This window comes from Schistocerca americana, chromosome X, assembly GCF_021461395.2.
Source record: "Schistocerca americana isolate TAMUIC-IGC-003095 chromosome X, iqSchAmer2.1, whole genome shotgun sequence".
In the NCBI taxonomy this organism is placed as follows: Eukaryota; Metazoa; Arthropoda; class Insecta; order Orthoptera; family Acrididae; genus Schistocerca; species Schistocerca americana.
The window spans coordinates 48,931,490-49,003,578 of NC_060130.1; positions in this window are offsets into that span (position 1 = coordinate 48,931,490).

Sequence of the window (72,089 nt, forward strand, 5' to 3'; positions counted from 1 at the left end):
CCAAGGGATACAGTAAACCTGAAGTGAAGCATCGGAATCTATAACTGGACTCACAGGAGAGGCCTAAATCATAGAAAGTTTGAGAGTCAGTCCACTTGTACTTAGGTTTTCATTGTGTCTTTTGTATTAAGTTTGGATGCTACTTCCGTGTTTCATCGTCAATAAGAAGGTCCACGTTATACAGTAATCCTGAAGAGAAGCATCGGAATCTAAAACTGGACTCACAGGAGAGGTTCAGATCATAGAAAGTTACAGTGTCAGTCCTCTTGTACTTAAGTCGGCATTGTGTTATTTGTATTAAATTTCGGATGCAATTTCTGTGTTTCATCGTCAATAAGAAGGTCCAAGGGACACAGTAAACCTGAAGTAAGGCATCGGAATCTAAAACTGGACTTTCAGGAGATGATCATATGATAGAAAGTTTGAGTGTCAGTCCTCTTGTACTGAAGACGGCATTGTCTCTTTTGTATTAAATTCGGATGCAATTTCTGTGTTTCATCGTCAATAAGAAGGTCCAAGGGATACAGTAAACCTGAAGTGAAGCATCGGAATCTAAAACTGGACTCACAGGAGAGGTTCAAATCATAGAAACTTAGAGTGTAAGTCCTCTTGTACTTATGTCGGCATTGTGCCTTTTGTATTAAATTCGGGTGCAATATCTGTGTTTCATCGTCAATAAGAAGGTCCAAGGGAAACAGTAAACCTGAAGTGAAGCATAGGAATCTAAAACTGGGCTCACAGGAGTGGTTCAAATCATAGAAATTTAGTGTGTCAGTCCTCTTGTACTTAAGTCGGCATTGTGCCTTTTGTACTAAATTCGGATGCAATTTCTGTGTTTCATCATCAAAAAGAAGGTCCAAGGGATACCGTAAACCTGAAGTGAAGCATCGGAATCTAAAACTGGATTCACAGGAAAAGTTCAAACCATAGATAGTTAGAGTGTCAGTCCTCCTGTACTTAAGTCGGCATTGTGCCTTTTGTATTAAATTCGGATGCAATTTCTGTGCTTCATCGTCAATAAGAAGGTCCAAGGGATATAGTAAACCTTAAGTGAAGCATCGGAATCTAAACTGGACTCACAGGAGAGGTTGAAATCATAGAAAGTGAGCGTGTCAGTCCTCTTGTACTTAAGTCGGCATTGTGCCTTTTGTATTAAATTCGGATGCAATTTCTGTGTTTCATCGTCAATAAGAAGGTCCAAGGTATACAGTAACCCTGAGGTGAAGCATCGGAATCTAAAACTGGATTCACAGGAGAGGTTCAAATCATAGAAAGTCAGAGTGTCAGTCCTCTTGGACTTAAGTCGGCATTGTGCCTTTTGAATTTAATTCCGATGCAATTTCTGTGTTTCATCGTCAATAAGAAGTTCCAAGGTATACAGTAAACCTGAACTGAAGCATCGGAATCTAAAACTGGACCCACAGGAGAGGTTCAAATCAAAGAAAGTTAGAGTGTCAGACCTCTAGTACTTAAGTCGGCATTGTGCCTTTTGCATTAATTTCTTATGCCATTTCTGTGTTCCGTCGTCAATAAGAAGGTCCAAGGGATACAGTAAACCTGAAGTGAAGCATCGGAATCTAAAACTGGACTCACAGGAGAGGTTCAAATCATAGTAAGTAAGAGTGTCAGTCCTCTTGTACTTAAGTCGGCATTGTGCCTTTTGTATTAAATTCGGGTGCAATATCTGTGATTCATCGTCAATATAATGTCCAAGGGAAACAGTAAACCTGAAGTGAAGCATAGGAATCTAAAACTGGACTCACAGGAGAGGTTCAAATCATAGAAAGTTAGAGTGTCAGTCCTCTTGTACTTAAGTCGGCATTGTGCCTTTTGTATTAAATTCGGATGCAATTTCCGTGCTTCATCGTCAATAAGAAGGTCCAAGGGATGTAGTAAACCTTAAGTGAAGCATCGGAATCTAAACTGGACTCACAGGAGAGGTTCAAATCATAGAAAGTGAGAGAGTCAGTCCTCTCGTACTTAAGTCGGCATTGTGCCTTTTTTTTAAATTCGGATGCAATTTCTGTGTTTCATCGTCAATAAGAAGGTCCAAGGGATACAGTAAACCTGAAGTGAAGCATCGGAACCTAAAACTGGACTCACAGGAGAGGTTCAAGACATAGAAAGTTAGAGTGTCAGTCCTCTAGAACGTATGTCGGCATTGTGCCTTTTGTATTAAATTCGGATGCAATTTCTGTGTTTCATCGTCAATAAGAAGGTCCAAGGGATATAGTAAACCATAAGTGAAGCATCGGAATCTAAACTGGACTCACAGGAGAGGTTCAAATCATTGAAAGTGAGAGGATCAGTCCTTTTGTACTTAAGTCGGCAATGTGCCTTTTGTATCAAATTCGGATGCAATTTCTGTGTTTCATCGTCAATAAGAAGGTCCAAGGGATACAGTTAACCTGAAGTGAAGCATCGGAATCTAAAACTGGACTCACTGGAGAGGCTCAAAACGTAGAAAGTTTGAGAGTCAGTCCTCTTGTACTTAGGTGGGCATTGTGTCTTTTGTATTAAGTTGGGATGCTATTTCTGTGTTTCATCGTCAATAAGAAGGTCCAAGTTATACAGTAAACCTGAAGAGAAGCATCGGAATCTAAAACTGGACTCACAGGAGTGGTTGAAATCATAGAAAGTGAGAGTGTCAGTCCTCTTGTACTTCAGTCGGCATTGTGCCTTTTGTATTAAATTCGGATGCAATTTCTGTGTTTCATCGTCAATAAGAAGGTCCAAGGGATACAGTAAACCTGAAGTGAAGCATCGGAATCTAAAACTGGATTTACAGGAGAGGTTCAAATCATAGAAAGTCAGAGTGTCAGTCCTCTTGGACTTCAGTCGGCATTGTGCCTTTTGAATTTAATTCCGATGTAATTTCTGTGTTTCATCGTCAATAAGAAGTTCCAAGGTATACAGCAAACCTGAAGTGAAGCATCGGAATCCAAAACTGGACTCACAGGAGAGGTTCAAATCATAGAAAGTTAGAGTGTCAGTCCTCTTGTACTTAAGTCGGCATTGTGCCTTTCGTATTAAATTCGGATGCAATTTCTGTGATTCATCGTCAATAAGAAGGTCCAGGGGATATAGTAAACCTTAAGTGAAGCATCGGAATCTAAACTGGACTCACAGGAGAGGTTCAAATCATTGAAAGTGAGAGGGTCAGTCCTCTTGTACTTAAGTCGGCATTGTGCATTTTGTATTAAATTCGGATGCAATTTCTGTGTTTCATCATCAAAAAGAAGGTCCAAGGTATACCGTAAACCTGAAGTGAAGCATCGGAATCTAAAACTGGATTCACAGGAAAAGTTCAAACCATAGATAGTTAGAGTGTCAGTCCTCCTGTACTTAAGTCGGCATTGTGCCTTTTGTATTAAATTCGGATGCAATTTCTGTGCTTCATCGTCAATAAGAAGGTCCAAGGGATATAGTAAACCTTAAGTGAAGCATCGGAATCTAAACTGGACTCACAGGAGAGGTTGAAATCATAGAAAGTGAGCGTGTCAGTCCTCTTGTACTTAAGTCGGCATTGTGCCTTTTGTATTAAATTCGGATGCAATTTCTGTGTTTCATCGTCAATAAGAAGGTCCAAGGTATACAGTAACCCTGAGGTGAAGCATCGGAATCTAAAACTGGATTCACAGGAGAGGTTCAAATCATAGAAAGTCAGAGTGTCAGTCCTCTTGGACTTAAGTCGGCATTGTGCCTTTTGAATTTAATTCCGATGCAATTTCTGTGTTTCATCGTCAATAAGAAGTTCCAAGGTATACAGTAAACCTGAAGTGAAGCATCGGAATCTAAAACTGGACCCACAGGAGAGGTTCAAATCAAAGAAAGTTAGAGTGTCAGACCTCTAGTACTTAAGTCGGCATTGTGCCTTTTGCATTAATTTCTTATGCCATTTCTGTGTTCCGTCGTCAATAAGAAGGTCCAAGGGATACAGTAAACCTGAAGTGAAGCATCGGAATCTAAAACTGGACTCACAGGAGAGGTTCAAATCATAGAAAGTGAGAGTGTCAGTCCTCTTGTACTTAAGTCGGCATTGTGCCTTTTGTATTAAATTCGGGTGCAATATCTGTGTTTCATCGTCAATATAAGGTCCAAGGGAAACAGTAAACCTGAAGTGAAGCATAGGAATCTAAAACTGGACTCACAGGAGAGGTTCAAATCATAGAAAGTTAGAGTGTCAGTCCTCTTGTACTTAAGTCGGCATTGTGCCTTTTGTATTAAATTCGGATGCAATTTCCGTGCTTCATCGTCAATAAGAAGGTCCAAGGGATGTAGTAAACCTTAAGTGAAGCATCGGAATCTAAACTGGACTCACAGGAGAGGTTCAAATCATAGAAAGTGAGAGAGTCAGTCCTCTCGTACTTAAGTCGGCATTGTGCCTTTTTTTTAAATTCGGATGCAATTTCTGTGTTTCATCGTCAATAAGAAGGTCCAAGGGATACAGTAAACCTGAAGTGAAGCATCGGAACCTAAAACTGGACTCACAGGAGAGGTTCAAGACATAGAAAGTTAGAGTGTCAGTCCTCTAGAACGTATGTCGGCATTGTGCCTTTTGTATTAAATTCGGATGCAATTTCTGTGTTTCATCGTCAATAAGAAGGTCCAAGGGATATAGTAAACCATAAGTGAAGCATCGGAATCTAAACTGGACTCACAGGAGAGGTTCAAATCATTGAAAGTGAGAGGATCAGTCCTTTTGTACTTAAGTCGGCAATGTGCCTTTTGTATCAAATTCGGATGCAATTTCTGTGTTTCATCGTCAATAAGAAGGTCCAAGGGATACAGTTAACCTGAAGTGAAGCATCGGAATCTAGAACTGGACTCACTGGAGAGGCTCAAAACGTAGAAAGTTTGAGAGTCAGTCCTCTTGTACTTAGGTGGGCATTGTGTCTTTTGTATTAAGTTGGGATGCTATTTCTGTGTTTCATCGTCAATAAGAAGGTCCAAGTTATACAGTAAACCTGAAGAGAAGCATCGGAATCTAAAACTGGACTCACAGGAGTGGTTGAAATCATAGAAAGTGAGAGTGTCAGTCCTCTTGTACTTCAGTCGGCATTGTGCCTTTTGTATTAAATTCGGATGCAATTTCTGTGTTTCATCGTCAATAAGAAGGTCCAAGGGATACAGTAAACCTGAAGTGAAGCATCGGAATCTAAAACTGGATTTACAGGAGAGGTTCAAATCATAGAAAGTCAGAGTGTCAGTCCTCTTGGACTTCAGTCGGCATTGTGCCTTTTGAATTTAATTCCGATGTAATTTCTGTGTTTCATCGTCAATAAGAAGTTCCAAGGTATACAGCAAACCTGAAGTGAAGCATCGGAATCCAAAACTGGACTCACAGGAGAGGTTCAAATCATAGAAAGTTAGAGTGTCAGTCCCCTTGTACTTAAGTCGGCATTGTGCCTTTCGTATTTAATTCGGATGCAATTTCTGTGTTTCATCGTCAATAAGAAGGTCCACGGGATACAGTAAACCTGAAGTGAAGCATCGTAACCTAAAACTGGACTCACAGGAGAGGTTCAAGTCATAGAAAGTTAGAGTGTCAGTCTTCTAGAACTTATATCGGCATTGTGCCTTTTGTATTAAATTCGGATGCAATTTCTGTGTTTCATCGTCAATAAGAAGGTCCAAGGGATACAGTAAACCTGAAGTGAAGCATCGGAATCTAAAACTGGACTCACAGGAGAGGCTCAAATCATAGAAAGTTTGAGAGTCAGTCCACTTGTACTTAGGTCGGCAATGTGTCTTTTGTATTAAGTTTGGATGCTATTTCTGTGTTTCATCGTCAATAAGAAGGTCCACGTTATACAGTAAACCTGAAGAGAAGCATCGGAATCTAAAACTGGACTCATAGGAGAGGTTCAAATCATAGAAAGTTACAGTGTCAGTCCTCTTGTACTTAAGTCGGCATTGTGTTTTTTGTATTAAATTTCGGATGCAATTTCTGTGTTTCATCGTCAATAAGAAGGTCCAAGGGATACAGTAAACCTGAATGAAGCATCGGAACCTAAAACTGGACTCACAGGAGAGGTTCAAGTCATAGAAAGTTAGAGTGTCAGTCCTCTAGAACTTATATCGGCATTGTGCCTTTTGTATTAAATTCGGATGCAATTTCTGTGTTTTATCGTCAATAAGAAGGTCCAAGGGATACAGTAAACCTGAAGTGAGGCATCGGAATCTAAAACTGGACTCACATGGGAGGATCATATGATAGAAAGTTAGAGTGTCAGTCCTCTTGTACTTAAGTCGGCATTGTGCCTTTTGTATTAAATTCGGATGCAATTTCTGTGTTTCATTATCAATAAGAAGGTCCAAGGGATACAGTAAACCTGAAGTGAAGCATCGGAATCTAAAACTGGACTCACAGGAGAGGTTCAAATCATAGAAAGTTAGAGTGTCAGTCCTCTTGTACTTATGTCGGCATTGTGCCTTTTGTATTAAATTCGGATGCAATTTCTGTGCTTCATCGTCAATAAGAAGGTCCAAGGGTTATAGTAAACCTTAAGTGAAGCATCGGAATTAAAAACTGGACTCATAGGAGAGGTTGAAATCATAGAAAGTGAGAGTGTCTGTCCTCTTGTACTTAAGTCGGCATTGTGCCTTTTGTATTAAATTCGGATGCAATTTCTGTGTTTCATCGTCAATAACAAGGTCCAAGGGATACAGTAAACCTGAAGTGAGGCATCGGAATCTAAAACTGGACTCACATGGGAGGATCATATGATAGAAAGTTAGAGTGTCAGTCCTCTTGTACTTAAGTCGGCATTGTGCCTTTTGTATTAAATTCGGATGCAATTTCTGTGTTTCATCGTCAATAACAAGGTCCAAGGGATACAGTTAACCTGAAGTGAAGCATCGGAATCTAAAACTGGACTCACTGGAGAGGCTCAAAACGTAGAAAGTTTGAGAGTCAGTCCTCTTGTACTTAGGTGGGCATTGTGTCTTTTGTATTAAGTTGGGATGCTATTTCTGTGTTTCATCGTCAATAAGAAGGTCCAAGTTATACAGTAAACCTGAAGAGAAGCATCGGAATCTAAAACTGGACTCACAGGAGTGGTTGAAATCATAGAAAGTGAGAGTGTCAGTCCTCTTGTACTTCAGTCGGCATTGTGCCTTTTGTATTAAATTCGGATGCAATTTCTGTGTTTCATCGTCAATAAGATGGTCCAAGGGATACAGTAAACCTGAAGTGAAGCATCGGAATCTAAAACTGGATTTACAGGAGAGGTTCAAATCATAGAAAGTCAGAGTGTCAGTCCTCTTGGACTTCAGTCGGCATTGTGCCTTTTGAATTTAATTCCGATGTAATTTCTGTGTTTCATCGTCAATAAGAAGTTCCAAGGTATACAGCAAACCTGAAGTGAAGCATCGGAATCCAAAACTGGACTCACAGGAGAGGTTCAAATCATAGAAAGTTAGAGTGTCAGTCCTCTTGTACTTAAGTCGGCATTGTGCCTTTCGTATTAAATTCGGATGCAATTTCTGTGATTCATCGTCAATAAGAAGGTCCAGGGGATATAGTAAACCTTAAGTGAAGCATCGGAATCTAAACTGGACTCACAGGAGAGGTTCAAATCATTGAAAGTGAGAGGGTCAGTCCTCTTGTACTTAAGTCGGCATTGTGCATTTTGTATTAAATTCGGATGCAATTTCTGTGTCCCATCGTCAATAAGAAGGTCCAAGGGATACAGTAAACCTGAAGTGAAGCATCGGAATCTAAAACTGGACTCACTGGAGAGGCTCACAACATAGAAAATTTGAGAGTCAGTCCTCTTGTACTTAGGTCGGCATTGTGTTTTTTGTATTAAGTTTGGATGCTATTTCTGTGTTTCATCGTCAATAAAAGGTCCAAGTTATACAGTAAACCTGAAGAGAAGCATCGGAATCTAAAACTGGACTTACAGGAGAGGTTCAAATCATAGAAAGTGAGAGTGTCAGTCCTCTTGTACCTAAGTCGGCATTGTGCCTTTTGTATTAAATTCGGATGAAATTTCTGTGTTTCATCGTCAATAAGAAGGTCCAAGGAATACAGTAAACCTGAAGTGAAGCATCGTAACCTAAAACTGGACTCACAGGAGAGGTTCAAGTCATAGAAAGTTAGAGTGTCAGTCTTCTAGAACTTATATCGGCATTGTGCCTTTTGTATTAAATTCGGATGCAATTTCTGTGTTTCATCGTCAATAAGAAGGTCCAAGGGATACAGTAAACCTGAAGTGAAGCATCGGAATCTAAAACTGGACTCACAGGAGAGGCTCAAATCATAGAAAGTTTGAGAGTCAGTCCACTTGTACTTAGGTCGGCAATGTGTCTTTTGTATTAAGTTTGGATGCTATTTCTGTGTTTCATCGTCAATAAGAAGGTCCACGTTATACAGTAAACCTGAAGAGAAGCATCGGAATCTAAAACTGGACTCATAGGAGAGGTTCAAATCATAGAAAGTTACAGTGTCAGTCCTCTTGTACTTAAGTCGGCATTGTGTTTTTTGTATTATATTTCGGATGCAATTTCTGTGTTTCATCGTCAATAAGAAGGTCCAAGGGATACAGTAAACCTGAATGAAGCATCGGAACCTAAAACTGGACTCACAGGAGAGGTTCAAGTCATAGAAAGTTAGAGTGTCAGTCCTCTAGAACTTATATCGGCATTGTGCCTTTTGTATTAAATTCGGATGCAATTTCTGTGTTTTATCGTCAATAAGAAGGTCCAAGGGATACAGTAAACCTGAAGTGAGGCATCGGAATCTAAAACTGGACTCACATGGGAGGATCATATGATAGAAAGTTAGAGTGTCAGTCCTCTTGTACTTAAGTCGGCATTGTGCCTTTTGTATTAAATTCGGATGCAATTTCTGTGTTTCATTATCAATAAGAAGGTCCAAGGGATACAGTAAACCTGAAGTGAAGCATCGGAATCTAAAACTGGACTCACAGGAGAGGTTCAAATCATAGAAAGTTAGAGTGTCAGTCCTCTTGTACTTATGTCGGCATTGTGCCTTTTGTATTAAATTCGGATGCAATTTCTGTGCTTCATCGTCAATAAGAAGGTCCAAGGGTTATAGTAAACCTTAAGTGAAGCATCGGAATTAAAAACTGGACTCATAGGAGAGGTTGAAATCATAGAAAGTGAGAGTGTCTGTCCTCTTGTACTTAAGTCGGCATTGTGCCTTTTGTATTAAATTCGGATGCAATTTCTGTGTTTCATCGTCAATAACAAGGTCCAAGGGATACAGTAAACCTGAAGTGAAGCATCGGAATCTGAAACTGGACTCACAGGAGAGGCTCATATCATAGAACGTTTGAGAGTCAGTCCTCTTGTACTTAGGTCGGCATTGTGTCTTTTGTATTAAGTTTGGATGCTATATCTGTGTTTCATCGTCAATAAGAAGGTCTACGTTACACAGTAAACCTGAAGAGAAGCATCGGAATCTAAAACTGGACTCACAGGAGAAGTTCAAATCATAGAAATTTACAGTGTCAGTCCTCTTGTACTTAAGACGGCATTGTGCCTTTTGTATTAAATTTCGGATGCAATTTCTGTGTTTCATCGTCAATAAGAAGGTCCAAGGGATACAGTAAACCTGAAGTGAGGCATCGGAATCTAAAACTGGACTCACAGGAGAGGTTCATATCATAGAGAGTTACAGTGTCAGTCCTCTTGTACTTAAGTTGGCATTGTGCCTTTTGTATTAAATTCGGATGCAATTTCTGTGTTTCATCGTCAATAAGAAGGTCCAAGGGATACAGTAAACCTGAAGTGAAGCATCGGAATCTGAAACTGGACTCACAGGAGAGGATCAAATCATAGAAAGCTTGAGAGTCAGTCCTCTTGTACTTAGGTCGGCATTGTGTCTTTTGTATTAAGTTTGGATGTTATTTCTGTGTTTCATCGTCAATAAGAAGGTCCAAGGGATACAGTAAACCTGAAGAGAATCATCGGAATCTAAAACTGGACTCACAGGAGAGGTTGAAATCATAGAAAGTGAGAGTGTCAGTCCTCTTGTACTTAAGTCGGCATTGTGCCTTTTGTATCAAATTCGGATGCAATTTCTGTGTTTCATCGTCAATAAGAAGGTCCAAGGGATACAGTTAACCTGAAGTGAAGCATCGGAATCTAAAACTGGACTCACTGGAGAGGCTCAAAACGTAGAAAGTTTGAGAGTCAGTCCTCTTGTACTTAGGTGGGCATTGTGTCTTTTGTATTAAGTTGGGATGCTATTTCTGTGTTTCATCGTCAATAAGAAGGTCCAAGTTATACAGTAAACCTGAAGAGAAGCATCGGAATCTAAAACTGGACTCACAGGAGTGGTTGAAATCATAGAAAGTGAGAGTGTCAGTCCTCTTGTACTTCAGTCGGCATTGTGCCTTTTGTATTAAATTCGGATGCAATTTCTGTGTTTCATCGTCAATAAGAAGGTCCAAGGGATACAGTAAACCTGAAGTGAAGCATCGGAATCTAAAACTGGATTTACAGGAGAGGTTCAAATCATAGAAAGTCAGAGTGTCAGTCCTCTTGGACTTCAGTCGGCATTGTGCCTTTTGAATTTAATTCCGATGTAATTTCTGTGTTTCATCGTCAATAAGAAGTTCCAAGGTATACAGCAAACCTGAAGTGAAGCATCGGAATCCAAAACTGGACTCACAGGAGAGGTTCAAATCATAGAAAGTTAGAGTGTCAGTCCTCTTGTACTTAAGTCGGCATTGTGCCTTTCGTATTAAATTCGGATGCAATTTCTGTGATTCATCGTCAATAAGAAGGTCCAGGGGATATAGTAAACCTTAAGTGAAGCATCGGAATCTAAACTGGACTCACAGGAGAGGTTCAAATCATTGAAAGTGAGAGGGTCAGTCCTCTTGTACTTAAGTCGGCATTGTGCATTTTGTATTAAATTCGGATGCAATTTCTGTGTCCCATCGTCAATAAGAAGGTCCAAGGGATACAGTAAACCTGAAGTGAAGCATTGGAATCTAAAACTGGACTCACTGGAGAGGCTCAAAACATAGAAAATTTGAGAGTCAGTCCTCTTGTACTTAGGTCGGCATTGTGTTTTTTGTATTAAGTTTGGATGCTATTTCTGTGTTTCATCGTCAATAAAAGGTCCAAGTTATACAGTAAACCTGAAGAGAAGCATCGGAATCTAAAACTGGACTTACAGGAGAGGTTCAAATCATAGAAAGTGAGAGTGTCAGTCCTCTTGTACCTAAGTCGGCATTGTGCCTTTTGTATTAAATTCGGATGAAATTTCTGTGTTTCATCGTCAATAAGAAGGTCCAAGGAATACAGTAAACCTGAAGTGAAGCTTCGTAACCTAAAACTGGACTCACAGGAGAGGTTCAAGTCATAGAAAGTTAGAGTGTCAGTCTTCTAGAACTTATATCGGCATTGTGCCTTTTGTATTAAATTCGGATGCAATTTCTGTGTTTCATCGTCAAGAAGAAGGTCCAAGGGATACAGTAAACCTGAAGTGAAGCATCGGAATCTAAAACTGGACTCACAGGAGAGGCTCAAATCATAGAAAGTTACAGTGTCAGTCCTCTTGTACTTAAGTCGGCATTGTGTTTTTTGTAATAAATTTCGGATGCAATTTCTGTGTTTCATCGTCAATAAGAAGGTCCAAGGGATACAGTAAACCTGAATGAAGCATCGGAACCTAAAACTGGACTCACAGGAGAGGTTCAAATCATAGAAAGTTAGAGTGTCAGTCCTCTAGAACTTATATCGGCATTGTGCCTTTTGTATTAAATTCGGATGCAATTTCTGTGTTTTATCGTCAATAAGAAGGTAGAAGGGATACAGTAAACCTGAAGTGAGGCATCGGAATCTAAAACTGGACTCACATGGGAGGATCATATGATAGAAAGTTAGAGTGTCAGTCCTCTTGTACTTAAGTCGGCATTGTGCCTTTTGTATTAAATTCGGATGCAATTTCTGTGTTTCATCGTCAATAACAAGGTCCAAGGGATACAGTAAACCTGAAGTGAAGCATCGGAATCTGAAACTGGACTCACAGGAGAGGCTCATATCATAGAACGTTTGAGAGTCAGTCCTCTTGTACTTAGGTCGGCATTGTGTCTTTTGTATTAAGTTTGGATGCTATATCTGTGTTTCATCGTCAATAAGAAGGTCTACGTTACACAGTAAACCTGAAGAGAAGCATCGGAATCTAAAACTGGACTCACAGGAGAAGTTCAAATCATAGAAATTTACAGTGTCAGCCCTCTTGTACTTAAGACGGCATTGTGCCTTTTGTATTAAATTTCGGATGCAATTTCTGTGTTTCATCGTCAATAAGAAGGTCCAAGGGATACAGTAAACCTGAAGTGAGGCATCGGAATCTAAAACTGGACTCACAGGAGAGGTTCATATCATAGAGAGTTACAGTGTCAGTCCTCTTGTACTTAAGTTGGCATTGTGCCTTTTGTATTAAATTCGGATGCAATTTCTGTGTTTCATCGTCAATAAGAAGGTCCAAGGGATACAGTAAACCTGAAGTGAAGCATCGGAATCTGAAACTGGACTCACAGGAGAGGATCAAATCATAGAAAGCTTGAGAGTCAGTCCTCTTGTACTTAGGTCGGCATTGTGTCTTTTGTATTAAGTTTGGATGTTATCTCTGTGTTTCATCGTCAATAAGAAGGTCCAAGGGATACAGTAAACCTGAAGAGAATCATCGGAATCTAAAACTGGACTCACAGGAGAGGTTGAAATCATAGAAAGTGAGAGTGTCAGTCCTCTTGTACTTAAGTTGGCATTGTGCCTTTTGTATTAAATACGGATGCAATTTCTGTGTTTCATCGTCAATAAGAAGGTCCAAGGGATACAGTAAACCTGAAGTGAAGCATCGGAATCTAAAACTGGATTCACAGGAGAGGTTCAAATCATAGAAAGTCAGAGTGTCAGGCCTCTTGGACTTAAGTCGGCATTGTGGTTTTTGAAGTTAATTACGATGCAATTTCTGTGTTTCATCGTCAATAAGATGTTCCAAGGTATACAGTAAACCTGAAGTGAAGCATCGGAATCTATAACTGAACTCACAGGAGAGGTTCAAATCATAGAAAGTTAGAGTGTGAGACCTCTAGTACTTAAGTCGGCATTGTGCCTTTTGCATTAAATTCGGATGCAAATTCTGTGTTTCATCGTCAATAAGAAGGTCCAAGGGAAACAGTAAACCTGAAGTGAAGCATAGGAATCTAAAACTGGACTCACAGGAGAGGTTCAAATCATAGAAAGTTAGAGTGTCAGTCCTCTTGTACTTAAGTCGGCATTGTGCCTTTCGTATTAAATTCGGATGCAATTTCTGTGCTTCATCGTCAATAAGAAGGTCCAAGGGATACAGTAAACCTGAAGTGAAGCATCGGAATCTAAAACTGGACTCACTGGAGGGGCTCAAATCATAGAAAGTTTGAAAGTCAGTCCTCTTGTACTTAGGTCGGCATTGTGTCTTTTGTATTAAGTTTGGATGCTATTTCTGTGTTTCATCGTGAATAAGAAGGTCCAAGTTATACAGTAAACCTGAAGAGAAGCATCGGAATCTAAAACTGGACTCACAGGAGAGGTTCAAATCATAGAAAGTGAGAGTGTCAGTCCTCTTGTACTTAAGTCGATATTGTGCCTTTTGTATTAAATTCGGATGATATTTCTGTGTTTCATCGTCAATAAGAAGGTCCAAGGGATACAGTAAACCTAAAGCGAAGCATCGGAACCTAACACTGGACTCACAGGAGAGGTTCAAGTCATAGAAAGTTTGATAGTCAGTCCACTTGTACTTAGGTCGGCATTGTGTCTTTTGTATTAAGTTTGGATGCAATTTCTGTGTTTCATCGTCAATAAGAAGGTCCAAGGGATACAGTAAACCTGAAGTGAGGCATCGGAATCTAAAACTGGACTCACAGGAGAGGATCATATGATTGAAAGTTAGAGTGTCAGTCCTCTTGTACTTAAGTCGCATTGTGACTTTTGTATTAAACTTGGGTGCAATATCTGTGTTTCATCGTCAATAAGAAGGTCCAAGGGAAACAGTAAACCTGAAGTGAAGCATAGGAATCTAAAACTGGGCTCACAGGAGAGGTTCAAATCATAGAACGTTAGAGTGTCAGCCCTCTTGTACTTGAGTCGGCATTGTGCCTTTTGTATTAAATTCGGATGCAATTTCTGTGTTTCATCATCAATAAGAAGGTCCAACGGATACAGTAAACCTGAAGTGGAGCATCAGAATCTAAAACTGGACTCACAGGAGAGGTTCAAATCATAGAAAGTTGGAGTGTCAGGCCTCTTGTACTTAAGTCGGCATTGTGCCTTTTGTATTAAATTCGGATGCTATTTCTGTGCTTGATCGTCAATAAGAAGGTCCAAGGGTTATAGTAAACCTTAAGTGAAGCATCGGGATCAAAACTGGACTCACAGGAGAGGTTGAAATCATAGAAAGTGAGAGTGTCAGTCCTCTTGTACTTAAGTCGGCATTGTGCCTTTTGTATTAAATGCGGATGCAATTTCTGTGTTTCATCGTCAATAAGAACGTCCACGTTATGCAGTAAACCTGAAGAGAAGCTTCGGAATCTATAACTGGACTCACAGGAGAGGTTCAGATCATAGAAAATTACAGTGTCATTCCTCTTGGACTTAAGTCGGCATTGTGCCTTTTGCATTAAACTTCGGATGCAATTTCAGTGTTTCTTCGTCAATAAGAAGGTCCAAGAGATACAGTAAACCTGAAGTGAGGCATCGGAATCTAAAACTGGACTTACAGGAGAGGTTCATATCATAGAAAGTTAGAGTGTCAGTCCTCTTGTACTTAAGTCGGCATTGTGCCTTTTGTATTAAATTCGGATGCAATTTCTGTGTTTCATCGTCAATAAGAAGGTCCAAGAGATATAGTTAACCTGTAGTGAAGCATCGGAATCTAAAACTGGACTCACAGGAGAGGTTCAAATCATAGAAAGTTACAGTGTCAGTCCTCTTGTACTTAAGTCGGCATTGTGCCTTTTGTATTACATTCGGATGAAATATCTGTGTTTCATCGTCAATAAGAGGGTCCAAGGGATACAGTAAACCTGAAGTGAAGCATCGGAACCTAAAACTGGACTCACAGGAGAGGTTCGAGTCATAGAAAGTTAGAGTGTCTGTCCTCTGGAACCTATGCCGGCTTTGTGCCTGTTGTATTAAATTCGAATGCAATTTCTGTGTTTCATCGTCAATAAGAAGGTCCAAGGGATACAGTAAACCTGAAGTGAAGCTTTGGATCTAAAACTGGACTCACAGGAGAGGTTCAAATCATAGAAAGTGAGAGTGTCAGTCCTCTTGTACTTTAGTCGGCATTGTGCCTTTTGAATTTAAATACGATGTAATATCTGTGTTTCATCGTGATTAAGAAGTTCCAAGGTATACAGTAAACCTGAAGTGAAGCATCGTAATCTAAAATTGGACTTACAGGAGAGGTTCAAATCATAGAAAGTTAGAGTGTCAGTCCTCTTGTACTTAGGTCGGCATTGTGCTTTTTGTATTATATTCGGATGCAATTTCTGTGTTTCATCGTCAATAAGAAGGTCCAAGGGATACAGTAAACCTAAAGTGAATCATCGGAATCTAAAGTGGACTCACAGGAGAGGTTGAAATCATAAAAAGTGAGAGTGTCAATCCTCTTGTACTTAAGTCGGCATTATGCCTTTTGTATTAAATTCGGATGCAATTTCTATGTTTCATCGTCAATAAGATGGTCCAAGGGATACAGTAAACCTGAAGTGAAATATCGGAATCTGAAACTGGACTTACAGGAGAGGCTCAAATCATAGAAAGTTTGAGAGTCAGTCCTCTTGTACCTAGGTCGGCATTGTGTCTTTTGTATTCAGTTTGGATGCTATTTCTGAGTTTCATCGTGAATAAGAAGGCCCAAGGTATACAGTAAACCTGAAGAGAAGCATCGGAATCTAAAACTGTACTAACAGGAGAGGTTCAAATCACAGAAAGTTACAGTGTCAGTCCTCTTGTACTTAAGTCGGCATTGTGGCTTTTGTATTAAATTTCGGATGCAATTTCTGTGTTTCATCGTCATTAAGAAGGTCCAAGGGATACAGTAAACCTGAATTGAGGCATCGGAATTTAAACTGGACTCACAGGAGAGGTTCAAATCACAGAAAGTTACAGTGTCAGTCCTCTTGTACTTAAGTCGGCATTGTGGCTTTTGTATTAAATTTCGGATGCAATTTCTGTGTTTCATCGTCATTAAGAAGGTCCAAGGGATACAGTAAACCTGAATTGAGGCATCGGAATTTAAAATTGGACTCACAGGTGTGGTTCATATCATAGAAAGTTAGAGTGTCAGTCCTATTGTACTTAAGTCGTTATTGTGCCTTTTGTATTTAATTCCGATGCAATTTCTGTGTTTCATCGTCAATTAGAAGTTCCAAGGTATACAGTACACCTGAAGTTAAGCATCGGAATCTAAAACTGGACTCACAGGAGAGGTTCAAATCATAGAAAGTTAGAGTGTCAGTCCTCTAGTACTTAAGTCGGCATTGGGCCTTTTGTATTACATTCGGATGCAATTTCTGTGTTTCATCGTCAATAAGAAGGTCCAAGGGATACAGTAAACCTGAAGTGAAGCATCGGAATCTGAAACTGGACTCACAGGAGAGGCTCGAATCATAGAAAGTTTGAGAGTCAGTCCTCTCGTACTTAGGTCGGCATTGTGTCTTTTGTATTAAGTTTGGATGCTATTTCTGTGTTTCATCATCAATAAGAAGGTCCAAGTTATACAGTAAACCTGAAGAGAGGCATCGGAATCTAAAACTGGACTCACAGGAGAGGTTCAAATCATAGAAAGTTACAGTGTCAGTCCTCTTGTACTTAAGTCGGCATTGTGCCTTTTGTATTAAATTTCGGATGCAATTTCTGTGTTTCATCGTCAATAAGGAGGTCCAAGGGATACAGAAAACCTGAAGTGAGGCATCGGAATCTAAAACTGGACTCACAGGAGAGGTTCATATCATAGAAAGTTAGAGTGTCAGTCCTCTTGCACTTAAGTTGGCATTGTGATTTTGTATTAAATTCGGATGCAATTTCTGTGTTTCATCGTCAATAAGAAGGTCTAAGGGATACAGTAAACCTGAAGTGAAGCATCGGAATCTAAAACTGGACTCACAGGAGAGGTTCAAATCATAGAAAGTTACAGTGTCAGTCCTCTTGTACTAAGTCGGCATTGTGCCTTTTGTATTAAATTTCGGATGCAATTTCTGTGTTTCATCGTCAATAAGGAGGTCCAAGGGATACAGAAAACCTGAAGTGAGGCATCGGAATCTAAAACTGGACTCACAGGAGAGGTTCATATCATAGAAAGTTAGAGTGTCAACCCTCTTGCACTTAAGTTGGCATTGTGATTTTGTATTAAATTCGGACGCAATTTCTGTGTTTCATCGTCAATAAGAAGGTCTAAGGGATACAGTAAACCTGAAGTGAAGCATCGGAATCTAAAACTGGACTCACAGGAGAGGTTCAAATCATAGAAAGTTACAGTGTCAGTCCTCTTGTACTAAGTCGGCATTGTGCCTTTTGTATTAAATTCGGATGCAATTTCTGTGTTTCATCGTCAATAAAAAGGTCCAAGGTATACAGTAAGCCTGAAGTGAAGCATCGGAATCTAAAATTGGACTCTCAGGAGAGGTTCAAATCACAGAAAGTTAGAGTGTCAGTCCTCTAGTACTTAAGTCGGCATCGGGAATTTTGTATTAAATTCGGATGCAATTTCTGTGTTTCATCGTCAATAAGAAGGTCCAAGGGATACAGTAAACCTGAAGTGAAGCATCGGAATCTAAAAGTGGACTCACAGGAGAGGTTGAAATCATAGCAAGTGAGAGTGTCAGTCCTCTTGTACTTAAGTCGGCATTATGCCTTTTGTATTAAATTCGGATGCAATTTCTGTGTTTCATCGTCAATAAGAAGGTCCAAGGGATACAGTAAACCTGAAGTGAAATATCGGAATCTGAAACTGGACTTACAGGAGAGGCTCAAATCATAGAAAGTTTGAGAGTCAGTCCTCTTGTACTTAGGTCGGCATTGTGTCTTTTGTATTCAGTTTGGATGCTATTTCTGAGTTTCATCGTGAATAAGAAATCCCAAGGTATACAGTAAACCTGAAGAGAAGCATCGGAATCTAAAACTATACTCACAGGAGAGGTTCAAATAACAGAAAGTTACAGTGTCAGTCCTCTTGTACTTAAGTCGGCATTGTGCCTTTTGTATTAAATTTCGGATGCAATTTCTGTGTTTCATCGTCATTAAGAAGGTCCAAGGGATACAGTAAACATGAATTGAGGCATCGGAATTTAAAACTGGACTCACAGGTGAGGTTCATATCATAGAGAGTTAGAGTGTCAGTCCTCTTGTTCTTAAGTCGGCATTGTGCGTTTTGTATTAAATTCGGATGCAATTTCTGTGTTTCATCGTCAATAAGAAGGTCCAAGGGATACAGTAAACCTGAAGTGAAGCATCGGAATCTAAAACTTGATTCACAGGAGAAGTTCAAATCATAGAAAGTCCGAGTGTCAGTCCTCGTGGACTTAAGTCGTTATTGTGCCTTTTGAATTTAATTCCGATGCAATTTCTGTGTTTCATCGTCAATACGAAGTTCCAAGGTATACAGTAAACCTGAAGTGAAGCATCGGAATCTAAAACTGGACTCTCAGGAGAGGTTCAAATCACAGAAAGTTAGAGGTTCAGTCATCTAGTACTTAAATCGGCATTGTGCTTTTGTATTAATTTCGGATGCAATTTCTGTGTTTCATCGTCAATAAGTAGGTCTAAGGGATACAGTCAACCTGAGGTGAAGCATCGGAATCTAAAACTGGACTCACAGGCGAGGTTCAAATCATAGAAAGTTACAGTGTCAGTCCTCTTGTACTTAAGTCGGCATTGTGCCTTTTGTATTAAATTCGGATGAAATTTCTGTGTTTCATCGTCAATAAGAAGGTCCAAGGGGGACAGTAAACCTGAAGTGATGCATCGGAACCTAAAACTGGACTCACAAGAGAGGTTCAAGTCATAGAAAGTTAGAGTGTGAATCCTCTGGGACTTATGTCGGCATTGTTCCTTTTGTATTAAATTCGGATGCAATTTCTGTGTTTCATCGTCAATAAGAAGGACCAAGGGATACAGTAAACCTGAAGTGAAGCATCGGAATCTAAAACTGGACTCACAGGAGAGGTTCAAATCATAGAAAGTTACAGTGTCAGTCCTCTTGTACTTAAGTCGGCATTGTGCCCTTTGTATTAAATTCGGATGAAATTTCTGTGTTTCATCGTCAATAAGAAGGTCCAAGGGATACAGTAAACCTGAAGTGATGCATCGGAACCTAAAACTGGACTCACATGGGAGGTTCAAGACATAGAAAGTTAGAGTGTCAGTCCTCTTGTACTTAAGTCGGCATTGTACCTTTTGAATTTAAATCCGATGTAATTTCTGTGTTTCATCGTCAATAAGAAGTTCCAAGGTATACAGAAAACCTGAAGTGAAGCATCGGAATCCAAAATTGGACTCACAAGGGAGGTTCAAATCATAGAAAGTTAGAGTGTCAGTCCTCCTGTACTTAGGTCGGCATTGTACATTTTGTATTAAATTCGGATGCAATTTCTGTGTTTCATCGTCAATAAGAAGGTCCAAGGGATACAGTAAACCTAAAGTGAAGCATCGGAATCTAAACTGGACTCACAGGAGAGGTTGAAATCATAGAAAGTGAGAGTGTCAGTCCTCTTGTACTTAAGTCGGCATTGTGGCTTTTGTATTAAATTCGGATGCAAATTCTGTGTTTAATCGTCAATAAGAAGGTCCAAGGGATACAGTAAACCTGAAGTGAAGGATCGGAATCTGAAACTGGACTTACAGTAGAGGCTGAAATCATAGAAAGTTTGAGAGTCAGTCCTGTTGTACTTAAGTCGGCATTGTGTCTTTTGTATTAAGTTTGGATGCTATTTCTGTGTTTCATCGTCAATAAGAAGGTCCAAGTTATACATTAAACCTGAAGAGGAGCATCGGAATCTAAAACTGGACCCACAGGAGAGGTTCAAATCATAGAAAGTTACAGTGTCAGTCCTCTAGTAATTAAGTCGGCATTGTGCCTTTTGTATTAAATTTCGGATGCAATTTCTGTGTTTCACCGTCAATAAGAAGGTCCATGGGATACAGTAAACCTCAAGTGAGGCATCGGAATCTAAAACTGGACTCACAGGTGAGGTTCATATCATAGAAAGGTAGAGTGTCAGTCCTCTTGTACTTAAGTTGGCATTGCGCCTTTTGTATTAAATTCGGATGCAATTTCTGTGTTTTATCGTCAATAAGAAGGTCCCAGGGATACAGTAAAGCTGAAATGAAGCAACGGAATCTAAAACTGGACTCACAGGAGAGGTTCATATCATAGAAAGTGAGAGTGTCAGTCCTCTTGTACTTAAGTCGGAATTGTGAATTTTGTAATAAATTCGGATGCAATTTCTGTGTATCATCGTCAATAAAAAGGTCCAAGGGATACAGTAAACCTGAAGAGAAGCATAGGAATCTAAAACTGGACTCACAGGAGAGGTTCAAATCATAGAAAGTTAGAGTGTCAGTCCTCTTGTACTTAAGTCGGCATTGTGCCATTTGTATGAAATTCGGATGCAATTTCTGTGTTTCATCGTCAATACGAAGGTCCAAGGGATACAGTAAACCTAAAGTGAAGCATCGGATTCTAAAACTGGACTCACAGGAGAGGTTCAAATCATAGATAGTGAGAGTGTCAGTCCTCTTGTTCCTAAGTCGTCATTGTGCTTATGTATTAATTTCGGATGCAATTTCTGTGTTTCATCGTCAATAAGGAGGTCCAAGGGATACAGTAAACCTGAAGTGAAGCATCGGAATCTAAAACTGGACTCACGGGAGAGGTTCAAATCATAGAAAGTTAGAGTGTCAGTCCTCTTGTACTTAAGTCGACATTGTCCCTTTTGTATCAAATTCGGAAGCAATTTATGTGTTTCATCGTCAATAAGAAGGTCCAAGGGATACAGTAAACCTAAAGTGAAGAATCGGAATCTAAAACTGGACTCACAGGAGAGGTTCAAATCATAGGAAGTTAGAGTGTCAGTCCTCTCGTACTTAAGTCGGCATTGTGCCTTTTGTATTAAATTCGGATGCAATTTCTGTGTTTCATCGTCAATAAGAAGGTCCAAGGTAATCAGTAAACGTGAAGTGAAGCATCGGAATCCAAAACTGGACTCACAGTAGAGGTTCAAATCATAGAAAGTTAGAGTGTCAGTCTTGTTGTACTTAGGTCGGCATTGTGCATTTTGTATTAAATTCGGGTGCAATTTCTGTGTTTCACCGTCAATAAGAAGGTCCAAGGGATACAGTAAACCTGAAGTGAAGCATCGGAATATAAAACTGGACTCACAGGAGAGGTTCAAATCATAGAATGTTTGAGTGTCAGTCCTCTTGTACTTAAGTCTTCATTGTGCCTTTTGTATTAGATTCAGATGCAATTTCTGTGTTTCATCGTCAAGAAGAAGGTCCAAAGGATACAGTAAACCTGAAGTGAAGCATCGGAATCTAAAACTGGACTCACAGGAGAGGTTCAAATCATAGAAATTTAGTGTGTCAGTCCTCTTGTACTTAGGTCGGCATTGTGCATTCTGTATTAAATTCGGATACAATTTCTGTGTTTCATCGTCAATATGGAGGTCCAAGGTATACAGTAAACCTGAAGTGAAGCATCGGATTCTAAAACTGGACTCACAGGAGAGGTTCAAAACATAGAAAGTGAGAGTGTCTGTCCTCTTGTACGTAAGTCGGCATTGTGCCTTTTGTATTAGATTCGGATGCAAATTCTGTGTTTCATCGACAATAAGAAGGTCCAAGGGATACAGTAAACCTGAAGTGAAGCATCGGAATCTAAAACTTGACTCACAGGAAAGGTTCAAATCATAGAAAGTCAGAGTGTCAGTCCTCTTGTGCTTAAGTCGGCATTGTGCTTTTTGAATTTAATTCCGATGCAATCTCAGCGTTTCATCGTCAATAAGATGTTCCAAGGTATACAGTAAACCTGAAGTGAAGCATCGGAATCTGAAACTGGACTCACAGGAGAAGTTCAAATCATAGAAAGTGAGAGTGTCAGTCCTCTTGTACTTAAGTCGGAATTGTGAATATTGTAATAAATTCGGATGCAATTTCTGTGTATCATCGTCAATAAAAAGGTCTAAGGGATACAGTAAACCTGAAGAGAAGCATAGGAATCTAAAACTGGACTCACAGGAGAGGTTCAAATCATAGAAAGTTAGAGTGTCAGTCCTCTTGTACTTAAGTCGGCATTGTGCCATTTGTATTATATTCGGATGCAATTTCTGTGTTTCATCGACAATAAGAAGGTCCAAGGGATACAGTAAACCTGAAGTGAAGCATTGAAATCTAAAACTGGACTCACAGTGGAGGTTCGAATCGTAGAAAGTTAGAGTGTCAGTCCTCTTGTACTTAAGTCGGCATTGCGCCTTTTGCATTAAATTCGGAGGCAATTTCTGTGTTTCATCGTCAATAAGAATGTCCAAGGTATACAGTATACTTGAAGTGAAGCATCGGAATCTAAAACTGGACTCACAGGAGAGGTTCAAATCATAGAAAGTTATAGTGTCAGTCCTCTTGTACTTAAGTCGGCATTGTGCCTGTTGTATTAAATTCGGATGCAATTTCTGTGTTTCATCGTCAATAAGAAGGTCCAAGGGATACAGTAAACCTGAAGTGAAATATCGGAATCTGAAACTGGACTTACAGGAGAGGCTCAAATCATAGAAAGTTTGAGAGTCAGTCCTCTTGTACTTAGGTCGGCATTGTGTCTTTTGTATTCAGTTTGGATGCTATTTCTGAGTTTCATCGTGAATAAGAAATCCCAAGGTATACAGTAAACCTGAAGAGAAGCATCGGAATCTAAAACTATACTCACAGGAGAGGTTCAAATAACAGAAAGTTACAGTGTCAGTCCTCTTGTACTTAAGTCGGCATTGTGCCTTTTGTATTAAATTTCGGATGCAATTTCTGTGTTTCATCGTCATTAAGAAGGTCCAAGGGATACAGTAAACATGAATTGAGGCATCGGAATTTAAAACTGGACTCACAGGTGAGGTTCTTATCATAGAGAGTTAGAGTGTCAGTCCTCTTGTTCTTAAGTCGGCATTGTGCGTTTTGTATTAAATTCGGATGCAATTTCTGTGTTTCATCGTCAATAAGAAGGTCCAAGGGATACAGTAAACCTGAAGTGAAGCATCGGAATCTAAAACTTGATTCACAGGAGAAGTTCAAATCATAGAAAGTCCGAGTGTCAGTCCTCGTGGACTTAAGTCGTTATTGTGCCTTTTGAATTTAATTCCGATGCAATTTCTGTGTTTCATCGTCAATACGAAGTTCCAAGGTATACAGTAAACCTGAAGTGAAGCATCGGAATCTAAAACTGGACTCTCAGGAGAGGTTCAAATCACAGAAAGTTAGAGGTTCAGTCATCTAGTACTTAAATCGGCATTGTGCTTTTGTATTAATTTCGGATGCAATTTCTGTGTTTCATCGTCAATAAGTAGGTCTAAGGGATACAGTCAACCTGAGGTGAAGCATCGGAATCTAAAACTGGACTCACAGGCGAGGTTCAAATCATAGAAAGTTACAGTGTCAGTCCTCTTGTACTTAAGTCGGCATTGTGCCTTTTGTATTAAATTCGGATGAAATTTCTGTGTTTCATCGTCAATAAGAAGGTCCAAGGGGGACAGTAAACCTGAAGTGATGCATCGGAACCTAAAACTGGACTCACAAGAGAGGTTCAAGTCATAGAAAGTTAGAGTGTGAATCCTCTGGGACTTATGTCGGCATTGTTCCTTTTGTATTAAATTCGGATGCAATTTCTGTGTTTCATCGTCAATAAGAAGGACCAAGGGATACAGTAAACCTGAAGTGAAGCATCGGAATCTAAAACTGGACTCACAGGAGAGGTTCAAATCATAGAAAGTTACAGTGTCAGTCCTCTTGTACTTAAGTCGGCATTGTGCCCTTTGTATTAAATTCGGATGAAATTTCTGTGTTTCATCGTCAATAAGAAGGTCCAAGGGATACAGTAAACCTGAAGTGATGCATCGGAACCTAAAACTGGACTCACATGGGAGGTTCAAGACATAGAAAGTTAGAGTGTCAGTCCTCTTGTACTTAAGTCGGCATTGTACCTTTTGAATTTAAATCCGATGTAATTTCTGTGTTTCATCGTCAATAAGAAGTTCCAAGGTATACAGAAAACCTGAAGTGAAGCATCGGAATCCAAAATTGGACTCACAAGGGAGGTTCAAATCATAGAAAGTTAGAGTGTCAGTCCTCCTGTACTTAGGTCGGCATTGTACATTTTGTATTAAATTCGGATGCAATTTCTGTGTTTCATCGTCAATAAGAAGGTCCAAGGGATACAGTAAACCTAAAGTGAAGCATCGGAATCTAAACTGGACTCACAGGAGAGGTTGAAATCATAGAAAGTGAGAGTGTCAGTCCTCTTGTACTTAAGTCGGCATTGTGGCTTTTGTATTAAATTCGGATGCAAATTCTGTGTTTAATCGTCAATAAGAAGGTCCAAGGGATACAGTAAACCTGAAGTGAAGGATCGGAATCTGAAACTGGACTTACAGTAGAGGCTGAAATCATAGAAAGTTTGAGAGTCAGTCCTGTTGTACTTAAGTCGGCATTGTGTCTTTTGTATTAAGTTTGGATGCTATTTCTGTGTTTCATCGTCAATAAGAAGGTCCAAGTTATACATTAAACCTGAAGAGGAGCATCGGAATCTAAAACTGGACCCACAGGAGAGGTTCAAATCATAGAAAGTTACAGTGTCAGTCCTCTAGTAATTAAGTCGGCATTGTGCCTTTTGTATTAAATTTCGGATGCAATTTCTGTGTTTCACCGTCAATAAGAAGGTCCATGGGATACAGTAAACCTCAAGTGAGGCATCGGAATCTAAAACTGGACTCACAGGTGAGGTTCATATCATAGAAAGGTAGAGTGTCAGTCCTCTTGTACTTCAGTTGGCATTGCGCCTTTTGTATTAAATTCGGATGCAATTTCTGTGTTTTATCGTCAATAAGAAGGTCCAAGGGATACAGTAAAGCTGAAATGAAGCAACGGAATCTAAAACTGGACTCACAGGAGAGGTTCATATCATAGAAAGTGAGAGTGTCAGTCCTCTTGTACTTAAGTCGGAATTGTGAATTTTGTAATAAATTCGGATGCAATTTCTGTGTATCATCGTCAATAAAAAGGTCCAAGGGATACAGTAAACCTGAAGAGAAGCATAGGAATCTAAAACTGGACTCACAGGAGAGGTTCAAATCATAGAAAGTTAGAGTGTCAGTCCTCTTGTACTTAAGTCGGCATTGTGCCATTTGTATGAAATTCGGATGCAATTTCTGTGTTTCATCGTCAATACGAAGGTCCAAGGGATACAGTAAACCTAAAGTGAAGCATCGGATTCTAAAACTGGACTCACAGGAGAGGTTCAAATCATAGATAGTGAGAGTGTCAGTCCTCTTGTTCCTAAGTCGTCATTGTGCTTATGTATTAATTTCGGATGCAATTTCTGTGTTTCATCGTCAATAAGGAGGTCCAAGGGATACAGTAAACCTGAAGTGAAGCATCGGAATCTAAAACTGGACTCACGGGAGAGGTTCAAATCATAGAAAGTTAGAGTGTCAGTCCTCTTGTACTTAAGTCGACATTGTCCCTTTTGTATCAAATTCGGAAGCAATTTATGTGTTTCATCGTCAATAAGAAGGTCCAAGGGATACAGTAAACCTAAAGTGAAGAATCGGAATCTAAAACTGGACTCACAGGAGAGGTTCAAATCATAGGAAGTTAGAGTGTCAGTCCTCTCGTACTTAAGTCGGCATTGTGCCTTTTGTATTAAATTCGGATGCAATTTCTGTGTTTCATCGTCAATAAGAAGGTCCAAGGTAATCAGTAAACGTGAAGTGAAGCATCGGAATCCAAAACTGGACTCACAGTAGAGGTTCAAATCATAGAAAGTTAGAGTGTCAGTCTTGTTGTACTTAGGTCGGCATTGTGCATTTTGTATTAAATTCGGGTGCAATTTCTGTGTTTCACCGTCAATAAGAAGGTCCAAGGGATACAGTAAACCTGAAGTGAAGCATCGGAATATAAAACTGGACTCACAGGAGAGGTTCAAATCATAGAATGTTTGAGTGTCAGTCCTCTTGTACTTAAGTCGGCATTGTGCCATTTGTATTATATTCGGATGCAATTTCTGTGTTTCATCGACAATAAGAAGGTCCAAGGGATACAGTAAACCTGAAGTGAAGCATTGAAATCTAAAACTGGACTCACAGTGGAGGTTCGAATCGTAGAAAGTTAGAGTGTCAGTCCTCTTGTACTTAAGTCGGCATTGCGCCTTTTGCATTAAATTCGGAGGCAATTTCTGTGTTTCATCGTCAATAAGAATGTCCAAGGTATACAGTATACTTGAAGTGAAGCATCGGAATCTAAAACTGGACTCACAGGAGAGGTTCAAATCATAGAAAGTTATAGTGTCAGTCCTCTTGTACTTAAGTCGGCATTGTGCCTGTTGTATTAAATTCGGATGCAATTTCTGTGTTTCATCGTCAATAAGAAGGTACAAGGTATACAGCAAAAATGAAGTGAGCATCGGAATCTAAAACTGGACTCACAGGAGAAGTTCAAATCATTGAAAGATAGAGTGTCAGTCCTCTTGTACTTAAGTCGGCATTGTGCCTTTTGTATTAAATTCGGATGCTATTACGGTGTTTCATCGTCAATAAGAAGGCACAACGGATACAGTAAACCTGAAGTGAAGCATCGGAATCTAAGACTGAACTCACAAGAGAGGTTCAAATCATAGAAAGTTACAGTGTCAGTCCTCTTGTACTTAAGTCGGCATTGTGCCTTTTGTATTAAATTCGGATGCAATTTCTGTGATTCATCGTCAATAAGAAGGTCCAAGGGGTACAGTAAACCTGAAGTGAAGCATCGGAATCTAAAACTGGACTCACAGGAGTGGTTCAAATCATAGAATGTGAGAGTGTCAGTCCTCTTGTACGTAAGTCGGCATTGTGCCTTGAGTATTAAATTCGGATGCAATCTCTGTGTCTCATCGTCAATAAGAAGGTCCAAGGGATACAGTAAACCTGAAGTGAAGCATCGGAATCTAAAACTGGACTCACAGGAGAGGTTCAAATATTAGAAAGAGAGAGTGTCAGTCCCCTTGTACTTAAGTCGGCGTTGTGCCGTTTGTATTAAATTCGGATGAAATTTCTGTGTTTCATCGTCAATAAGAAGGTCCAAGGGATACAGTAAACCTCAAGTGAAGCATCGGAATCTTAAACTCGACTCACAGGAGAGGTTCAAATCTTAGAAAGTTAGAGTGTCAGTCCTCTAGTACCTAAGATGGCATTGTGCCTGTTGAATTTAATTCCGATGCAATTTCTGCGTTTGATCGTCAATAAGAAATTCCAAGGTATACCGTAAACCTGAAGTGAGGCATCGGTATCTAAAACTGGACTCACAGGAGAGGTTCAAATCATTGAAAGTTAGAGTGTCAGTCCTCTTCTACTTAAGTCGGCATTGTGCCTATTGTATTAAATTCGGATGCTATTTCTGTGTTTCATGGTCAATTAGAAGGTCCAAGGGATACTGTAAACCTGGAGTGAGGCATCGGAAGCTAAAACTGGATTCACAGGAGAGGTCCAAATTATGTAAGTTAGAGTGCCAGTCCTCTTGTACTTAAGTCGGCATTGTGCCTTTTGTATTAAATTCGTATGCAATTTCTGTGTTTTATCGTCAATATGAAGGTCCAAGGGATACAATAAACCTGAAGTGAAGCAACGGAATCTAAAACTTGACTCACAGGAGAGGTTCAAATCATAGAAAGTTAGAGTGTCAGTCCACTAGTACCTAAGTCGGCATTGTGCCTATTGAATTTAATTCCGATGCAATTTCTGCGTTTCATCGTCAATAAGAAGTTCCAAGGTATACAGTAAACCTGAAGTGAGGCATCGGAATTAAAAACTGGACTCACAGGAGACGCTCAAATCATAGAAAGTTAGAGTGTCAGTCCTCTTGTACTTAGGTCGGCATTGTGCATTTTGTATTAAATTCGGATGCAATTTCTGTGTTTCATCGTCAATAAGAAGGTCCAAGGGATACAGTAAACCTAAAGTGAAGCATCGGAATCTAAACTGGACTCACAGGAGAGGTTGAAATCATAGAATGTGAGAGTGTCAGTCCTCTTGTACTTAAGTCGGCATTGTGGCTTTTGCATTAAATTCGGATGCAATTTCTGTGTTTCATCGTCAATAAGAAGGTCCAAGGGATACAGTAAACCTGAAGTGAAGGATCGGAATCTGAAACTGGACTTACAGTAGAACCTGAAATCATAGAAAGTTTGAGAGTCAGTCCTGTTGTACTTAAGTCGGCATTGTGTCTTTTGTATTAAGTTTGGATGCTATTTCTGTGTTTCATCGTCAATAAGAAGGTCCAAGTTATACATTAAACCTGAAGAGGAGCATCGGAATCTAAAACTGGACCCACAGGAGAGGTTCAAATCATAGAAAGTTACAGTGTCAGTCCTCTTGTACTTAAGTCGGCATTGTGCCTTTTGTATTAAATTTCGGATGCAATTTCTGTGTTTCACCGTCAATAAGAAGGTCCAAGGGATACAGTAAACCTGAAGTGAGGCATCGGAATCTAAAACTGGACTCACAGGTGAGGTTCATATCATAGAAGGTTAGAGTGTCCGTCCTCTTGTACTTAAGTCGGCATTGCACCTTTTGCATTAAATTCGGAGGCAATTTCTGTGTTTCATCGTCAATAAGAATGTCCAAGGTATACAGTATACTTGAAGTGAAGCATCGGAATCTAAAACTGGACTCACAGGAGAGGTTCAAATCATAGGAAGTTATAGTGTCAGTCCTCTTGTACTTAAGTCGGCATTGTGCCAGTTGTATTAAATTCGGATGCAATTTCTGTGTTTCATCGTCAATAAGAAGGTACAAGGTATACAGCAAAAATGAAGTGAGCATCGGAATCTAAAACTGGACTCACAGGAGAAGTTCAAATCATTGAAAGATAGAGTGTCAGTCCTCTTGTACTTAAGTCGGCATTGTGCCTTTTGTATTAAATTCGGATGCTATTTCGGAGTTTCATCGACAATAAGAAGGTACAACGGATACAGTATACCTGAAGTGAAGCATCGGAATCTAAAACTGGACTCACAGGAGAGGTTCAAATCATAGAAATTTAGTGTTCAGTCCTCTTGTACTTAGGTCGGCATTGTGCATTCTGTATTAATTTCGGATACAATTTCTGTGTTTCATCGTCAATATGGAGGTCCAAGGTATACAGTAAACCTGAAGTGAAGCATCGGATTCTAAAACTGGACTCACAGGAGAGGTTCAAATCATAGAAAGTTAGAGTGTCAGTCCTCTTGTACTTAAGTCGGCATTGTGCCTTTTGTATTAAATTCGGATGCAATATCTGTGTTTCATCGTCAATACGAAGGTGCAAGGGATACAGTAAACCTGAAGTGAAGCATCGGTATCTAAAACTGGATTCACAGGAGAGCTTCAAATCATAGAAAGTTAGAGTGTCAGTTCTCTTGTACTTAAGTCGGCATTGTGCCTTTTGTATTAAATTCGGATGCTATTTCGGAGTTTCATCGACAATAAGAAGGTACAACGGATACAGTAAACCTGAAGTGAAGCATCGGAATCTAAGACTGAACTCACAAGAGAGGTTCAAATCATTGAAAGGGAGAGTGTCAGTCCTCTTGTACTTATGTCGCCATTGTGCCTTTTGTATTCAATTCGGATGCAATATCTGTGATTCATCGTCAATAAGAAGGTCCAAGGGGTACTGTTAACCTGAAGTGAAGCATCGGAATCTAAAACTGGACTCACAGGAGAGGTTCAAATCATAGAAAGTGAGAGTGTCAGTCCTCTTGTACGTAAGTCGGCATTGTGCCTTTTGTATTAGATTCGGATGCAATTTCTGTGTTTCATCGACAATAACAAGGTCCAAGGGATACAGTAAACCTGAAGTGAAGCATCGGAATCTAAAACTTGACTCACAGGAAAGGTTCAAATCATAGAAAGTCAGAGTGTCAGTCCTCTTGTGCTTAAGTCGGCATTGTGCTTTTTGAATTTAATTCCGATGCAATCTCAGCGTTTCATCGTCCATAAGATGATCCAAGGTATACAGTAAACCTGAAGTGAAGCATCGGAATCTGAAACTGGACTCACAGGAGAAGTTCAAATCATAGAAAGTGAGAGTGTCAGTCCTCTTGTACTTAAGTCCGAATTGTGAATATTGTAAACATTCGGATGCAATTTCTGTGTATCATCGTCAATAAAAAGGTCTAAGGGATACAGTAAACCTGAAGAGAAGCATAGGAATCTAAAACTGGACTCACAGGAGAGGTTCAAATCATAGAAAGTTAGAGTGTCAGTCCTCTTGTTCTTAAGTCGTCATTGTGCTTTTGTATTAATTTCGGATGCAATTTCTGTGTTTCATCGTCAATAAGAAGGTCCAAGGGATACAGTAAACCTGAAGTGAAGCATCGAAATCTAAAACTGGACTCACAGTGGAGGTTCAAATCGTAGAAAGTTAGAGTGTCAGTCCTCTTGTACTTAAGTCGGCATTGCACCTTTTGCATTAAATTCGGAGGCAATTTCTGTGTTTCATCGTCAATAAGAATGTCCAAGGTATACAGTATACTTGAAGTGAAGCATCGGAATCTAAAACTGGACTCACAGGAGAGGTTCAAATCATAGGAAGTTATAGTGTCAGTCCTCTTGTACTTAAGTCGGCATTGTGCCTGTTGTATTAAATTCGGATGCAATTTCTGTGTTTCATTGTCAATAAGAAGGTCCAAGGGATACAGAAAACCTGAAGTGAAGCATCGGAATCTAAACCTGGACTCATAGGACAGATTCAATTCATAGAAATTTAGAGTGTCAGTCCTCTTCTATTTAAGTCGGCATTGTGCCTTTTGTATTAAATTCGGATGCAATTTCTGTGTTTCATCGTCAATAAGAAGGTACAAGAGAAGCAGTAAACCTGAAGTGAAGCATCGGAGACTAAAACTGGACTCACAAGAGAGGTTCAAATCATAGAAAGTGAGAGTGTTAGTCCTCTAGTACATAAGACGGCATTGTGCCTTTTGTTTTAAATTCGAATACAATGTCTGTGTTGCATCGTCAATAAGAAGGTCCATGGGATACAGTAAACCTGAAGTGATTCATCGGAATCTAATACTGGACTCACAGGAGAGGTTCAAATCATAGAAAGTGAGAGTGTCAGTCCTCTTGTACTTAAGTCGGCATTGTGCCTTTTGTATTAAATTCGGATGCTATTTCTGTGTTTCATCGTCAATAAGAAGGTACAAGGGATACAGTAAACCTGAAGTGAAGCATCGGAATCTAAATCTGGACTCACAGGAGAGGTTCAAATCATAGAAAATGAGAGTGTCAGTCCTCTTGTACTTAAGTCGGCATTGTGCCTTTTGTATTAAATTCGGATCCAATTTCTGTGTTTCATCGTCAATAAGAAGGTCCAAGGGATACAGTAAACCTGAAGTGAAGCATCGGAGTCTGAAACTGGACTCACAGGGGAGGTTCAAATCATAGAACGTGAGAGTGTCAGTCCTCTTGTACGTAAGTCGGCATTGTGCCTTTTGTATTAAAATAGGTTGCAATTTCTGTGTTTCATCGTCAATTAGAAGGTCCAAGGGATACAGCAAACCTGAAGTGAAGCATCGGAATCTAAAAGTGGTCTCACAGGAGAGGTTGAAATCAAGGAATGTCAGAGTGTCAGTCCTCTTGTACTTAAGTCGGCATTGTGCTTTGAATTGAATTCCGATGCAATTTCTGTGTTTCATCGTCAATAAGAAGTTCCAAGGTATACAGTAAACCTGAAGTGAAGCATCGGGATCTAAACCTGGACTCACAGGAGAGGTTCAAATCATAGAAAGTTAGAGTGTGAGCCCTCTTATACTTAAGTCGGCATTGTGCCTTTTGTATTAAATTCGGATGCAATTTCTGTGTTTCATCGTCAATAAGGAGGTCCAAGGGATACAGTAAAAATGACGTGAAGCAACGGAATCTAAAACTGCACTCACAGGAGAGTTTCAAATCATAGAAAGTTAGGGTGTCAGTCCTCTTGTACTTAAGTCGGCATTGTGCCTTTTGTATTAAATTCGGATGCAATTACTGTGTTTCATCGTCAATAAGGAGGTCCAAGGGATACAGTAAAAATGACGTGAAGCATCGGAATGTAAAACTGGACTCGCAGGAGAGGTTCAAATCATAGAAAGTTAGAGTGTCAGTCCTCTTGTACTTAAGTCGGCATTGTGCCTTTTGTATTAAATTCGGATACAATTTCTGTGCGTCATCGTCAATAAGAAGGTCCAAGAGATACAGTAAACCTGAAGTGAAGCATCGGAAACTAAAACTGGACTCACAGGAGAGGTTCAAATCATGAGATAGTGAGAGTGTCAGTCCTCTTGTTCTTAAGTAGGCATTGTGCTTTTGTATTAATTTCGGATGCAATTTCTGTGTTTCATCGTCAATAAGAAGGTACAAGGGATACAGTAAACTTGAAATGAAGCATCGGAATCTAAATCTGGAGTCACAGTAGAGGTTCAAATCATAGAACGTGAGAGTGTCTGTCCTCTTGTACTTAAGTCGGCATTGTGCCTTTTGTATTAAAATAGGTTGCAATTTCTGTGTTTCATCGTCAATTAGAAGGTCCAAGGGATGCAGTAAACCTGAAGTGAAGCATCGGAATCTAAAAGTGGTCTCACAGGAGAGGTTGAAATCAAGGAATGTCAGAGTGTCAGTCCTCTTGTACTTAAGTCGGCATTGTGCCATTTGAATTTAATTCCGATGCAATTTCTGTGTTTCATCTTCAATAAGAAGTTCCAAGGTATACAGTAAACCTGAAGTGAAGCATCGGAATCTAAAACTGGACTCACAGGAGAGGTTCAAATCGCAGAAAGTTAAAGTGTGAGTGCTCTTATACTTAAGTCGGCATTGTGCCTTTTGTATTAAATTCGGATGCAATTTCTGTGTTTCATCGTCAATAAGGAGGTCCAAGGGATACATTAAAAATGACGTGAAGCATCGGAATCTAAAACTGGACTCACAGGAGAGTTTCAAATCATAGAAAGTTAGGGTGACAGTCCTCTTGTACTTAATTCGGCATTGTGCCTTTTGTATTAAATTCGGATGCAATTTCTGTGTTTCATCGTCAATAAGACGGTACAAGGGATGCAGTAAACCTGAAGTGAAGCATCGGAATCTAATACTGGTCTCACAGGAGAGGTTCATAACATAGAAAGTGAGAGTGTCAGTCCTCTTGTACTTAAGTCGGCATTGTGCCTTTTGTATTAAATTCGGATGCAATTTCTGTGTTTCATCGTCAATAAGAAGTTCCAAGGTATAAAGTAAACCTGAAGTGAAGCATCGGAATCTAATACTGGACTCACAGGAGAGGTACAAATCATAGAAAGTTAAATTGTGTCAGTCCTCTTGTACTTAAGTCGGCATTGTGCCTTTTGTATTAAATTCGGATGCTATTTCTGTGTTTCATCGTCAACAAGAGGGTACAAGGGATGCAGTAATCCTGAAGTGAAGCATCGGAATCTAAAACTGGTCTCACAAGATTGGTTCAAATCATAGAATGTGAGAGTGTTTGTCCTCTTGTACTTAACACGGCATTGTGCCTTTTGTATTAAATACGGATGCTATGTCTTTGTTGCGTCGTCAATAAGAAGGTCCAAGGGATATAGTAAACCTGAAGTGAAGCATCGGAATCTAATACTGGTCTCACAGGAGAGGTTCAAATCATAGAAAGTGAGAGTGTCAGTCCTCTTGTACTTAAGTCGGCATTGTGCCTTCTGTATTAAATTCGGATGCTATTTCTGTGTTTCATCGTCAATAAGAAGTTCCAAGGTATACAGTAAACCTGAAGTGAAGCATCGGAATGTAAATCTGGACTCACAGGAGAGGTTCAAATCATAGAAAGTGAGAGTGTCAGTCTTCTTGTACTTAAGTAAGCATTGTGCCTTTTGTATTAAATTCGGATGCAATTTCTGTGTTTCATCGTCAATAAGAAGATCCAAGGGATACAGTAAACCTGAAGTGAAGCATCAGAGTCTAAAACAGGACTCACTGGTGAGGTTCAAATCATAGACAGTGAGAGTGTCGGTCCTCTTGTACTTAAGTCGTCATTGGGCCTTTTGTATTAAATTCGGATGCAATTTCTGTGTTTCTTCGTCAATCAGAAGGTCCAAGCGATACGGTAAACCTTAAGTGAAGCATCGGAATCTAAAACTGGACTCACAGGAGAGGTTCAAATCATAGAAAGTGAGAGTGTCAGTCCTCTTGTACTTAAGTTGGCATTGTGCCTTTTGTATTAAAATCGGATGCAATTTCTGTGTTTCATCGTCAATAAGAAGGTCCAAGGGATACAGTAAACCTGAAGTGAAGCATCGGAATCTAAAACTGGACAAACAGGAGAGGTTCAAAACATACAAAGTCAGAGTGTCAGTCCTCTTGTACTTAAGTCGGCATTGTGCCTGTTGTATTAAATTCGGATGCAATTAATGTGTTTCATCGTCAATAAGAAGGTGCAAGGGATACAGTAAACCTGAAGTGAAGCATCGGAAACTAAAACTGGACTCACAGGAGAAGTTCAAATCATAGAAAGTTAGAGTGTCAGTCCTCTTGTACTTAGCTCGGCATTGTGCCTTTTGTATTAAATTCGGATCTAATTTCTGTGTTTCATCGTCAATAAGAAGGTCCAAGGTATACAGTAAACCTGAAGTGAAGCATCGGAATCTAAATCTGGACTCACAGGAGAGGTTCAAATCATAGAAAGTGAGAGTGTCATTCCTCTTGTACTTAAGTCGGCATTGTGCCTTTTGTATTAAATTCGGATGCAATTTCTGTGTTTCATCGTCAATAAGAAGGTCCAAGGGATACAGTAAACCTGAAGTGAAGCATCGGAGTCTAAAACAGGACTCACTGGAGAGGTTCAAATCATAGAAAGTGAGAGAGTCGGTCCTCTTGTACTTAAGTCGTCATTGTGCCTTTTGTATTAAATTCGGATGGAATTTCTGTGTTTCATCGTCAATCAGAAGGTCCAAGCGATACAGTAAACCTGAAGTGAAGCATCGGAATCTAAAACTGGACTCACAGGAGAGGTTCAAATCATAGAAAGTGAGAGTGTCAGTCCTCTTGTACTTAAGTCGGCATTGTGCCTTTTGTATTAAAATCGGATGCAATTTCTGTGTTTCATCGTCAATAAGAAGGTCCAAGGGATACAGTAAACCTGAAGTGAACCATCGGAATCTAATACTGGACTCGCAGGAGAGGTTCAAACCATACAAAGTCAGAGTGTCAGTCCTCTTGTACTTAAGTCGGCATTGTGCCTGTTGTATTAAAATCGGATGCAATTTCTGTGTTCCATCGTCAATAAGAAGGTCCAAGGGGTACAGTAAACCTGAAGTGAAGCATGGGAATCCAAAACTGGACTCACAGGAGAGGTTCAAATCATAGAAATTGAGAGTGTTACTCCTCTTGTACTTAAGACGTCATTGTGCCTTATGTATTAAATTCGGATGCAATGTCTGTGTTGCATCGTCAATAAGAAGGTCCAAGGGATACAGTAAACCTGAAGTGAAGCATCGGAATCTAAAACTGGACTCGCAGGAGAGGTTCAAATCATACAAAGTCAGAGTGTCAGTCCTCTTGTACTTAAGTCGGCATTGTGCCTGTTGTATTAAATTCGGATGCAATTTATGTGTTTCATCGTCAATAAGAAGGTCCAAGGGATACAGTAAACCTGAAGTGAAGCATCGGAAACTAAAACTGGACTCACAGGAGAGGTTCAAATCATAGAAAGTCAGAGTGTCAGTCCTCTAGTACTTAAGACTGCATTGTGCCTTTTGTATAAAATTCGGATGCAATTTCTGTGTTTCATCGTCAATAAGAAGGTCCAAGGCATACAGTAAACCTGAAGTGAAGCATCGGAATCTAAAACTGGACTCTCTGGAGAGGTTCAAATCTTAGAATGTGAGAGTGTCAGTCCTCTTGTGTATAAGTCGGCATTGTGCCTTTTGTATTAAATTCGGATGCAATTTCTGCGTTTCATCGTCAATAAGAAGGTCCAAGGGATACAGTAAACCTCAAGTGAAGCAACGGAATCTAAAACTGGTCTCACAGGAGAGGTTCAAATCATAGAAAGTCAGAGTGTCAGTCCTCTTGTACTTAAGTCGGCATTGTGCCTTTTGTATTAAATTCGGATGCAATTTCTGTGTCTCATCGTCAATAAGAGGGTCCAAGGGATACAGTAAACCTGAAGTGAAGCATCGGATTCTAAAACTGGACTCACAGGAAAGGTTCAAATCAAAGAAAGTTAGAGTGTCAGTCCTCATGTACATACGTCGGCATTGTGCCTTTTGTATTAAATTCGGATGCAATTTCTGTGTTTCATCGTCAATAAGAAGGTCCAAGGTATACAGTAAACCTGAAGAGAAGCATCGGAATCTAAAACTGGACTCACAGGAGAGGTTCATATAATAGAAAGTTAGAGTTTCAGTCCTCTTGTACTTTAGACGGCATTGTGTCTTTTGTATTAAATTCGGATGCAATTTCTGTGTTTCATCGTCAATAAGAAGGTCCAAGGGGTACAGTAAACCTGAAGTGAAGCATAGGAATCCAAAACTGGACAAACAGGAGAGGTTCAAATCATAGAAATTTAGAGTGTCAGTCCTCTTGTACTTACGTCGGCATTGTGCCTTTTGTATTAAATTCGGATGCAATTTCTGTGTTTCATCGTCAATAAGAAGGTCTAAGGGATACAGTAAACCTGAAGTGAAGCATCGGAATCTAAAACTGGACTCACAAGAGAGGTACAAATCATAGAAATTGAGAGTGTTACTCCTCTTGTACTTAAGACGTCATTGTGCCTTATGTATTAAATTCGGATGCAATGTCCGTGTTGCATCGTCAATAAGAAGGTCCAAGGGATACAGTAGACCTGAAGTGAAGCATCTGAATGTAAATCTGGACTCACAGGAGAGGTTCAAATCATAGAAAGTGAGAGTGTCAGTCTTCTTGTACTTAAGTCAGCATTGTGCCTTTTGTATTAAATTCGGATACAATTTCTGTGTTTCATCGTCAATAAGAAGGTCCAAGGGATACAGTAAACCTGAAGTGAAGCATCGGAGTCTAAAACAGGACTCACTGGAGAGGTTCAAATCATAGATGGTGAGAGTGTCGGTCCTCTTGTACTTAAGTCGTCATTGTGCCTTTTTTATTAAATTCGGATGGAATTTCTGTGTTTCATCGTCAATCAGAAGGTCCAAGCGATACAGTAAACCTGAAGTGAAGCATCGGAATCTAAAACTGGACTCACAGGAGAGGTTCAAATCATAGAAAGTGAGAGTGTCAGTCCTCTTGTACTTAAGTCGGCAATGTGCCTTTTGTATTAAAATCGGATGCAATTTCTGTGTTTCATCGTCAATAAGAAGGTCCAAGGGATACAGTAAACCTGAAGTGAAGCATCGGAATCTAATACTGGACTCGCAGGAGAGGTTCAAATCATACAAAGTCAGAGTGTCAGTCCTCTTGTACTTAAGTCGGCATTGTGCATTTTATATTAAATTCAGATGCAATTTCTGTGTTTCATCGTCAATAAGAAGGTCCAAGGGATACAGTAAACCTGAAGTGAAGCATCGGAATCTAAAACTGGACTCACAGGAGAGGTTCAAATCATAGAAAGTTAGAGTGTCAGTCCTCTTGTACTTAAGTCGGCAATGTGCCTTTTGTATTAAAATCGGATGCAACTTCTGTGTTTCATCGTCAATAAGAAGGTCCAAGGGGTACAGTAAACCTGAAGTGAAGCATCAGAATCTAAAACTGGACTCACAGGAGAGGTTCAAATCACAGAAAGTTAGAGTGTCAGTCCTCTTGTACTTAAGTCGGCATTGTGCCTTTTGTATTAAATTCGGATGCAATTTCTGTGTTTCATCGTCACTAAGAAGGTCCAAGGTATACAGTAAACCTGAAGTGAAGCATCGGAATCTAAAACTGGACTCACAGGAGAGGTTCAAATCATAGAAAGTTAGTGTGTCAGTCGTCTTGTACTTAAGTCGGCATTAAGCCAATTGTATAAATTTCGGATGCAATTTCTGAGTTTCATAGTCAATAAGACGGTCCAAGGGATACAGTAAACCTGAAGTGAAGCATCGGAATCTAATACTGGACTCGCAGGAGAGGTTCAAATCATACAAAGTCAGAGTGTCAGTCCTCTTGTACTTAAGTCGGCATTGTGCCTGTTGTATTAAATTCGGATGCAATTTATGTGTTTCATCGTCAATAAGAAGGTCCAAGGGATACAGTAAACCTGAAGTGAAGCATCGGAAACTAAAACTGGACTCACAGGAGCGGTTCAAATCATAGAAAGTTAGAGTGTCAGTCCTCTAGTACTTAAGTCTGCATTGTGCCTTTTGTATAAAATTCGGATGCAATTTCTGTGTTTCATCGTCAATAAGAAGGTCCAAGGCATACAGTAATCCTGTAGTGAAGCATCGGAATCTAAAACTGGACTCACAGGAGAGGTTCAAATCTTAGAATGTGAGAGTGTCAGTCCTCTTGTGTATAAGTCGGCATTGTGCCTTTTGTATTAAATTCGGATGCAATTTCTGCGTTTCATCGTCAATAAGAAGGTCCAAGGGATACAGTAAACCTCAAGTGAAGCAACGGAATCTAAAACTGGACTCACAGGAGAGGTTCAAATCATAGAAAGTGAGAGTGTCAGTCCTCTTGTACTTAAGTCGGCAATGTGCCTTTTGTATTAAAATCGGATGCAATTTCTGTGTTTCATCGTCAATAAGAAGGTCCAAGGGATACAGTAAACCTGAAGTGAAGCAACGGAATCTAATACTGGACTCGCAGGAGAGGTTCAAATCATACAAAGTCAGAGTGTCAGTCCTCTTGTACTTAAGTCGGCATTGTGCATTTTATATTAAATTCAGATGCAATTTCTGTGTTTCATCGTCAATAAGAAGGTCCAAGGGGTACAGTAAACCTGAAGTGAAGCATCAGAATCTAAAACTGGACTCACAGGGGAGATTCAAATCACAGAAAGTTAGAGTGTCAGTCCTCTTGTACTTAAGTCGGCATTGTGCCTTTTGTATTAAGTTTGGATGCAATTTCTGAGTTTCATCGTCAATAAGAAGGTCCAAGGTCTACAGTAAACCTGAAGTGAAGCATCGGAATCTAAAACTGGACTCACAGAAGAGGTTCAAATCATAGAAAGTTAGTGTGTCAGTCGTCTTGTACTTAAGTCGGCATTAAGCCAATTGTATAAATTTCGGATGCAATTTCTGAGTTTCATAGTCAATAAGACGGTCCAAGGGATACAGTAAACCTGAAGTGAAGCATCGGAATCTAATACTGGACTCGCAGGAGAGGCGCAAATCATACAAAGTCAGAGTGTCAGTCCTCTTGTACTTAAGTCGGCATTGTGCCTGTTGTATTAAATTCGGATGCAATTTATGTGTTTCATCGTCAATAAGAGGGTCCAAGGGATACAGTAAACCTGAAGTGAAGCATCGGAAACAAAAACTGGACTCACAGGAGAGGTTCAAATCATAGAAAGTTAGAGTGTCAGTCCTCTAGTACTTAAGTCTGCATTGTGCCTTTTGTAGAAAATTCGGATGCAATTTCTGTGTTTCATCGTCAATAAGAAGGTCCAAGGCATACAGTAATCCTGAAGTGAAGCATCGGAATCTAAAACTGGACTCACAGGAGAGGTTCAAATCTTAGAATATGAGAGTGTCAGTCCTCTTGTGTATAAGTCGGCATTGTGCCTTTTGTATTAAATTCGGATGCAATTTCTGCGTTTCATCGTCAATAAGAAGGTCCAAGGGATACAGTAAACCTCAAGTGAAGCAACGGAATCTAAAACTGGACTCACAGGAGAGGTTCAAATCATAGAAAGTGAGAGTGTCAGTCCTCTTGTACTTAAGTCGGCATTGTGCCTTTTGTATTAAATTCGGATGCAATTTCTGTATTTCATAGTCAATAAGAATGTCCAAGGGATACAGTAAACCTGAAGTGAAGCATCGGAATCTAAAACTGGTCTCACAGGAGAGGTTCAAATCATTGAAAGTCAGAATGTCAGTCCTCCTGTACTTAAGTCGGCATTGTGCCTTTTGAATTTAATTCAGATACAATTTCTGTGTTTCATCGTCAATAAGAAGTTCCGAGGTATACATTAAACCTGAAGTGAAGCATCGGAATCTAAAACTGGACTCACAGGAGAGGTTCAAATCATAGAAATTGAGAGTGTCAGTCCTCTTGTACTTAGGTCGGCATTGTGCCTTTTGTATTAAATTCGGATGCAATTTCTGTGTTTCATCGTAAATAAGAAGGTCGAAGGTATACAGTAAACCTGAAGTGAAGCATCGGAATCTAAATCTGAACTCACAGGAGAGGTTCAAATCATAGAAAGTGAGAGTGTCATTCCTCTTGTACTTATGTCAGCATTGTGCCTTTTGTATTAAATTTGGATGCAATTTCTGTGTTTTATCGTCAATAAGAAGGTCCAAGGGACACAGTAAACCTGAAGTGAAGCATCAGAATGTAAAACTGGATTCACAGGAGAGGTTCAAATCATAGAACGTGAGAGTGTCAGTCCTCTTGTACTTAAGTCGGCATTGTGCCTTTTGTATTAAATTCGGATGCAATTTCTGTGTTTCATCGTCAATAAGAGGGTCCAAGGGATACAGTAACCCTGAAGTGAAGCATCGGAATCTAAAACTTTACTCACAGAAGAGGTTAAAATCATAGTAAGTTAGAGTGTCAGTCCTCTTGTGCTTAAGTCGGCATTGTGCCTTTTGTATTAAATTTCGATGCAATTTGTGTGTTTCATCGTCAATAAGAAGGTCCAAGGGATACAGTAAACCTGAAGTGAAGCATCGGAATCTAAAACTGGACCCACAGGTAAGGTTCAAATCACAGAAAGTTAGAGTGTCAGTCCTCTGGTACTTGAGTCGCAATTGTGCCTTTCGTATTAAATTCGAAAGTAATTTCTGTGTTTCATCGTCAATAAGAAGGTCCAAGGTATACAGTAAACCTGAAGTGAAGCATCGGAATCTAAAACTGGACTCACAGGATAGGTTCAAATCATAGAAAGTTAGAGTGTCAGTCCTCTGGTACTTAAGTCGGAATTGTGCCTTTTGTATTAAATTCTATTGCAATTTCTGTGTTTCATCGTCAATAAGAAGGTCCAAGGAATACAGTAAACCTGAAGTGAAGCATCGGAACCTAAAACTGGACTCGCAGGAGTGGTTTAAATCATAGAATGTTAGAGTGTAAGTCCTCCTGTAATTAAGTCGGCATTGTGCCTGTTGTATTAAATTCGGATGCAATTTCTGTGTTTCATCGGCAATAAGAAGGTCCAAGGGATACAGTAAAGCTGAAGTGAAGCATCGGCATCTAAACTGGACTCACAGGTGAGTTTCAAATCATAGAAAGTTAGAGTGTCAGTCCTCTTGTACTTAAGTCGGCATTGTGCCTTTCAGATTAAATTCGGATTCACTTTCTGTGCTTCATCGTCAATAAAAAGGTCCAAGGTATACAGTATACCTGAAGTGAAGCGTCGGAATCTAAAACTGGACTCACTGGATAGGTTCAAATCATAGAAAGTTAGAGTGTCGGTCCACTTGTACTTAAGTCGGCATTGTGCCTTTTGTATTAAATTCGGATGTAAATTTCTGTGCTTCATCGTCAATAAGAAGGGCCAAGGGATACAGTAAACCTGAAGTGAAGCATCGGAGTCCGTAACTGGACTCACAGGAGAGGTTAAAACCATAGAAAGTTAGAGTGTCAGTCCTCTTGTGTTTAAGTCGGCATTGTGCCTTTTGTTTTAAATTTGGATGCAATTTCTGTGTTTCATCGTCAATAAGGAGGTCCAAGGGATACAGAAAACCTGAAGTGAAGCATCGGAATCTAAAACTGGACCCACAGGAGAGGTTCAAATCACAGAAATTTAGAGTGTCAGTCCTCTGGTACTTAAGTTGCAATTGTGACTTTTGTATTAAATTCGGATGCAATTTCTGTGTTTCATCGTCAATAAGAAGGTCCAAGGTATACAGTAAACCTGAAGTGAAGCATCGGAATCTAAAACTGGACTCACAGGAGAGGTTCAAATCATAGAAACTTAGAGTGTCAGTCCATCTTGTACTTAAGTCGGCATTGTGCTTTTTGTATCAAATTCGGATGCAATCTCTGTGTTTCATCGTCTATAAGAGGGTCCAAGGGATACAGTAAACCTGAAGTGAAGCATCGGAATTTATAACTGGACTCACAGGAGAGGTTTAAATCATAGAAAGTTAGAGTGTGAGTCCTCTTGTACTTAAGTCGGCATTGTGCCATTTGTATTAAATTTGGATCCAATTTCTGTGTTTCATCGTTAATAAGAAGGTCCAAGGTATACAGTAACCCTGAAGTGAAGCATCGGAATCTAAAACTTTACTCAAGGAAGAGGTTAAAATCATAGAATGTTAGAGTGTCAGTCCTCTTGTGCTTAAGTCGGCATTGTGCCTTTTGTATTAAATTCGGAAGCAATTTCTGTGTTTCATCGTCAATAAGAAGGTCCAAGGTATACAGTAAACCTGAAGTGAAGCATCGGAATCTAAAACTGGACTCACAGGAGAGGTTCAAATCATAGAAAGTTAGAGTGTCAGTCCTCTGGTACTTAAGTCGGAATTGTGCTTTTTGTATTAAATTCTAATGCAATTTCTGTGTTTCATCGTCAATAAGAAGGTCCAAGGTATACAGTAAACCTGAAGTGAAGCATCGGAATCTAAAACTGGACTCGCAGGAGAAGTTTAAATCATAGAATGTTAGAGTGTAAGTCCTCCTGTAATAAAGTCGGCATTGTGCCTTTTGTATAAAGTTCGGATGCAATTTCTGTGTTTCATCGTCATAAGAAGGTCCAAGGGATACAGTAAAGCTGAAGTGAAGCATCGGCATCTAAAACTGGACTCACAGGTGAGGTTCAAATCATAGAAAGTTAGAGTGTCAGTCCTCTTGTACTTAAGTCGGCATTGTGCCTTTTGGATTAAGTTCGGATGCACTTTCTGTGCTTCATCGTCAATAAGAAGGTCCAAGGTATACAGTATACCTGAAGTGAAGCGTCGGAATCTAAAACTGGACCCACTGGATAGGTTCAAATCATAGAAAGTTAGAGTGTCAGTCCTCTTGTACTTAAGTCGGCATTGTGCCTTTTGTATTAAATTCGGATGCAATTTCTGTGTTTCATCGTCAATAAGAAGGGCCAAGGGTTACAGTAAACCTGAAGTGAAGCGTCGGAGTCCGTAACTGGACTCACAGGAGAGGTTCAAATCATAGAAAGTTAGAGTGTCAGTCCTCTGGTACTTAAGTCGGAATTGTGCCTTTTGTATTAAATTCTAATGCAATTTCTGTGTTTCATCGTCAATAAGAAGGTCCAAGGTATACAGTAAACCTGAAGTGAAGCATCGGAATCTAAAACTGGACCCACAGGAGAGGTTCAAATCACAGAAAGTTAGAGTGTCAGTCCTCTGGTACTTAAGTTGCAATTGTGACTTTTGTATTAAATTCAGATGCAATTTCTGTGTTTCATCGCCAATAAGAAGGTCCAAGGTATACAGTAAACCTGAAGTGAAGAATCGGAATCTAAAACTGGACTGACAGAGAGGTTCAAATCATAGAAAGTTAGAGTGTCAGTCCATCTTGTACTTAAGTCGGCATTGCGCTTTTTGTATCAAATTCGGATGCAATCTCTGTGTTTCATCGTCTATAAGAGGGTCCAAGGGATACAGTAAACCTGAAGTGAAGCATCGGAATTTATAACTGGACTCACAGGACAGGTTCAAATCATAGAAAGTTAGAGTGTCAGTCCTCTTGTACTTAAGTCGGCATTGTGCCTTTTGTATTTAATTCGGTTGCAATTTCTGTGTTTCATCGTCCATAAGAAGGTCCAAGGGATACAGTAAACCTGAAGTGAAGCATCGGAATCTAAAACTGCACTCACAGGAGAGGTTCAAATCATAGAAAGTAGGAGTGTCAGTCCTCTTGTACTTAAGTCGGCATTCTGCCTTTTGTATTAAATTCGGTTCCACTTTCTGTGCTTCATCGTCAATAAGACAGTCCAAGGTATACAGTAAACCTGAAGTGAAGCATCGGAATCTAAAACTGGACTCACAGGAGAGGTTTAAATCATAAAAAGTTAGAGTGTCAGTCCTCTTGTACTTAAGTCGGCATTGTGCCTTTTGTATTAAATTTGGATGCAATTTCTGTGCTTCATCGTCAATAAGTAGGTCCAAGGTATACAGTAAACCTGAAGTGAAGCATCGGAATCTAAAACTGGACTCACAGGAGAGGTTTCAATCATAGAAAGTTACAGTGTAAGTCCTCCTGTAATTAAGTCGGCATTGTGCCTTTTGTATTAAATTCGGATGCAATTTCTGTGTTTCATCGTCAATAAGAAGGTCCAAGGTATACAGTAAATCTGAAGTGAAGCATCGTCATCTAAAACTTGACTCACCGGTGAGAATCAAATCATAGAAAGTTAGAGTGTCAGTCCTCTTGTACTTAAGTCGGCATTCTGCCTTTTGTATTAAATTCGGATGCACTTTCTGTGCTTCATCGTCAATAAGAAGGTCCAAGGTATACAGTAAACCTGAAGAGAAGCATCGGAATCTAAAACTGGACTCACAGGAGAGGTTTAAATCATAGGAAGTTAGAGTGTCAGTCCTCTTGTACTTAAGTCGGCAATGTGCCTTTTGTATTAAATTCTGATGCAATTTCTGTGTTTCATCGTCAATAAGAATGTCCAAGGTATACACTAAACCTGAAGTGAAGCATCGGAATCTATAACTGGACTCACAGTAGAGGTTCAAATCATAGAAAGTTAGAGTGTCAGTCCTCTTGTACTTAAGTCTGCATTGTGCCTTTTGTTTTTAATTAGGTTGCAATTTCTGTGTTTCATCGTCAATAAGAAGGTCCAAGGGATACAGGAAACCTGAAGTGGAGCATCGGAATCTAAAACTGGACTCACAGGATAGGTTCAAATCTTAGAAAGTTAGAGTGTCAGTCCTCTTGTACTTAAGTCGGCATTGAGCCTTTTGTATTAAATTCGGATGTAATTTCTGTGTTTCATCGTCAATAAGAAGGTCCAAGGGTTACAGTAAACCTGAAGTGCAGCATCGGAATCTAAAACTGGACTCGCAGGAGAGGTTTCAATCATAGAAAGTTAGAGTGTAAGTCCTCCTGTAATTAAGTCGGCATTGTGCCTTTTGTATTAAATTCGGATGCAATTTCTGTGTTTCATCGTCAATAAGAAGGTCCAAGGTATACAGTAAATCTGAAGTGAAGCATCGTCATCTAAAACTGGACTCATCGGTGAGGATCAAATCATAGAAAGTTAGAGTGTCAGTCCTCTTGTACTTAAGTCGGCATTCTGCCTTTTGTATTAAATTCGGATGCACTTTCTGTGCTTCATCGTCAATAAGAAGGTCCAAGGTATACAGTAAACCTGAAGAGAAGCATCGGAATCTAAAACTGGACTCACAGGAGAGGTTTAAATCATAGGAAGTTAGAGTGTCAGTCCTCTTGTACTTAAGTCGGCAATGTGCCTTTTGTATTAAATTCGGATGGGAATTCTGTGTTCCATCGTCAATAAGAAGGTCCAAGGTATACAGTAACCCTGAAGTGTAGCATCGGAATCTAAAACTCAACTCACAGGAGAGGTTCAAATCATAGAAAGTTAGAGCGTCAGTCCTCTTGTACTTAAGTCGGCATTGTGCATTTTGTATTAAATTCGGAAGCAATTTCTGTGTTTCATCGTCAGTAAGAAGGTCCAAGGTATACAGTAAACCTGAAGTGAAGCGTCGGAATCTAAAACTGGACTCACAGGATAGGTTCAAATCATAGAAAGTTAGAGTGTTAGTCCTCTTGTACTTAAGTCGGCATTGTGCCTTTTGTATTAAATTCGGATGCAAATTCTGTGTTTCAGCGTCAATAAGAAGGTCCAAGGTACACAGTAAACCTGAAGTGAAGCATCGGATCTAAAACTGGATTCACAGAAGGGGATCAAATCATAGAAAATTAGAGTGTCTGTCCTCTTGTACTTAAGTCGGCATTGTGCCATTTGTATTAAATTCAGATGCCATTTCTGTGTTTCATCGTCATTAAGAAGGTCCAAGGGATAGAGTAAACCTGAAGTGAAGCATTGGAATCTATAACTGGACGCACAGGAGAGGTTCAAATCATAGAAAGTTAGAGTGTGAGTCATCATGTACTTAAGTCGGCATTGGGCCTTTTGAATTAAATTCGGGTGCAATTTCTGTGTTTCATCGTCAATAAGAAAAACCAAGGTATACAGTAAATCTGAAGTGAAGCATCGTCATCTAAAACTGGACTCATCGGTGAGGATCAAATCATAGAAAATTAGAGTGTCAGTCCTCTTGTACTTAAGTCGGCATTCTGCCTTTTGTATTAAATTCGGATGCACTTTCTGTGCTTCATCGTCAATAAGAAGGTCCAAGGTATACAGTAAACCTGAAGAGAAGCATCGGAATCTAAAACTGGACTCACAGGAGAGGTTTAAATCATAGGAAGTTAGAGTGTCAGTCCTCTTGTACTTAAGTCGGCAATGTGCCTTTTGTATTAAATTCGGATGGGAATTCTGTGTTCCTTCGTCAATAAGAAGGTCCAAGGTATACAGTAACCCTGAAGTGTAGCATCGGAATCTAAAACTCAACTCACAGGAGAGGTTCAAATCATAGAAAGTTAGAGCGTCAGTCCTCTTGTACTTAAGTCGGCATTGTGCATTTTGTATTAAATTCGGAAGCAATTTCTGTGTTTCATCGTCAGTAAGACGGTCCAAGGTATACAGTAAACCTGAAGTGAAGCGTCGGAATCTAAAACTGGACTCACAGGATAGGTTCAAATCATAGAAAGTTAGAGTGTTAGTCCTCTTGTACTTAAGTCGGCATTGTGCCTTTTGTATTAAATTCGGATGCAAAGTCTGTGTTTCAGCGTCAATAAGAAGGTCCAAGGTACACAGTAAACCTGAAGTGAAGCATCGGATCTAAAACTGGATTCACAGAAGGGGATCAAATCATAGAAAATTAGAGTGTCTGTCCTCTTGTACTTAAGTCGGCATTGTGCCATTTGTATTAAATTCTAATGCCATTTCTGTGTTTCATCGTCATTAAGAAGGTCCAAGGGATAGAGTAAACCTGAAGTGAAGCATTGGAATCTATAACTGGACGCACAGGAGAGGTTCAAATCATAGAAAGTTAGAGTGTGAGTCATCATGTACTTAAGTCGGCATTGGGCCTTTTGAATTAAATTCGGGTGCAATTTCTGTGTTTCATCGTCAATAAGAAGGTCCAAGGGATACAGTAAAACTGAAGTGAAGCATCGGAACCAATAACTGGACTCACAGGAGTGGTTCACATCATAGAAAGTTCGAGTGTCAATCCTCTTGTACTTAAGTCGTCATTGTGCCTTTTGTATTAAATTCGGATGCAATTTCTGTGTTTCATCGTCAATAAGAAGGTCCAAATTACACAGTAAACCTGAAGTGAAGCATCGGAATCTAAAACTGGACTCACAGGAGAGGCTCAAATCATAGGAAGTTAGTGTGTCAGTCCTCTTGTACTTAAGTCGGAATTGTGCCTGTTGTATTAAATTCGGATGCAATTTCTGTGTTTCATCGTCAATAAGAAGGGCCAAGGTATACAGAAAACCTGAAGTGAAGCATCGGAATCTAAAACTCAACTCACAGGAGAGGTTTAAATCTTAGAAAGTTAGAGTGTCAGTCCTCTTGTACTTAATTCGGCATTGTGCCTTTTGTATTAAATTCATATGCAGTTTCTGTGTTTGAACGTCAATAAGAATGTACAAGGTATACACTAAACCTGAAGTGAAGCATCGGAATCTAAAACTGGACTCACAGAACAGGTTTAAATCATAGAAAGTTAGAGTGTCTGTCCTCTTGTACTTAAGTTGGCATTATGCCTTTTGTATTAAATTCGGATGCAATTTCTGTGCTTCATCGTCAATAAAAAGGTCCAAGGTATACAGTAAACCTGAAGTGAAGCATCGGAATCTATAACTGGACTCACAGGAGAGGTTTAAATCATACAAAGTTAGCGTGTCAGTCCTCTTGTACTTAAGTCGGCATTGTGCCTTTTGTATTTAATTCGGTTGCAATTTCTGTGTTTCATCGCCCATAAGAAGGTCGAAGGGATACTGTAAACCTGAAGTGAAGCATCGGAATCTAAAACTGCACTCACAGGAGAGGTTCAAATCATAGAAAGTAGGAGTGCCAGTTTTCTTGTACTTAAGTCGGCATTCTGCCTTTTGTATTAAATTCGGTTCCACTTTCTGTGCTTCATCGTCAATAAGACAGTCCAAGGTATACAGTAAACCTGATGTGAAGCATCGGAATCTAAAACTGGACACACAGGAGAGGTTTAAATCATAGAAAGTTAGAGTGTGAGTCCTCTTGTACTTAAGTCGGCATTGTGCCTTTTGTATTAAATTCGGATGCAATTTCTGTGTTTCATCGTCAATAAGAAGGTCACAGGTATACAGTAAACCTGCAGTGAAGCATCTGAATGTAAAACTTAACTCGCAGGAGAGGTTCAAATCTTAGAAAGTTAGCGTATCTGTCCTCTTGTACTTAAGTCGGCATTGTGCCTTTTGTATTAAATTCATATGCAATTTCTGTGTTTGATCGTCAATAAGAAGGTCCAAGGTATACAGTAAACCTGAAGTGAAGCATCGGAATGTAAAACTGGACTCACAGGAGAGGTTTAAATCATAGAAAGTTAGAGTGTCAGTCTTCTTGTACTTAAGTCGGCATTGTGCCTTTTGTATTAAATTTGGATGCAATTTCTGTGTTTCATCGTTAATAAGAAGGTCCAAGGTATACAGTAACCCTGAAGTGAAGCATCGGAATCTAAAACTTTACTCAAGGAAGAGGTTAAAATCATAGAAAGTTAGAGTGTCAGTCCTCTTGTGCTTAAGTCGGCATTGTGCCTTCTGTATTAAATTTGGATGCAATATCTGTATTTCATCTTCAATAAGAAGGTCCAAGGGATACAGTAAACCTGAAGTGAAGCATCGGAATCTAAAACTGGACCCACAGGTGAGGTTCAAATCACAGAAAGTTAGAGTGTCAGTCCTCTGGTACTTAAGTCGGAATTGTGCCTTTTGTATTAAATTCGGAAGCAATTTCTGTGTTTCATCGTCAATAAGAAGGTCCAAGGTATACAGTAAACCTGAAGTGAAGCATCGGAATCTAAAACTGGACTCACAGGAGAGGTTCAAATCATAGAAAGTTAGAGTGTCAGTCCTCTGGTACTTAAGTCGGAATTGTGCCTTTTGTATTAAATTCTAATGCAATTTCTGTGTTTCATCGTCAATAAGAAGGTCCAAGGTATACAGTAAACCTGAAGTGAAGCATCGGAATCTAAAACTGGACTCGCAGGAGAAGTTTAAATCATAGGATGTTAGAGTGTAAGTCCTCCTGTAATAAAGTCGGCATTGTGCCTTTTGTATAAAATTCGGATGCAATTTCTGTGTTTCATCGTCAATAAGAAGGTCCAAGGGATACAGTAAAGCTGAAGTGAAGCATCGGCATCTAAAACTGGACTCACAGGTGAGGTTCAAATCATAGAAAGTTAGAGTGTCAGTCCTCTTGTACTTAAGTCGGCATTGTGCCTTTTGGATTAAGTTCGGATGCACTTTCTGTGCTTCATCGTCAATAAGAAGGTCCAAGGTATACAGTATACCTGAAGTGAAGCGTCGGAATCTAAAACTGGACCCACTGGATAGGTTCAAATCATAGAAAGTTAGAGTGTCAGTCCTCTTGTACTTAAGTCGGCATTGTGCCTTTTGTATTAAATTCGGATGCAATTTCTGTGTTTCATCGTCAATAAGAAGGGCCAAGGGATACAGTAAACCTGAAGTGAAGCGTCGGAGTCCGTAACTGGACTCACAGGAGAGGTTCAAATCATAGAAAGTTAGAGTGTCAGTCCTCTGGTACTTAAGTCGGAATTGTGCCTTTTGTATTAAATTCTAATGCAATTTCTGTGTTTCATCGTCAATAAGAAGGTCCAAGGTATACAGTAAACATGAAGTGAAGCATCGGAATCTAAAACTGGACCCACAGGAGAGGTTCAAATCACAGAAAGTTAGAGTGTCAGTCCTCTGGTACTTAAGTTGCAATTGTGACTTTTGTATTAAATACGGATGCAATTTCTGTGTTTCATCGCCAATAAGAAGGTCCAAGGTATACAGTAAACCTGAAGTGAAGAATCGGAATCTAAAACTGGACTGACAGGAGAGGTTCAAATCATAGAAAGTTAGAGTGTCAGTCCATCTTGTACTTAAGTCGGCATTGTGCTTTTTGTATCAAATTCGGATACAATCTCTGTGTTTCATCGTCTATAAGAGGGTCCAAGGGATACAGTAAACCTGAAGTGAAGCATCGGAATTTATAACTGGACTCACAGGACAGGTTCAAATCATAGAAAGTTAGAGTGTCAGTCCTCTTGTACTTAAGTCGGCATTGTGCCTTTTGTATTTAATTCGGTTGCAATTTCTGTGTTTCATCGTCCATAAGAAGGTCCAAGGGATACAGTAAACCTGAAGTGAAGCATCGGAATCTAAAACTGCACTCACAGGAGAGGTTCAAATCATAGAAAGTAGGAGTGTCAGTCCTCTTGTACTTAAGTCGGCATTCTGCCTTTTGTATTAAATTCGGTTCCACTTTCTGTGCTTCATCGTCAATAAGACAGTCCAAGGTATACAGTAAACCTGAAGTGAAGCATCGGAATCTAAAACTGGACTCACAGGAGAGGTTTAAATCATAAAAAGTTAGAGTGTCAGTCCTCTTGTACTTAAGTCGGCATTGTGCCTTTTGTATTAAATTTGGATGCAATTTCTGTGCTTCATCGTCAATAAGTAGGTCCAAGGTATACAGTAAACCTGAAGTGAAGCATCGGAAACTAAAACTGTACTCACAGGAGAGGTTTAAATCATAGAAAGTTAGAGTGTCAGGCCACTTGTACTTAAGTTGGCATTCGGCCTTTTGTATTAAATTCGGATGCAATAACTGTGTTTCATCGTCAATAAGAGGGTGCAAAGAATGCAGTTAAGCTGAAGTGAAGCATCGGAATCTAAAACTGGACTCACAGGAGACGCTCAAATCATAGAAAGTTAGAGTGTGAGTCATCTTGTACTTCATTCGGCATTGTGCCTTTTGTAATAGATTCGGGTGCAATTTCTGTGTTTCATCGTCAATAAGAAGGTCCAAGGGATACAGTAAAACTGAAGTGAAGCATCGCAATCAATAACTAGACTCACAGGAGAGGTTCAAATCATAGAAAATTCGAGTGTCAATCCCCTTGTACGTAAGTCGGCATTATGCATTTTGTATTAAATTCGGATTCAATTTCTGTGTTTCATCGTCAATAAGAAGGTCCAAATTACACAGTAAACCTGAAGTGAAGCATCGGAATCTAAAACTGGACTCACAGGAGAGGTTTCAATCATAGAAAGTTACAGTGTAAGTCCTCCTGTAATTAAGTCGGCATTGTGCCTTTTGTATTAAATTCGGATGCAATTTCTGTGTTTCAACGTCAATAAGAAGGTCCAAGGTATACAGTAAATCTGAAGTGAAGCATCGTCATCTAAAACTGGACTCACCGGTGAGAATCAAATCATAGAAAGTTAGAGTGTCAGTCCTCTTGTACTTAAGTCGGCATTCTGCCTTTTGTATTAAATTCGGATGCACTTTCTGTGCTTCATCGTCAATAAGAAGGTCCAAGGTATACAGTAAACCTGAAGAGAAGCATCGGAATCTAAAACTGGACTCACAGGAGAGGTTTAAATCATAGGAAGTTAGAGTGTCAGTCCTCTTGTACTTAAGTCGGCAATGTGCCTTTTGTATTAAATTCTGATGCAATTTCTGTGTTTCATCGTCAATAAGAATGTCCAAGGTATACACTAAACCTGAAGTGAAGCATCGGAATCTATAACTGGACTCACAGTAGAGGTTCAAATCATAGAAAGTTAGAGTGTCAGTCCTCTTGTACTTAAGTCTGCATTGTGCCTTTTGTTTTTAATTAGGTTGCAATTTCTGTGTTTCATCGTCAATAAGAAGGTCCAAGGGATACAGGAAACCTGAAGTGAAGCATCGGAATCTAAAACTGGACTCACAGGATAGGTTCAAATCTTAGAAAGTTAGAGTGTCAGTCCTCTTGTACTTAAGTCGGCATTGAGCCTTTTGTATTAAATTCGGATGTAATTTCTGTGTTTCATCGTCAATAAGAAGGTCCAAGGGTTACAGTAAACCTGAAGTGCAGCATCGGAATCTAAAACTGGACTCGCAGGAGAGGTTTCAATCATAGAAAGTTAGAGTGTAAGTCCTCCTGTAATTAAGTCGGCATTGTGCCTTTTGTATTAAATTCGGATGCAATTTCTGTGTTTCATCGTCAATAAGAAGGTCCAAGGTATACAGTAAATCTGAAGTGAAGCATCGTCATCTAAAACTGGACTCATCGGTGAGGATCAAATCATAGAAAGTTAGAGTGTCAGTCCTCTTGTACTTAAGTCGGCATTCTGCCTTTTGTATTAAATTCGGATGCACTTTCTGTGCTTCATCGTCAATAAGAAGGTCCAAGGTATACAGTAAACCTGAAGAGAAGCATCGGAATCTAAAACTGGACTCACAGGAGAGGTTTAAATCATAGGAAGTTAGAGTGTCAGTCCTCTTGTACTTAAGTCGGCAATGTGCCTTTTGTATTAAATTCGGATGGGAATTCTGTGTTCCATCGTCAATAAGAAGGTCCAAGGTATACAGTAACCCTGAAGTGTAGCATCGGAATCTAAAACTCAACTCACAGGAGAGGTTCAAATCATAGAAAGTTAGAGCGTCAGTCCTCTTGTACTTAAGTCGGCATTGTGCATTTTGTATTAAATTCGGAAGCAATTTCTGTGTTTCATCGTCAGTAAGAAGGTCCAAGGTATACAGTAAACCTGAAGTGAAGCGTCGGAATCTAAAACTGGACTCACAGGATAGGTTCAAATCATAGAAAGTTAGAGTGTTAGTCCTCTTGTACTTAAGTCGGCATTGTGCCTTTTGTATTAAATTCGGATGCAAATTCTGTGTTTCAGCGTCAATAAGAAGGTCCAAGGTACACAGTAAACCTGAAGTGAAGCATCGGATCTAAAACTGGATTCACAGAAGGGGATCAAATCATAGAAAATTAGAGTGTCTGTCCTCTTGTACTTAAGTCGGCATTGTGCCATTTGTATTAAATTCGGATGCCGTTTCTGTGTTTCATCGTCATTAAGAAGGTCCAAGGGATAGAGTAAACCTGAAGTGAAGCATTGGAATCTATAACTGGACGCACAGGAGAGGTTCAAATCATAGAAAGTTAGAGTGTGAGTCATCATGTACTTAAGTCGGCATTGGGCCTTTTGAATTAAATTCGGGTGCAATTTCTGTGTTTCATCGTCAATAAGAAGGTCCAAGGGATACAGTAAAACTGAAGTGAAGCATCGGAACCAATAACTGGACTCACAGGAGTGGTTCACATCATAGAAAGTTCGAGTGTCAATCCTCTTGTACTTAAGTCGTCATTGTGCCTTTTGTATTAAATTCGGATGCAATTTCTGTGTTTCATCGTCAATAAGAAGGTCCAAATTACACAGTAAACCTGAAGTGAAGCATCGGAATCTAAAACTGGACTCACAGGAGAGGCTCAAATCATAGGAAGTTAGTGTGTCAGTCCTCTTGTACTTAAGTCGGAATTGTGCCTGTTGTATTAAATTCGGATGCAATTTCTGTGTTTCATCGTCAATAAGAAGGGCCAAGGTATACAGAAAACCTGAAGTGAAGCATCGGAATCTAAAACTCAACTCACAGGAGAGGTTTAAATCTTAGAAAGTTAGAGTGTCAGTCCTCTTGTACTTAATTCGGCATTGTGCCTTTTGTATTAAATTCATATGCAGTTTCTGTGTTTGAACGTCAATAAGAATGTACAAGGTATACACTAAACCTGAAGTGAAGCATCGGAATCTAAAACTGGACTCACAGAACAGGTTTAAATCATAGAAAGTTAGAGTGTCTGTCCTCTTGTACTGAAGTTGGCATTATGCCTTTTGTATTAAATTCGGATGCAATTTCTGTGCTTCATCGTCAATAAAAAGGTCCAAGGTATACAGTAAACCTGAAGTGAAGCATCGGAATCTATAACTGGACTCACAGGAGAGGTTTAAATCATACAAAGTTAGCGTGTCAGTCCTCTTGTACTTAAGTCGGCATTGTGCCTTTTGTATTATATTCGGATGCAATTTCTGTGCTTCATCGTCAATAAGAAGGTCCAAGGGATACAGTAAACCTGAAGTGAAGCATCGGAATCTAAAACTGGACTCACAGGAGTGGTTCAAATCATATAAAGTTAGTGTGTCAGGCCTCTTGTGCTTCAGTCGGCATTGTGTCGTCTCAATTAAATTCGGATGCAATTTCTGTGTGTCATCGTCAATAAGAAAGTCCTAGGAATACACTAAACCTGAAGTGAAGCATCGGTATCTAAAACAGGACTCACAGAAGAGGTTTAAATAATAGGAAGTTAGAGTGTCAGTCCTCTTGTACTTAAGTCGGCATTGTGCCTTTTGTAATTAATTCGGATGCAATTTCTGTGTTTCATCTTTAATAAGAATGTCCAAGGTATACAGTAAACCTGAAGTGAAGCATCGGAATCTAAAATTCAGCTCACAGGAGAGGTTCAAATCTTTGAACGTTAGAGTGTCAGTCCTCTTGTACTTATGTCGGCATTGTGCCTTTTGTATAAAATTCGATTGCAATTTCTGTGTTTCATCGTCAATAAGAAGGTCCAAATTATACAGTAAACCTGAAGTGAAGCATCGGAATCCAAAACTGGACTCACAGGAGAGGTTCAAATCATAGAAATTTAGAGTGTCAGTCCTCTTGTACTTAAGTCGGCATAGTGCCCTTTGTATTAAATTCGGATGCAATTTCTGTGTTTCATCGTCAATAAGAAGGTCCAAGGGATACAGTAAACCTGAAGTGAAGCATCGGAATCTGTTACTGGACCCCCAGGAGAGGTTCAAAACATAGAAAGTTAGAGTGTTAGTCCTCTTGTACTCAAGTCGGAATTGTGCCTTTTGTATTAAATTCGGATGCAATTTCTGTGTTTCATCGTCAATAAGAAGGTCCAAGGGATACTGTAAACCTGAAATGAAGATCGGAGCCCGCATCTCGTGGTCGTGCGGTAGCGTTCTCGCTTCCCACGCCCGGGTTCCCGGGTTCGATTCCCGGCGGGGTCAGGGATTTTCTCTGCCTCGTGATGGCTGGGTGTTGTGTGATGTCCTTAGGTTTTTTAGGTTTAAGTAGTTTTAAGTTCTAGGGAACTGATGACCGTAGCTGTTAAGTCCCATAGTGCTCAAGCCATTTCTTTTGATTCATCGGAATCTAAGACTGGACTCACAGGAGAGGTTCAAATCATAGAAAGTTAGAGTGTCAAACCTCTTGTACTTAAGTCGGCATTGAGCCTTTTGTATTAAATTCGGATGCAATTTCTGTGTTTCATCGTCAATAAGAATGTCCAAGGGATACAGTGAACCTGAAGTGCAGCATCGGAATCTAAAACTGGACTCGCAGGAGAAGTTTAAATCATAGAAAGTTAGAGAGTAAGTCCTCCTGTACTTAAGTCGGATTTGTGCCTCTTGTATTAAATTCAGTTGCAATTTCTGTGTTTCATCGTCAATAAGGAAGTCCAAGGGATACAGTAAACCTGAAGTGAAGCATCGGAATCTATAACTGGACTCACAGGAGAGGTTCAAAACATAGAAAGTTAGAGTGTCAGTCCTCTTGTACTCAAGTCGACATTGTGCCTTTTGTATTAAACTCGGATGCAATTTCTGTGTTTCATCGTCAATAAGAAGGTCCAAGGGATACTGTAAACCTGAAGTGAAGAATCGGAATCTGAAACTGGACTCACAGGAGAGGTTCAAATCACAGAATGTTAGAGTGTCAAACCTCTTGTACTTAAGTCGGCATTGAGCCTTTTGTATTAAATTCGGATGCAATTTCTGTGTTTCATCGTCAATAAGAAGGTCCAAGGGATACAGTAAACCTGAAGTGCAGCATCGGAATCTAAAACTGGACTCGCAGGAGAGGTTTAAATCATAGAAAGTTAGAGTGTAAGTCCTCCTGTACTTAAGTCGGCATTGTGCCTCTTGTATTAAATTCGGATGCAATTTCTGTGTTTGATCGTCAATAAGAAGGTCCAAGGGATACAGTAAACCTGAAGCGAAGCATCGGAATCTAAAACTGGACTCACAGGAGCGGTTCAAATCATAGAAAGTTAGTGTGTCAGTCCTCTTGTACTTAAGTCGGCATTGTGCCTTTTGTATTAAATTCGGATGCAATTTCTGTGTTTCATCGTCAATAAGAAGGTCCAAGGTATACAGTAAACCTGAAGTGAAGCATCGGAACCTAAAACACAACTCACAGGAGAGGTTCAAATCTTTGAAAGTAAGAGTGTCAGTCCTCTTGTACTTAAGTCGGCATTGTGCCTTTTGTATAAATTTCGGATGCAATTTCTGTGTTTCATCGTCAATAAGAAGGTCCAAGGTATACAGTAAACCTGATGTGAAGCATCGGAATCTAAAACTCAACTCACAGGAGCGGTTCATGTTTAAAAAGTTAGAGTGTCAGTCCTCTTGTACTTAAATCGGCATTGTGCCTTTGGTATTAAATTGGGATGCAATTTCAGTGTTTCATCGTCAATAAGAAGGTCAAAGGTATACAGTAAACCTGAAGTGAAGCATCGGAATCTAAAACTCAACTCACAGGAGAGGTTCAAATCTTTGAAAGTTAGAGTGTCAGTCCTCTTGTACTTAAGTCGGCATTGTGCCTTTTGTATTAAATGCGGATGCAATTTCTGTGCTTCATCGTTAATAAGATGGTCCAGGTTATACAGTAATCCTGAAGTGAAGCATCGGAATCTAAGACTGGACTCACAGGAGAGGTTCAGATCATAGAAAGTTAGAGTGTCAAAACTCTTGTACTTAAGTCGGCATTGAGCCTTTTGTATTAAATTCGGATGCAATTTCTGTGTTTCAGCGTCAATAAGAAGGTCCAAGGGATACAGTAAACCTGAAGTGCAGCATCGGAATCTATAACTGGACTTGCAGGAGAGGTTTAAATCATAGATAGTTAGAGTAAAAGTCCTCCTGTACTTAAGTCGGCATTGAGCCTCTTGTATTATATTCGGATGCAATTTCTTTGTTTCGTCGTCAATAAGAAGGTCGAAGGGATACAGTAAACCTGAAGTGAAGCATCGGAATCTAAAACAGGACTCACAGGAGAGGTTCAAATCATAGAAAGTTAGTGTGTCAGTCCTCTTGTACTTAAGTCGGCATTGTGCCTTTTGTATTAAATACGGATGCAGTTTCTGTGTTACATCGTCAATAAGAAGGTCTAAGGTATACAGTATACCTGAAGTGAAGCATCGGAATCTAAAACTCAACTCACAGGAGAGGTTCAAATCTTTGAAAGTTAGAGTGTCAGTCCTCTTGTACTTAAGTCGGCATTGTGCCTTTTGTATTAAATTCGGATGGAATTCCTGTGCTTCATCGTCAATAAGAAGGTCCAGGGTATACAGTAAATCTGAAGTGAAGGATCGCAATCTAAAACTGGACTCACAGGAGAGGTTCAAATCATAGGAAGTTCGGGTGTCAGTCCTCTTGTACTTAAGTCGGCATTGTGACTTTTGTATTAAATTCGGATGCAATTTCTGTGTTTCATCGTCAATAACAAGGTCCAAGGTATACAGTAATCCTGAAGTGAAGCATCGGAATCTAAAACTGGACTCACAGGAGATGTTCAAATCATAGAAAGTTAGAGTGTCAGTCCTCTTGTGCTTAAGTCGGCATTGTGCCTTTTGTACTAAATTTGAATGCAATTTCAGTGTTTCATCGTCAATAAGAAGGTCCAAGGGATACAGTAAACCTGAAGTGAAGCATCGGAATCTATAACTGGACTCACAGGAGAGGTTTAAATCATAGAAATTTCGAGTGTCAGTCCTCTTGTAAATAAGTCGGCATTGTGCCTTCTGTATTAAATCCGGATGCAATTTCTGTGTTTCATCGTCAATAAGAGGGTCCAAATTATACAGTAAACCTGAAGTGAAGCATCGGAATCTAAAACTGGACTCACAGGAGAGGTTCAAATCATAGAAAGTAAGTGTGTCAGTCCTCTTGTACTTAAGTCGGCATTGTGCCTTTTGTATTAAATTCGGATGCAATTTCTGTGTTTCATCGTCAATAAGAAGGTCCAAGGTATACAGTAAACCTGAAGTGAAACATCGGAATCTAAAACTCAACTCACAGGAGAGGTTCAAATCTTTGAAAGTTAGAGTGTCAGTCCTCTTGTACTTAAGTCGTCATTGTGCCTTTTGTATTAAATGCGGATGTAATTTCTGTGCTTCATCGTCAATAAGAAGGTCCAGGGTATACAGTAAACCTGAAGTGAAGCATCGCAATCTAAAACTGGTCTCACAGGAGAGGTTCAAATCATAGGAAGTTAGAGTGTCAGTCCTCTTGTACTTAAGTCGGCATTGTGCCTTTGGTATTAAATTCGGATGCAATTTCAGTGTTTCATCGTCAATAAGAAGTCAAAGGTATACAGTAAACCTGAAGTGAAGCATCGGAATCTAAAACTCAACTCACAGGAGAGGTTCAAATCTTTGAAAGTTAGAGTGTCAGTCCTCTTGTACTTAAGTCGGCATTCTGCCTTTTGTATTAAATGCGGATGCAATTTCTGTGCTTCATCGTCAATAAGATGGTCCAGGGTATACAGTAATCCTGAAGTGAAGCATCGGAATCTAAGACTGGACTCACAGGAGAGGTTCAGATCATAGAAAGTTAGAGTGTCAAAACTCTTGTACTTAAGTCGGCATTGAGCCTTTTGTATTAAATTCGGATGCAATTTCTGTGTTTCAACGTCAATAAGAAGGTCCAAGGGATACAGTAAACCTGAAGTGCAGCATCGGAGTCTATAACTGGACTCGCAGGAGAGGTTTAAATCATAGATAGTTAGAGTAAAAGTCCTCCTGTACTTAAGTCGGCATTGTGCCTGTTGTATTATATTCGGATGCAATTTCTTTGTTTCGTCGTCAATAAGAAGGTCGAAGGGTTACAGTAAACCTGAAATGAAGCATCGGAATCTAAAACAGGACTCACAGGAGAGGTTCAAAACATAGAAAGTTAGTGTGTCAGTCCTCTTGTACTTAAGTCGGCATTGTGCCTTTTCTATTAAATACGGATGCAGTTTCTGTGTTTCATCGTCAATAAGAAGGTCCAAGGTATACAGTAAACCAGAAGTGAAGCATCGGAATCTAAAACTCAACTCACAGGAGAGGTTCAAATCTTTGAATGTTAGAGTGTCAGTCCTCTTGTACTTAAGTCGGCATTGTGCCTTTTGTATTAAATTCGGATGGAATTCCTGTGCTTCATCGTCAATAAGAAGGTCCAGGGTATACAGTAAACCTGAAGTGAAGGATCGCAATCTAAAACTGGACTCACAGGAGAGGTTCAAATCATAGGAAGTTAGGGTGTCAGTCCTCTTGTACTTAAGTCGGCATTGTGACTTTTGTATTAAATTCGGATGCAATTTCTGTGTTTCATCGTCAATAAGAAGGTCCAAGGTATACAGTAATCCTGAAGTGAAGCATCGGAATCTAAAACTGGACTCACAGGAGATGTTCAAATCATAGAAAGTTAGAGTGTCAGTCCTCTTGTGCTTAAGTCGGCATTGTGCCTTTTGTACTAAATTTGAATGCAATTTCTGTGTTTCATCGTCAATAAGAAGGTCCAAGGGATACAGTAAACCTGAAGTGAAGCATCGGAATCTATAACTGGACTCACAGGAGAGGTTTAAATCATAGAAAGTTCGAGTGTCAGTCCTCTTGTACATAAGTCGGCATTGTGCCTTTTGTATTAAATCCGGATGCAATTTCTGTGTTTCATCGTCAATAAGAGGGTCCAAATTATACAGTAAACCTGAAGTGAAGCATCGGAATCTAAAACTGGACTCACAGGCGAGGTTCAAATCTTAGAAAGTTAGAGTGTCAGTCCACTTGCACTTAAGTCGGCATTGTGCCTTTTGTATTAACTTCGGATGCTATTTCTGTGTTTCATCGTCAATAAGAAAGTCCAAGGTATACAGTAAACCTGTAGTGAAGCATTGGAATCTAAAACTGGACTCACAGGAGAGGTTTAAATCATAGAAAGTTAGAGTGTCAGTCCTCTTGTACTTAAGTCGGCATTGTGCCTTTTGTATTATATTCGGATGCAATTTCTGTGTTTCATCGTCAATAAGAAGGTCCAAGGTATACAGTAAACCTGAAGTGAAGCATCGGAATCTAAAACTCAGCTCACAGGAGAGGTTCAGGTCTTAGGAAGTTAGAGTGTCAGTCCTCTTGTACTTAAGTCGGCATTGTCCCTTTTGTATTAAATTCGGATGCAATGTCTGTGCTTCATCGTCATTAAGGAGGTCCAAGGGATACAGTAAACCTGAAGGGAAGCATCGAAATCTATAACTAGACTCACAGGAGAAGTTCAAAACATAGTATGTTAGAGTGTCTGTCCTCTTGTACTCAAGTCGGCATTATGCCTTTTGTATAAATTCGGATGCAATTTCTGTGTTTCATCGTCAATAAGAAGGTCCAAGGGATACTGTAAACCTGAAGTGAAGCATCGGAATCTAAAACTGGACTCACAGGAGAGGTTCAAATCATAGAAAGTTAGAGTGTCAAACCTCATGTACTTAAGTCGGCATTGAGCCTTTTGTATTAAATTCGGATGCAATTTCCGTGTTTCATCGACAATAAGAATGTCCAAGGGATACAGTAAACCTGAAGTGCAGCATCGAAATCTATAACTGGACTCGCAGGAGATGTTTAAATCATAGAAAGTTAGAGTGTAAATCCTGCTGTACTTAAGTCGGCATTGTGCCTCTTGTATTAAATTCGGATGCAATTTCTGTGTTTCATCGTCAATAAGAAGGTCCAAGGGATACTGTAAACCTGAAGTGAAGCATCGGAATCTAAAACTTAACTCACAGGAGAGGTTCAAATCTTTCAAAGTTAGTGTGTCAGTCCTCTTGTACTTAAGTCGGCATTGTGCCTTTTGTATTAAATTCGGATGCAATTTCTGTGTTTCATCCCCAATAAGAAGGTCCAAATTATACAGTAAACCTGAAGTGAAGCATCGGAATCAAAAACTGGACTCACAAGAGAGGTTTATATCGTAGAAAGTTAGAGTGTCAGTCCACTAGAACTTAAGTCGGCATTGTGCCTTTTGTATTAAATTCGGATGCTATTTCTGTGTTTCATCGTCAATAAGAAGGTCCAAGGTATACAGTAAACCTGTAGTGAAGCATCGGAATCTAAATCTGCACTCACAGGAGAGGTTTAAATCATAGAAAGTTAGAGTGTCAGTCCTCTTGTACTTAAGTCGGCATTGTGCCTATTGTATTAAATTCGGATGCAATTTCTGTGTTTCATCGTCAATACAAAGGTCTAAGGTATACAGTAAACCAGAAGTGAAGCATCGGAATCTAAAACTGGACTCACAGGAGAGGTTCAGGTCTTAGAAAGTTAGAGTGTCAGTCCTCTTGCACTGAAGTCGGCATTGTGCCTTTTGTATTAACTTCGGATGCTATTTCTGTGTTTCATCGTCAATAAGAAGGTCCAAGGTATACAGTAAACCTGTAGTGAAGCATCGGAATCTAAAACTGGACTCACAGGAGAGGTTTAAATCATAGAGAGTGTCAGTCCTCTTGTACTTAAGTCGGCATTGTGCCTTTTGTATTAAATTCGGATGCAATTTCTGAGTTTCATCGTCAATAAGAAGGTCCTAGGTATACAGTAAACCTGAAGTGAAGCATCGGAATCTGTAACTGGACTCACAGGAGAGGTTCAAAACATAGGAAGTTAGAGTGTCAGTCCTCTTGTAATCAAGTCGGCATTATGCCTTTTGTATTAATTGGGATGCAATTTCTGTGTTTCATCGTCAATAAGAAGGTCCAAGGGATACTGTAAACCTGAAGTGAAGCATCGGAATCTAAAACTGGACTCACAGGAGAGGTTCAAATCATAGAAAGTTAGAGTGTCAAACCTCTTGTACTTAAGTCGGCATTGAGCCTTTTGTATTAAATTCGGATGCAATTTCTGTGTTTCATCGTCAATAAGAAGGTCCAAGGGATACAGTAAACCTGAAGTGCAGCATCGAAATCTATAACTGGACTCGCAGGAGAGGTTTAAATCATAGAAAGTTGGAGTGTAAATCCTCGTGTACTTAAGTCGGCATTGTGCCTCTTGTATTAAATTCGGATGCAATTTGTGTGTTTCATCGTCAATAAGAAGGTCCAAGGGATACATTAAACCTGAAGTGAAGCATCGGAATCTAAAACTGGACTCACAGGAGAGGTTCAAATCATAGAAAGTTAGTGTGTCAGTCCTCTTGTACTTAAGTCGGCATTGTGCCTTTTGTATTAAATTCGGATGCAATTTCTGTGTTTCATCCTCAATAAGAAGGTCCAAGGTATACAGTAAACCTGAAGTGAAGCATCGGAATCTAAAACTGGACTCACAGGAGAGGTTCATATCATAGAAAGTTAGAGTGTCAGTCCACTTGAACTTAAGTCGGCATTGTGCCTTTTGTATTAAATTCGGATGCTATTTCTGTGTTTCATCGTCAATAAGAAGGTCCAAGGTATACAGTAAATCTGTAGTGAAGCATCGGAATCAAAATCTGGACTTACAGGAGAGGTTTGAATCATAGAAAGTTAGAGTGTCAGTCCTCTTGTACTTAAGTCGGCATTGTGCCTATTGTATTAAATTCGGATGCAATTTCTGAGTTTCATCGTCAATAAGAAGGTCTAAGGTATACAGTAAACCTGAAGTGAAGCATCGGAATCTAAAACTCAACTCACAGGAGCGGTTCAGGTCTTAGAAATTTAGTGTGTCAGTCCTTTTGTACTTAAGTCGGCATTGTCCCTTTTGTATTATATTCGGATGCAATCTCTGTGTTTCATCGTCAATGAGGAGGTCCAAGGGATACAGTAAACCAGAAGTAAAGCATCGGAATCTATAACTGGTTTCACAGGAGAGGTTCAAAACATAGGAAGTTAGAGTGTCAGTCCTCTTGTGCCTAAGTCGGCATTGTGCCTTTTGTACTAAATTTGAATGCAATTTCTGTGTTTCATCGTCAATAAGAAGGTCCAAGGGATACAGTAAACCTGAAGTGAAGCATCGGAATCTATAACTGGACTCACAGGAGAGGTTCAAATCATAGAAAGTTAGTGTGTCAGTCCTCTTGTACTTAAGTCGGCATTGTGCCTTTTGTATTAAATTCGGATGCAATTTCTGTGTTTCATCGTCAGTAAGAAGGTCCATGGTATGCAGTAAACCTGAAGTGAAGCATCGGAATCTAAAACTCAACTCACAGGAGAGGTTCAAATCTTTGAATGTTAGAGTGTCAGTCCTCTTGTACTTAAGTCGGCATTGTGCCTTTTGTATTAAATGCGGATGCAATTTCTGTGCTTCATCGTCAATTAGAAGGTCCAGGGTATACAGTAAACCTGAAGTGAAGCATCGGAATCCAAAACTGGACTCACAGGAGAGGTTCAAATCATAGAAAGTTAGAGTGTCAAACCTCATGTACTTAAGTCGGCATTGAGCCTTTTGTATTAAATTCGGATGCAATTTCCGTGTTTCATCGACAATAAGAAGGTCCAAGGGATACAGTAAACCTGAAGTGCAGCATCGAAATCTATAACTGGACTCGCAGGAGATGTTTAAATCATAGAAAGTTAGAGTGTAAATCCTGCTGTACTTAAGTCGGCATTGTGCCTCTTGTATTAAATTCGGATGCAATTTCTGTGTTTCATCGTCAATAAGAAGGTCCAAAGGATACTGTAAACCTGAAGTGAAGCATCGGAATCTAAAACTTAACTCACAGGAGAGGTTCAAATCTTTCTAAAGTTAGTGTGTCAGTCCTCTTGTACTTAAGTCGGCATTGTGCCTTTTGTATTAAATTCGGATGCAATTTCTGTGTTTCATCCCCAATAAGAAGGTCCAAATTATACAGTAAACCTGAAGTGAAGCATCGGAATCAAAAACTGGACTCACAAGAGAGGTTCATATCGTAGAAAGTTAGAGTGTCAGTCCACTAGAACTTAAGTCGGCATTGTGCCTTTTGTATTAAATTCGGATGCTATTTCTGTGTTTCATCGTCAATAAGAAGGTCCAAGGTATACAGTAAACCTGTAGTGAAGCATCGGAATCTAAATCTGCACTCACAGGAGAGGTTTAAATCATAGAAAGTTAGAGTGTCAGTCCTCTTGTACTTAAGTCGGCATTGTGCCTATTGTATTAAATTCGGATGCAATTTCTGTGTTTCATCGTCAATACAAAGGTCTAAGGTATACAGTAAACCAGAAGTGAAGCATCGGAATCTAAAACTGGACTCACAGGAGAGGTTCAGGTCTTAGAAAGTTAGAGTGTCAGTCCTCTTGTACTGAAGTCGGCATTGTGCCTTTTGTATTAACTTCGAATGCTATTTCTGTGTTTCATCGTCAATAAGAAGGTCCAAGGTATACAGTAAACCTGTAGTGAAGCATCGGAATCTAAAACTGGACTCACAGGAGAGGTTTAAATCATAGAGAGTGTCAGTCCTCTTGTACTTAAGTCGGCATTGTGCCTTTTGTATTAAATTCGGATGCAATTTCTGAGTTTCATCGTCAATAAGAAGGTCCTAGGTATACAGTAAACCTGAAGTGAAGCATCGGAATCTGTAACTGGACTCACAGGAGAGGTTCAAAACATAGGAAGTTAGAGTGTCAGTCCTCTTGTAATCAAGTCGGCATTATGCCTTTTGTATTAATTGGGATGCAATTTCTGTGTTTCATCGTCAATAAGAAGGTCCAAGGGATACTGTAAACCTGAAGTGAAGCATCGGAATCTAAAACTGGACTCACAGGAGAGGTTCAAATCATAGAAAGTTAGAGTGTCAAACCTCTTGTACTTAAGTCGGCATTGAGCCTTTTGTATTAAATTCGGATGCAATTTCTGTGTTTCATCGTCAATAAGAAGGTCCAAGGGATACAGTAAACCTGAAGTGCAGCATCGAAATCTATAACTGGACTCGCAGGAGAGGTTTAAATCATAGAAAGTTGGAGTGTAAATCCTCGTGTACTTAAGTCGGCATTGTGCCTCTTGTATTAAATTCGGATGCAATTTGTGTGTTTCATCGTCAATAAGAAGGTCCAAGGGATACATTAAACCTGAAGTGAAGCATCGGAATCTAAAACTGGACTCACAGGAGAGGTTCAAATCATAGAAAGTTAGTGTGTCAGTCCTCTTGTACTTAAGTCGGCATTGTGCCTTTTGTATTAAATTCGGATGCAATTTCTGTGTTTCATCCTCAATAAGAAGGTCCAAGGTATACAGTAAACCTGAAGTGAAGCATCGGAATCTAAAACTGGACTCACAGGAGAGGTTCATATCATAGAAAGTTAGAGTGTCAGTCCACTTGAGCTTAAGTCGGCATTGTGCCTTTTGTATTAAATTCGGATGCTATTTCTGTGTTTCATCGTCAATAAGAAGGTCCAAGGTATACAGTAAATCTGTAGTGAAGCATCGGAATCAAAATCTGGACTTACAGGAGAGGTTTGAATCATAGAAAGTTAGAGTGTCAGTCCTCTTGTACTTAAGTCGGCATTGTGCCTATTGTATTAAATTCGGATGCAATTTCTGAGTTTCATCGTCAATAAGAAGGTCTAAGGTATACAGTAAACCTGAAGTGAAGCATCGGAATCTAAAACTCAACTCACAGGAGCGGTTCAGGTCTTAGAAATTTAGAGTGTCAGTCCTTTTGTACTTAAGTCGGCATTGTCCCTTTTGTATTATATTCGGATGCAATCTCTGTGTTTCATCGTCAATGAGGAGGTCCAAGGGATACAGTAAACCAGAAGTAAAGCATCGGAATCTATAACTGGTTTCACAGGAGAGGTTCAAAACATAGGAAGTTAGAGTGTCAGTCCTCTTGTGCTTAAGTCGGCATTGTGCCTTTTGTACTAAATTTGAATGCAATTTCTGTGTTTCATCGTCAATAAGAAGGTCCAAGGGATACAGTAAACCTGAAGTGAAGCATCGGAATCTATAACTGGACTCACAGGAGAGGTTCAAATCATAGAAAGTTAGTGTGTCAGTCCTCTTGTACTTAAGTCGGCATTGTGCCTTTTGTATTAAATTCGGATGCAATTTCTGTGTTTCATCGTCAGTAAGAAGGTCCATGGTATGCAGTAAACCTGAAGTGAAGCATCGGAATCTAAAACTCAACTCACAGGAGAGGTTCAAATCTTTGAATGTTAGAGTGTCAGTCCTCTTGTACTTAAGTCGGCATTGTGCCTTTTGTATTAAATGCGGATGCAATTTCTGTGCTTCATCGTCAATTAGAAGGTCCAGGGTATACAGTAAACCTGAAGTGAAGCATCGCAATCTAAAACTGGACTCACAGGAGAGGTTCAAATCATAGGAAGTTAGAGTGTCAGTCTTCTTGTACTTAAGCCGGCATTGTGCCTTTGGTATTAAATTCGGAAGCAATTTCTGTGTTTCATCGTCAATAAGAAGATCCAAGGTATACAGTAAACCTGAAGTGAAGCATCGGAATCTAAAACTCAACTCAAAGGAGAGGTTCAAATCTTTGAAAGTTAGAGTGTCAGTCCTCATGTACTTAAGTCGGCATTGTGCCTTTTGTATTAAATGCGGATGCAATTTCTGTGCTCCATCGTCAATAAGAAGGTCCAAGGGATACAGTAAACCTGATGTGCAGCATCGGAATCTAAAACTGGACTCGCAGGAGAGGTTTAAATCATAGAAAGTTAGAGTGTAAGTCCTCCTGTACTTAAGTCGTCATTGTGCCTTTTGTATTTAATGCGGATGCAATTTCTGTGCTTCATCGTCAATAAGAAGGTCTAGGGTATTTAGTAAACCTGAAGTGAAGCATCGGAATCTAAAACTGGACTCAGAGGAGACGTTCGAATCATAGATAGTTAGAGTGTCAGTCCTCTTTTGCTTAAGTCGGCATTGTGCCTTTTGTATCAAATTTGGTTGCTATTTCTGTGTTCATCGTCAATAAGAGGGTCCAAGGGATACAGTAAACCTGAAGTGAAGCATCGGAATCTAAAACTGGACCCACAGGAGAGGTTCAAATCACAGAAAGTTAGAGTGGCAGTCCTCTTGTACTTAAGTCGGAATTGTGCCTTTTGTATTACATTCGGATGCCATTTCTGTGTTTCATCGTCAATAAGAAGGTCCAAGGTGTACAGTAAACCTGAAGAGAAGCATCGTAATCTAAAACTGGACTCACAGGAGACGTTCAAGCCATAGAATGTTAGAGTGTCAGTCCTCTTGTACTTAAGTCGGCATTGTGCCTTTTGTATTAAATTCGGATGCAATCTCTGTGTTTTATCGTCAATAGGGAGGTCCAAGGGATACAGTAAACCTGAAGTGAAGCATCGGATCTATAACTGGACTCACAGGAGAGGTTCAAATCATAGAAAGTTAGAGCGTCAGTCCTCTTGTACTCAAGTCTGCATTAAGCCTTTTGCATTAAATTCGGATGCAATTTCTGTGTTTCATCGTCAATAAGAAGGTCCAAGGGATACAGTAAACATGAAGTGCAGCATCGGAATCAATAACTGGACTCGCAGGAGAGGTTTAAATCATAGAAAGTTAGCGTGTATGTCCTCCTGTACTTAAGTCGGCATTGTGCCTCTTGTATTAAATTCGGTTGCAATGTTTGTGTTTCATCGTCAACAAGAAGGTCCAAGGTATACAGTAAATCTGAAGTGAAGCATCGGAATCTAAAACTGGACCCACTGATGAGGTTCAAATCATAGAAAGTTAGAGTGTCAGTCCTCTTGTACTTAAGTCGGCATTGTGCCTTTTGTATTAAATTCGGATGCAATTTCTGTGTTTCATCGTCAATAAGAAGGTCCAAGGGATACAGTAAACCTGTAGTGAAGCATCGGAATCTAAATCTGGACTCACAGGAGAGGTTTAAATCATAGGAAGTTAGAATGTCAGTCCCCTTGTACTTAAGTCGGCATTGTGCCTTTTGTATTAAATTCGGATGCAATTTCTGTGTTTCATCGTCAATAAGAAGGTCTACGGTATACAGTAAACCTGAAGTGAAGCATCGGAATCTAAAACTCAACTCACAATAGCGGTTCAGGTCTTAGAAAAATAGAGTGTCTGTCCTCTTGTACTTATGTCGGCATTGTCCCTTTTGTATTAAATTCGGATGCAATCGTTGTGTTACATCGTCAATAAGGAGGTCCAAGGGATACAGTAAACCTGAAGTGAAGCATAGGAATCTATAACTGGACTCACAGGAAAGGTTCAAAACATAGAAAGTTAGAGTGTCAGTCCTCTTGTACTCGAGTCGGCATTGTGCCTTTTGTATTAAATTCGGATGCAATTTCTGTGTTTCATCGTCAATAAGAAGGTCCAAGGGATACAGTAAACCTGAAGTGAAGCATCGGAATCTAAAACTGGACTCACAGGAGAGGTTCAAATCATAGAAATATAGTGTGTCAGTCCTCTCGTACTTAAGTCGGCATTGAGCCTTTTGTATTATATTCGGATGCAATTTCTGTGTTTCATCGTCAATAAGAAGGTCCAAGGTATGCAGTAAACCTGAAGTGAAGCATCGGAATCTAAAACTCAACTCACAGGAGAGGTTCAAGTCTTTGAAAGTTAGAGTGTCAGTCGTCTTGTACTTAAGTCGGCATTGTGCCTTTTGTATTAAAAGCGGATGCAATTTCTGTGCTTCATCGTCAATAAGAAGGTCCAGGGTATACAGTAAACCTGAAGTGAGGCATCGCAATCTAAAACTGGACTCACAGGAGAGGTTCTAATCATAGGAAGTTAGAGTGTCAGTCCTCTTGTACTTAAGTCGGCATTGTGCCTTTTGTATTAAATTCGGATGCAATTTCTGTGTCTCATCGTCAATAAGAAGGTCCAAGGTATACAGTAAACCTGAAGTGAAGCATCGGAATCTAAAACTCAACTCACAGGAGGGGTTCAAATCTTTGAAAGTTAGAGTGTCAGTCCTCTTGTACTTACGTCGGCATTGTGCCTTTTGTATTAAATGCGGATGCAATTTCTGTGCTTCATCGTCAATAAGATGGTCCAAGGGATACAGTAAACCTGAAGTGCAGCATCGGAATCTAAAACTGGACTCGCAGGAGAGGTTTAAATCATAGAAATTCAGAGTGTAAGTCCTCCTGTACTTAAGTCGGCATTGTGCCTTTTGTATTTAATGCGGATGCAATTTCTGTGCTTCATCGTCAATATGAAGGTCCAGGGTATACTGGAAAAACCTGAAGTGAAGCATCGGAATCTAAACTGGACCCACAGGAGACGTTCAAATCATAGATAGTTAGAGTGTCAGTCCTCTTGTGCTTAAGTCGGCATTGTGCTTTTGTATCAAATTTGGTTGCAATTTCTGTGTTTCATCGTCAATAAGAAGGTCCAAGGGATACAGTAAACCTGAAGTGAAGCATCGGAATCTAAAACTGGACAAACAGGAGAGGTTCAAATCATAGAATGTTAGAGTGTCAGTCCTCTTGTACTTAAGTCGGCATTGTGCCTTTTGTATTAAATTCGGATGCAATCTCTGTGTTTTATCGTCAATATGGAGGTCCAAGGGATACAGTAAACCTGAAGTGAAGCATCGGAATCTAAAACTGGACTCAATGGAGAGGTTCATATCATAGAAAGTTAGAGTGTCAGTCCACTTGCACTTAAGTCGGCATTGTGCCTTTTGTATTAAATTCGGTTGCTATGTCTGTGTTTCATCGTCAATAAGAAGGTCCAAGGTATACAGTAATTCTGTACTGAAGCATCGGAACCTAAAACTGGACTCACAGGAGAGGTTTAAATCATAGAAAGTTAGAGTGTCAGTCCTCTTGTACTTAAGTCGGCATTGTGCCTTTTGTATAAATTTCGGATGCAATTTCTGTGTTTCATCGTCAATAAGAAGGTCCAAGGTATACAGTAAACCTGATGTGAAGCATCGGAATCTAAAACTCAACTCACAGGAGCGGTTCATGTTTAAAAAGTTAGAGTGTCAGTCCTCTTGTACTTAAATCGGCATTGTGCCTTTGGTATTAAATTGGGATGCAATTTCAGTGTTTCATCGTCAATAAGAAGGTCAAAGGTATACAGTAAACCTGAAGTGAAGCATCGGAATCTAAAACTCAACTCACAGGAGAGGTTCAAATCTTTGAAAGTTAGAGTGTCAGTCCTCTTGTACTTAAGTCGGCATTGTGCCTTTTGTATTAAATGCGGATGCAATTTCTGTGCTTCATCGTTAATAAGATGGTCCAGGTTATACAGTAATCCTGAAGTGAAGCATCGGAATCTAAGACTGGACTCACAGGAGAGGTTCAGATCATAGAAAGTTAGAGTGTCAAAACTCTTGTACTTAAGTCGGCATTGAGCCTTTTGTATTAAATTCGGATGCAATTTCTGTGTTTCAACGTCAATAAGAAGGTCCAAGGGATACAGTAAACCTGAAGTGCAGCATCGGAATCTATAACTGGACTTGCAGGAGAGGTTTAAATCATAGATAGTTAGAGTAAAAGTCCTCCTGTACTTAAGTCGGCATTGAGCCTCTTGTATTATATTCGGATGCAATTTCTTTGTTTCGTCGTCAATAAGAAGGTCGAAGGGATACAGTAAACCTGAAGTGAAGCATCGGAATCTAAAACAGGACTCACAGGAGAGGTTCAAATCATAGAAAGTTAGTGTGTCAGTCCTCTTGTACTTAAGTCGGCATTGTGCCTTTTGTATTAAATACGGATGCAGTTTCTGTGTTTCATCGTCAATAAGAAGGTTTAAGGTATACAGTAAACCTGAAGTGAAGCATCGGAATCTAAAACTCAACTCACAGGAGAGGTTCAAATCTTTGAAAGTTAGAGTGTCAGTCCTCTTGTACTTAAGTCGGCATTGTGCCTTTTGTATTAAATTCGGATGGAATTCCTGTGCTTCATCGTCAATAAGAAGGTCCAGGGTATACAGTAAATCTGAAGTGAAGGATCGCAATCTAAAACTGGACTCACAGGAGAGGTTCAAATCATAGGAAGTTAGGGTGTCAGTCCTCTTGTACTTAAGTCGGCATTGTGACTTTTGTATTAAATTCGGATGCAATTTCTGTGTTTCATCGTCAATAAGAAGGTCCAAGGTATACAGTAATCCTGAAGTGAAGCATCGGAATCTAAAACTGGACTCACAGGAGATGTTCAAATCATAGAAAGTTAGAGTGTCAGTCCTCTTGTGCTTAAGTCGGCATTGTGCCTTTTGTACTAAATTTGAATGCAATTTCTGTGTTTCATCGTCAATAAGAAGGTCCAAGGGATACAGTAAACCTGAAGTGAAGCATCGGAATCTATAACTGGACTCACAGGAGAGATTTAAATCATAGAAAGTTCGAGTGTCAGTCCTCTTGTAAATAAGTCGGCATTGTGCCTTCTGTATTAAATCCGGATGCAATTTCTGTGTTTCATCGTCAATAAGAGGGTCCAAATTATACAGTAAACCTGAAGTGAAGCATCGGAATCTAAAACTGGACTCACAGGAGAGGTTCAAATCATAGAAAGTTAGAGTGTCAGTCCACTTGCACTTAAGTCGGCATTGTGCCTTTTATATTAACTTCGGATGCTATTTCTGTGTTTCATCGTCAATAAGAAAGTCCAAGGTATACAGTAAACCTGTAGTGAAGCATTGGAATCTAAAACTGGACTCACAGGAGAGGTTTAAATCATAGAAAGTTAGAGTGTCAGTCCTC